Genomic DNA, 64,732 nt, shown 5'->3' on the forward strand with positions numbered 1-64,732 from the left:
CCAGACCATTCTACATAGCAAGATATATGTCAGCCAAAGATATATAACAATGTCATATACCCCCCACATGCAAAAAAGTTAATAAAAATATAAATTAAATCAATAAACAAACAAACCCCAAATGCATAACTGATTTCTCGGGCTAATGTGACTATTTTTTTATGACTGTGTGCCAGAATTCGTTCTATAACCTAGATACAAGTACTTGTAAGGTATATACGACATAAATCATTTTCTCTCACTCAGTGCCTCAACAGTTTGCTCCCTTTTATGAATTTTACATACATTATATCCAGAAGTACTATTCACATGACAGTAATGTACTAAAATTTTTCTTCTTGATGTTTTGTAATTTGAGGTTTTATACGTGAACCTGTGCTTTGTTGTGAATACTTTCTCTTTCATACATGGGGTATGAATCAAAGTATTTTTTCAAATGGTTGTCCATCTAGCTTGTCTTAGCTTTTTTCAAAATAGAAAATTTTACATTTTAGTGGGAAATCCAGGAATTTATCTGTGTATACCCATTATTCCCGAACTTCCTCTCCTGTTCTATTGATCTATTTGCTTACATTTGTGCCAATGCCATACTTCCCTAATTAATTAATTAATTAATTAATCAATGTGCTTGTGTGCTAAATATTCAAATGCTCTGCTTTGTTCTGCTTTGCCAAAACTGTTTTGGACTTTCTGTCGTCTTTGTATTTGAGCTTTTGAATAAACAGGTGTTCGTAACTGATGAACCATCTATTAAGCCTAACCTAACTAGCTTATTTAAAAAAAATAGGATTTCCTGAATCTTTAGATAGATTGTAAGGAACTGAAATTGTTAACACTGGGGATTCTGACCATGATTAAATACATTTTTATTGACTAAAATATATTTGTTGGGAGTTTGATTTTGAAATCAAGAATTTTATGGAACCACTAAGTAAGTTGGAAATATCATGTTTCCTGGCATAGTAAATTAAATTCTAATTACTTTACAAGAAAAAAAATTAACAATAGCAGTCAAGTTTAAGAAAAGCATGGAGGTTAAATTTGACATATGAAACCTTGTAATTTCTGAGGTAGTATGAGATTTGGGGAACAAATTTTACTCTTAGGATAAGACAGAAATGCTTCAGTGGCAAACACTAAGTTCTAAAAGTAAATTGATACATGCTTAATAAGAGAAAGTATAAATTAGCTTCCTGCAGCCAGGAAAATTTTAGTTTCTCAGGCCCCTTGAGACATTTGTTTCTATCCATTTTTAACTATTAGAACATTTTGACTTTTCAATGCAATCACAGCCAAAAGGTCACTTCTTAACCACACATATTTGCATCAGCTGATAAAACCCAGCAAACAACAATCCCCCTGGAGTTACAGGAAAAGCTTCAAGTTCACATGATTTTCTTCCCTGGACCCCTCTATACAAGAAGTAGAATTCTCCACTAGACCTCTCTACACAAGACGTAGAATTTGTTCTATTTCATATTTTGAAATGTCCTTTACTACAATATGTTAAGTAGCTCCACATATCCCAAAGAATCAAGGAGGAAAATCTAGACTGTCTCCCCAGGCCCTCATCTTCAATGAGCATATAAGAGACACAGCAACGACTCGGGGAATGCCTGGCTGCCTCTGTTTGGCTTATAGAGGGCATGTCAAGTAGTGAGAGACAGAACTCCATCACTGCAACCCAAGAGACTTACCCTTTCACAGTCTTCCTCAACAAACCAAACTAGTCACTCGACTTTCTGCTCTTTTGTGTTCCATTCCTCCAAACAGTTTTTTTTTTCAAGAGGGTTTATAAGAACAGTGGAGGCTTCTTACAGTGTTCCCTATGTTGAAAGTTCCCCCAAAACAAAGATGTTGCCCAAAAGGAACTGAGCAGCGGGGATACAACATTCCTCGAGGAACAGTCTAGGTCAATGTCAGCCACAGAATCATTGTAGAATGGGAGCTAAAAGAGATCTTTCAAATTTTATTTGGAAGTGTATTCTAAACTTTATTTTATTACTCATTAGGAGGACATAAAATTAATATAGTCTTTTCTACAGCATTAAAAATAAAAACTACATTGAAAATTTATCGATGCCTTTCACTTAGTCAAGTTAAGAACTGTTTAGTAGAAAGTTCCGCTTCAGTACACATGCATGGAGATTGTATGTACCATGCTTTTAAATGCCCTGGGTCCCAAAGTAAAATGCATTTGTTTCTTGACTCATGATGAAAATAATAGTAAAGATGTAAATTGTAAATATGTAAACTATTCAAATATAGACTCTTCACTTGACATTTAATAGAGGGGGGAAAAGTAAAGTATAATGGAAAGGGGTTAAAACACAATAAATGTATGTCTTTCTCACACACATTCAGTTCCTGGTCTCATGGAGTGTTTGAAAGTTGTGGGTTTTCTCACATTAGACAAGTAGTCTACTGCTGTACTATAGACAGCTCCTTTAATATTTCATCTTTTTAGTTTGAGACAGAGTGTTACTAAGTTTCTCAGGTTATCTCTGAGTTCACTCTGTAGACCTTGAAATTGTGAGTCTTCTGCTTCAGCCTCCTGCATAGCTGAATTTCCAGGCATGTACCACCAGGCCTAGTATTGATCCCTCAGTCTTTTCCTTCATTTTATGGGCATAAGCTATTGCTATTTTTCTATGTAGACCTATTTCTATATTATTTCAATGTGATTATTAAATGTATTTAATGAATTAGTATGTCACAAATTGTTATAAACTTAATAGCAGCACACAGAATGAGGTATTATTAGATATCACCTGTACTTAAAGCTAGTCTTAATACTGTTTGGTGTGTGAACCCTGGAGAAACAAGAAGTCTGTGTTATTTTGTTTTGGTATCTTGTAGACTCCAGCAATTTTGAGCCTATATTAAGAACTGAAGAAGTGAGTCTGGAGATAAGGCTCAGTAGTTAGGAGACTACTGCTCTTCCAAAGGACCCAAGTTCAGTTCCTAGCCACCACGTCAGGTGGATTACAACTTCAGCTCTGGGAGATCGAAGACCTCTGGCCTCTATACATACCCATAATTTAAAATAATAAAAAAAGATTCTTTACAATATAAATTGCAAAAGAGGTAATTGAATAAATTATAAACATAATCATTAAAGAAAATATTCATATTTCAATAGGACTTTAAAGTAGTAATCTGCCTTAATAAATAAAAATATAACAGTATTTTCTTTGCTTGAATGTGCTTTCATTCTGTTTGTTTCTATCAAAGTATAAAATTTAAAAAAAAAACACTAAGTGTATTTTTTCCAAAGAAAGCTTCTATAAGTTGAAAGAAAATACAAAAAATTTAGTTTTTCTATCCCAACTAATGATCCTTCTACAATGTAAAATTAAACAAAAAATCTATACGTATTGGTATTTTTGAATGAATGGTTAACAACTTTCCAAATAATAGGTAATTTCCAAGATGATATAAATTTTACATTTCTGGTGTTGTGTGACAGACTTTTCCTGGGGAGATACAACAGACATGTGACTCACCCCAATTAGGAAACTGATGACATACCAACATGTGGATAGCATCTGTGCTGGCTAGTTTTATGTCAACTTGACACAAGCTAGAGTCACTTGAGAAGAGAAAACCTCAGTTGAGAAAAATAAGGTGGGGCTGTAGCCAACCCTGTCGGGGGCATTTTTAGTACGTGATTGGAGGAGGAGGACGAAGCCCTTTGTGGGTGGGGACATCCCTGGGCCATTGGTCCTTGGTTCTATAAGAAAGCGGACTGAGAAGGCAATGAGGAGCAAACCAGTAAGAAGCGCCTCTCAATAGACTCTGCATCATCTCCTGACTCCAGGTTCTAATCTAGCTTTCAGTGATAGTGTTTCATAACAGCAAAAGTAACCCTAACGATAACCACCAGAGTCCAGTTGGGTAAAGCAGTGAATTTTATTGGGGTTACTTATAGGAGCAGAAATGACTAAAAAACAGTTGTATCACCAAAGCACACCTCAGTCTGGGTGAAAGTTCACAAAATCTGGAAACCTAGAATATACACCTACCTGCCTATAACAGGCTTTCTTTGGGGCCACCAACCAGCTCCCAAATCATGACCTGGAGACTTATGATTAGTTATAAATGCTTAGCCTTATCTTATGCTGGTTCCTAGCTAGCTCTTATAACTTAATTTAACCCGTTTCTCTTTATCTAGATTTTGTCTCAGGGCATTTTACTTTTCTCTCATTCTGTATGTCCTACTTCATGTCTGTCTGACTGGCAGCTTCCTGGCTGTCCTCAATCTCCATCTATTGTTCTCCTCAATCTCACAAGCCTAGATTCCTTCTCCTACTTAATCTCTCTCTGCCTGCCATTCCCACCTATATCTTTACTGCCTAGTAATTGGTCATTCAGCATTTTATTAGACCAATCAGGTGCCTTGGGCAGGCAAAGAGAAACAGCAACACATCTGTACACAATTAAACAAATACTGCATAAACAAATGTAACATATCTTTACATCATTAAACAAATGCAATATAAACCAATGTAACACGGCTCTACTTAGTTAAAGTAATATTCCACAACATAAGTTCACAGCTCAACAGATTGAAGACTATCCTTTCCAGGTAGCATAGTTGGCTTGTGTGTCTTTCAGGGATTGAGTTTTTTCTTCTCCCAGGCAGTTCCGCTGTCAATTCGTTCCAGTGACTGGACTTGCCTGAAAGTAACTCTCAGCAGTCATGACTGTTTATTTACTCTTGGGGAAGGAGGGAACCTCATGAATCTGGTTATTTTCAGGGACTTCCTGAAGCTATCTTGAGTTGTTTCCTTCCTGTCTTAAAGGCTTCCCCGTAGGATGATGTATATAACTTTCTGATCGATCTGTTGTTTCATCGGTTCACCTTCTTATAACATTGTATCATAAAATACCTTATTGTTTTACTTTTCTTTTATATCTATGTCTTAACATGTTTCCCTCAGAAATGGAAGGACTTTTAACCTTAGAGGAAATTACTACACATCTAGTCTTCCTTTTAATTGAATTTCCTGAAGTCACGACCTGAAGTTTTTTCTGACTTGGAATATAATAATAGCTCTAGTATCAGTAATGAGGAGGTTGATCAAATCTTTTTGCAGTATTTTTGCATGAGTTATACATATAAATTTGACATAGGGATTTTTATTATCTAATATTAAAATATATTTTTAAAGTTTGGCAATAAAGAAGGCCAAAATGAAGTGGATAGCACCACTGGAATCAAAGAAAAATAGAAAATAAATGATCTAAGTCATTCAGAGATTCCTAATTTCCATTAGTAGTTCTCTGTTTCACAAGGATGCTCAATAAAGGCAGAATGAAAGGGACTAGACCCTGACAATGCACCCAGAACCTGTGATGTGGACTTCTAAAGTTTGCTTTCAACACTGAGTATGTTATTTTTTTAGTTTCCACATTGTTATACTGTGTTGATTCTTTTCATCGCCAATAGTATCTCATTTTTCTTATAGAGTGTGACTATAAACAAAAAGAACAAGGCATTTCCTTACTGCTATATGAGATGATTTTTTTCAACAGGTGAACCTTGTGATAACAGGCCTAGAAGAGAGTGTAGAAAGTGGTCAGATAAGGCAAGAAGTGAAGATGAGAAATTAGTGACCAGGGTTGAGTACAGTCTTAAGAAATGGCACTTTTCCAAGACTGCTTTGTCTTTCTCGGTGTATAGTGTTTAACGGCAACAATTTTTATCTCTGGAAGACATCCAAATTAATAGTGGAAGAAGTTTTAAAATACATTTCTAATGAATTAAAAGCTTCACTAGATAAGGGAAGAGTGCTGGTATTTGCTTGGCCGTAGGGTATGCTTTTTCAGTATGACACGAAACCTACATGCTTCAGTGAATGCCTTTTCTTAAATTCCCACATTCACTCCAATGTTTTTAACCTTTTTTAAAAGGTCTTAAAAATTCATCTGCCAGTAGTATGAAAGTTTAAAAAGGCAAAACAAAGAAACAAACACAACCTTGGCTGAAGAGTCATCTCAGCAGCTAATAGTTTACTGCTCTTGCAGAGAGCCCACAGTGAGTTCCCAGCTCCTGGCGATGACTCACGACTACCTACAGCTAACTCTAGCTCCAGCTGTCCCAAGGCACTCTTCCAGCACCACAGGGCATGACATGTACATGCACAAGTCTACACATGTACAAATAATTAAAATAAAAATATTTAAGCAAAATGATTAGACTTAATTTCTTAGATAGAAAAAGTTACTATTAAAACAAAATAAACAAAAAGAAACAACTGACTATCTAATATTGAGTACAAATGACATATCCTTTCTTTACTACCAACTGCTATGTAGTTATCAAATATTTTCAACTTTATTTGCCTTTCATATGGGGAAAATCAAAACAAATAAATAAAACAACAAAACACCACAAACCATCTAAGCTCTCCTTTCTTTCCAAAAGAAATTTCCCTCTCTAAGACCACACTACATGTTTCTTTGTTAGTTGTTTTAAAGTTTATCTCTGTGTCTGATCATCACTCTGATATTTCTGCTCCTGTAATCTGGAGAGCAGGGTAAAATGCTTTGTTCTGCAGGCTCATCTGAACCTAGGAGGGAACATGCAACAGTTACTGTATAAGTTGACTACACGACCACTCTATTGCATGGCTGAGGGGAAAGCTTTTTTGCTTGATATGAACAGCTAGAGGAATCTGGAAGAGTCTAGAGTAGAGAGAAAGTAGTATAATAAACATGGCCAGCAGAGTGGGCCTGACCAGGAGAGAAGAAGGAGCAGAGTAGGCAGAGAGAGGAGAGGGCCCGTGGTGGGTACATGGGAGATGGGAGAAGGGGATAGGGGTAGGTTGGGATAGAAAGGTCAAAGAGAAGTGAGAGGAAGACTGAAAGAGGACCAAGGAAGGGCAAGAAAGAGGAACATAGCCAAATACACATAGCCAATACAGCATTATAAAGAGAATGAGAAACTGGGGGAGGGAAGCTCCTGAGTTAGAGGAGTTGGAGGGAGTGTGTGAGAAGAGCCAGGATGACAGTATGAACTCTAAAATGCTGAGGGAGCCTGGAGGCCAGCATGTACTTCGGTGTGCTAATAGGGACCACAGATAACCGTTTGTCTTTTCTGCCAATGGTAAGGGAAATAGTTCTTTTGGGAACCAGCTTCACCCATTCCTGAGGGATGCTCGTTTTTGTTTAATCCCGGAATCTGGGGAAATGGAGTTTCCTTTGGACCTAACAGTTACAAAAGGAGAATGTTACTAGTACTACAAAATCATTGATCTGAAAATTTCAATGTAACAATGTCTATACAATGTAATGTAACCAACAGCTCCAATGTGGAGGTAGCCCACAATTGGATACAATTCATTCCTGGCCTGCAGAAGCTTCAGCAGCCTAGGTACCAGTACAGAGCTAATAAGGTCTCCTTTAAATGGAGAATACTCTTCCAGGTTTCTTTCTTGCCAGACAGGCTTCTTTGTGTAGCTCTATCCTGGACCTTGCTCTGTACACCAGGCTGGCCTTGAACTCACAGAGATTGTCCTGTCTCTGTGCCCAGAGTGCTGGAATTAAAAGCATTGGCCGCGACTGTGCCACCATGCCTGGCCTAAAAAGTTAGGAAAGGGAAAGCTGATTAGTGAACTCTGTAGGCACTAGTAGACTAACTCTCCAAACCAATGTGAGACAGACCACCTGAGCAGACTTTTCTGAGTTCGGAGACAACCTACAATCAATGTAGGTTTTCCAGAAACCCCATGGTTTGTACAAAAGTTCTACAGGAAGACAATGTGGCCTTTTAATGTTTCCAGCTTGGTTTTTCCACATCTCCTATTGTTTTTTTATTACTTTTCCTTTGCCCATTTAGGTGTCTTTCGTGCAGGAGCAGCATGCTTGGCACTAACCACAGTTAGCTGCAGAATTAAAGCCGGATTTGGTAGCTTGACCTCCTCTTGACCCCCAAAGAAAGCAGGCAAGTTTGGACTCCTCCTTGAAGTGTAAAACCCTGTGCCATCAAGTCTTCAATGGGTATCTAGTTGATAGGACTCTATAAAGGTGCAACGGGAACTCAGATGGTGGCATCATCTCATAACACTCAGCGTTAAGTTGGGAGACGTGCCAAAGCTAGACCTGACAATGAAGCCCAAACTCAGCAAACTCGGAGGCGCACGCGCACCTCGCACCACCAGCCTCCTCCCCCTCAACCCCTCACCCTCACCCCCCAGGCCCGCTTGGCTCCTCCGCACAGCATCCGGGGCGGGGCCTGGCAAGAGGCCCGACTCTCCCTCCGCCTCCACCAGCTGCTTCTTCCCAAACAACCCGGCGCTCCGCCGATGCCCTCCGCCCATTGGCCCTTGGCCCCTTCCATTTCCGCCCAGCCCTCCGACGTCCACCAATCACCCGGCGCTCTCGGGAAGACCCCGCCCCCGAGGCCTTGGCTGGGGCTACTCGGCCTCGTCCTCCGGCTGCTGCCTCCGCTGCTGCCTCCTCCTAGCCCAGCTCCTCCGGCCGGGGAGAGACCGCGGGGCCCGAGGGGCGGCGGCGGCGGCGCGATGGAGCCCGGGTCGGGCGGCCGAGGCGCAGCGCGCGGCCAGCGACCCTCGAGCGCCGCGCAGCCCCGCGAGCAGGAGCGGAAGCTCGAGCAGGAGAAGCTGTCCGGGGTGGTGAAGAGCGTCCACCGGCGGCTCCGCAAGAAGTACCGCGAAGGTAAACAGGCAGCGGGCGGGGGAGGGGAGGCGCGTCCCCCGGCTGGGTCAGCGCTTTCCAGCCCTACAGGCCACCATTGACACACACGGGGGCGGCACGTCTGCCCTGGCCGCCACCGGCCTCCTGCTCTCGCCTCCCGGAACCCTAATGGGCAGTGGCCACCGGCCCAGGCCCCGTCCCCGGCGGTGTGCGGAGACCGCTGTCACCGGGCACACACTGGGAAGGAGGGAGGGAGCGCAGGGATGGGGCTTTCAGGTAAGACCCGAAGACAAGGGAAAATCCACTCGGGAAGGAGCCCGGCAGAAGGGAAGCTGCCCTCCTGATTGCTGCGCTGGACCAGCCTGTTGTTCTGCTCGCTTGGCAACAGCCCCTCTTCCTCTTCGCCCACTGGCAAGGCCGTGCCGAGGCCTCCCCTGCCTGGTCTCCCAGGGCTGCGAAGTCAGCAGGCCCAGGAGATGATCTCAAGGTGCTTCACCTTGTTTAGCCGGAGGAAGGGATGGCAGGCAGCTCCATCTTCAAGTTTGTGGAGGCAGGCAAGAAAGCGATCTGGGGCAGGTTCTTTAGATACCGTGCAGTTTTGAATATTGTCTAACCACAGCGACTCTGAAAGACACGGATGCCATTGAAGCCGGCCATACATGCAGCACCCTCCGTGGAAGCGGCTTTACTGACTTTTGCTTATGCCAGAACTGTGTCTGTAGTTGGGTTTTACGACTTATCCTGGCATTTTTTAAATGGAGGCTCTCAAACAAAGCAACTTTGTAAGATTTCCGAAGGTGAAAACTTGATTTATTCGTTTGCTCAGGGGGAAAAAAAAAAAAATCTCTTAAGTATTAAAATGGGATCCTTTCAGCAGATTTTTGCTTTAACTTAATTGCAAAATGAAAACTCAGCAGTGTTCTGATGGTAGTCCTTTAGTTAATAATTTAGGTTAAGAGAGAAGTTATGACAGGGAAGGAACAAAGACCTGTGAGATCATGTTGCTGTTCAGTTTTACACACTTTCCAATTACTCCAGAAGTTCAGTCCAAGTATTCTTCCTTTGAGTGTCGGTTCTGTGTTTCATTTTTAAAGTATTCAAAGTTTCTTTCCTTGACAACTCAGTCCTGGCTTTTAATAAAGGCCATTTGATATTCCCATAGATGGTTTATAGCTATTGTTTGATAGGTACCAATAGAAGAGCCTTGGCAAGCATTTTAAGGTATTGAATTTTTTTTTATTAAAATTGCTTTAGTTCCCAACCGCAATTCAATAAAATGAGTGGTTACCATAGCAACAGTTGCATCATTCTTGATAGTCACAAAATGCACTTACATAATGGCATTCTCTGTTGGTTTTTATGTTTGCAGAAATGAGGAAATAAGTGGACCCACTTTTCTTCGATTTATAGTTCCATTTTGTACAAATCTAAGACACGTCTTTTAAAAGAAAATGACTAGTATATAATTCAGTTTCTATTATTAACCTTTTTGTGATAATTTCATTGTTATTCATTATTCATTTATTCATGAACGAATAGGTTCCACTTAAATTAACACACTGCTAATGTGTCATTATCTCTTTAAGCTGTTGTTTATGCATGCTTAGTTCCACATGTTTAAACATGTCTTTAAGCCCAAATTCTAAGTAGGGGAACACTTAGTTCATAATGAAGGTGGGTACTTAGAAATGGCCAGAACTAAAAGCAGTGCATCTAGTTCCGAAGTCATTGATCTGATGAGCTGTTGGGCAGGTAAAAAGCCTTTGAATAAGCTATTCTTTTGGCATTTTAATACCCTGAATTCCATCACCCAGCTAGGCTTCTCTAGGTTTTGCTCCAGTGATATATAATACCCCATCAGTTAACTTGCAAAGTAGATGATCTGAATGAGTGTGTCCTTTCCAATGTTCACGCTTTGTATGGCCCTAGTCTCAGTTGTTTGAATGCCCAGGAAGTCTGGCTATATAATCTTAAGAAATTATTCTTGGTGTTTATTAGTACAGCATAGTATTGTAGTACTGATGGTCTATAGACTTTGTATTCTCTAAACTCATAGCAGTTTTCTCACCTGGAAATGCAGTGAAAAATCCCACTTAAAATCTTGGAATGTAAGACTGTAAGAACCCATAGTTGTCATGAATGATTCTTAAACATGGTTGATCTTAAATTGTCTACATTTTATCTCATATCTACAGTTTCTGGACCTCCATCATTAGGAAACATATTAGCCAGATTTAGTGTAGAACTTAATTCTTTCATTTTTATAGATGAGTGGGCTCTAAGAAGATCAAAGTAACTTTCATGAAGCTAAGAATGCTCATCATTAATTCCATACTATTTTATGGGAGAGAATAGTTTCTCTCCCATCTCTTATACTATTATTGGTGATTTATGTGTTAGAATATAAGAGAAAGTGGAGAGCAGGAAGCAATACTAAATGTTGGGCTGGGCAAGGAAGAAGGATATTTGTTGGTGGCTGTGGGCTGTAGGAAATGTATGCAGTTGACTTGGGGCAATGTGCAGTACAGCTTTTTCAGGGATATGCTGGTAATGAAAGAAATGGTTTGGATTGGAATGGAAAGGGAAACGAAGCAGTTACTGAAATGAACACAAGCAAGGGTAAAGAATGTAGTGTTGAAAAATGGAGTTTTTCTTGCCTTTATCTCCGATAGTGGATTTGAAACGCAACAGAAAGAAAAGTGAAAATGAGACCTTCCTGCTGAGATGAGGAAAGGTGTTTTCCTCGCCTGCTCTAATCTGTCCAACTGGTGAGTGTTGACAGTGATGAGCAGGCGTGGGCTGGGACAGTGAATAGGGTTAAAAGGGCAGCTTGGTGGACTTAATGCGCTCTGACCACTGTTTGACTGCTCCACTTCACTGCCTGCCGTGGTCACCAAAGATCGTATTCTAGCTTGTATAAGGAACATGAGAATTGGCCGTAAAGAGCAGTGTTTGAGACAGTTCTATATACCTGAATAAGTTACTGAAAGAAAATGTGGGGACAGTTCCTAGCATTGCTAATCAGAAAAGATTCTTTGATGTCCAGCCACGTGTAGATAAGACACTGTTATAAATTGAGTTGATGTGAAGAAAATCATGCTCGCAGAAACGGGTATTTTCTATCTTTGCTATACAGAATTAATAGAGTTTGATTTCCACAGCAACTTAGAACATTTTAAGTTGACGATAAGATGTAGAGACACTTATTTTGAGGCAATAACTAGTTTGGTTTTGCTTTTCAAATAAGGACTGGGTTGATTGGTCAGATTTACTTGATCAGTGTATCTGATTTAGAACTGAACTGGAACCATGTGGATTTTCAGTTTTGTTTTTGCTTTCTTTTGTAGTTTTGGTGTACGTGTTATGTGAGTGTATGTCTTGTGTGGATACACGTTTATATGTGTGCCTTTAACTGTGAAGCCCAGAGGTCAACTTCAAGTGTGTTCCTCGGTTGTATCCATTTTATTTTTTTGAGACAGGGTCTTTTTCTGAACCTAGAGCTCTCTAACTAGGCCAGACAGGCTATTCAGAAATCCCCAGAGATCGTGGGATTATAGTGGCACAATGTTGTGCCTGGGCCTTTTATATGGTGTTAGGCATGCTTGCAAGGCAAGTGCTTTAGTGACTGAGCCACCTTTTCAGCTGTCGCTATTTTTGAGCAAACACCTGAAATGAGAGTATTGTGGGGAACTCCTTTTATCTTCAACTTTTCTTTTAGTAGACTTTCTCCACAGCTGTGTTAATAAATTGGCCAATTCTATGCCACCAAGAGATTTTGGAAAGGTTCTCCTCTTTTATTATTATTCAAGTGACGTTTCATTTTACATTTTCCCCTAATTAGTACCCATTCTGATACAGAGTAAGAAAAGTGTGTGCATGCGAGCATAAGTGCACACTTTTCAGAAAATCTTTGCTTTATCACTGTAATAGATTCTTCACCAAAAATCTAGTTAACTTAGCTCTAGAAGATTTTGTTGTTGCTGCTTCATTTGTTTCTTTTTTTGGGGGGAGGAGTTGTTTTTGTGTTGAAGGGAAGATATGAACAGATTGTAATAATCAGTAACACTAATGCAATTGATTGAGTGAAGGGCACACAGTAAGTGTGCAGTGTGTGTTATCTATTTGATTTTATCATTGTGTGTCTTTGTGGTATATTTTAAATGATAACCTAAGAACAAAAGTATTAATGTAAATCCTTTGGTTACTTCACAGGCCACAAACAAATAAACCCAGAAGTCCTGTTCTTAGCCTTGGGCCTCTTACAAGTGTTCTCTTTGGAACTCCATGGAGTATGCAGTAGACAGAAGAGTCAGAACAGTGAAACAAAAGTACAGTAGACTGCAGAGGAAGTAATCTAGAAGAGAAGAAACTAGTTAGGTGGCTGTTGATGTTCATCTGATTTAGAGTTGATTTAGTCATGGTGGTGAAATGGAGAAAAATAAGAATAATTTGAAAGGTAGAATAAGCAGTTTTCACAAAAGTAAAGAGGAAAAGACAATGATAATGTAAGGTTTTGGGGGAAATGTTAGTAGCCATTAAACCCCAGGTTAGAAATGCATTCTACGTGTCTGAGTAAAAGTGCTGTGGGCTGGGTAGACAGGCAGAATGCCTTAGGACAGGGGTGGAGACAGTGGTTAGTGTGCACCAGCAAAACTGCCCAGAGAAGTGATGAAGATGTGCTAAGAGGTGCTTGGAGCCTCCACAGAACACAAGGAGCACTCTCAGAAGTTGAGTTTCTTCTGTGCTAGGTTGTAGCGCTGAAGAACTCTGCTATTTATGCTTCATTTCCACAAAATGGCAACTTATAGTCTTCAAGAGAAGACAAAATTAGAATTCTTACGTTCTTTAAGAAAAGGTGATTGGCTTTGATTCTGAAACATTCTCAGCATTATCCTAAGGGCAGTGCTTTCGTGTATATCCAGTTTTTAGCTTCCAGGACCTAGTGTGAAGTTTCTTATACATTAGTATGTGCCAGTACTCGGTTAATTTTAAAATGCTGATTCTTGGGCCCCCAGAAAGCAATTGTGTAAGTTGTAAATAAGGACACATTTATGCTTTTGATGCAGGTGACTGTTGACCCTGGTTGGCGAGGGCGACACTAAACTAAGGTTATTTAGTTGTAAAACTCGATAGTTTGATGCAAAAAAATGAAGCTCATTCCTTGGCTGCCTATATGATGCTTCATTTCTATCACAAATCATAATATGCAGGAGGGAACTGTCAGTTGGGGTAGCTAACTTAGTGATTTCTCTATTAACTTCTTGGTGTTTTTGCTATACTGTTATAAAAAGTTATTTTTAACATTACATGGATTCAATAGTATATCATACACATACATTTATTATATATAAAATAAAGAAGAGATGATGATAATTGAGTAAGTTTTAGGTATATACCCTGCTATTTAATGAAAATATATCTTACATCATGATTTCTCAGTCAATCTGGTAGACATCACATAACAGTTACTCTGTGTGTGAATGACTACTAAAAATTTACTTCTTTTTTAATATATACATTCTAAGATAGTTACAGTACTGTACATTATATCTTTAAAGCTTATTCATTTTACAACTTAGTTTTTAACACTTTGACCAACATCTACATTTTCATCTCTTCATCCCTTTTCCTCAAACCTCTGATGAGCATACACTACTCTGTATTTCTTTAAGCTCCTTGCTTTAGAGTCTACATATAAATGATCTGAGATGCATGTCTTTCTGTGACTGGTGTATCTCATGTAGTGGGATGACCTCAGAGTTTATTTACATTATCAAGAGTAGCAGGATTTTCTTTTATAAATTGAATGGAGTTTCATTATATATAAATACCATACTTCTTTTGTGTACTACCCATTGATGGACACTTTTTTTCTGTATTGTAACTAATACAACAGTAAACGTGATGTCTCCTTTACATATTGATTTTGTTTTTCATATATAAAGAGGGGGAAACAGGGGTGAAAGGGAGGGAGGAGGTGAAAGCTTTTGGATGTTTTGAGGAGCCTCTAGATTGTTTACCATAATGGCTGTGTTGTAATCTCAGAACAAAGTACATAGGCCCCCTTTTCTCCACATATAGCGGGTGGCCTTTTGATATGCTAGCCATTACACTGTAGTTTTAGTTAGCATTTCCCTAACTACTAGTAATGGTAACCATCTTTCCATGTACCTAGTAATCATTGCCTTGGAAAAAATGGCTTCAGTTCCTTTACCCACTTTTTTTAAAAGGCTGGCATAATTTTGCTGAATCTTATGAGTCCCTAGATATTTTTATATTAATATTTTACCATTTGTGGTTTATAAATAAATTAGTCATAGAGTTAGCCTCATTAAACTTTAAAATCTTTGCTTTATATTTATACCTTTTAAGAATGAGAATTAGGATAGTAAGAAAAATAATATCATTTATAATTAGATGATCCCAACATGTAAAATAAAGCGATTCACTTTCCTTGAATATAAGAAATTCATTATAATCTAGTATTTTTACTAAAATTACTTTTCCTTAAGCTTAAAGTTTTTCAGACAGACCTGTGAACTCAATGGATGTAATTCTACTTCCACGGTAAATTAGTTGTTTATTTTTAGTGGGTATTTAAAAATGTAAATGTCAAGAGAATACAGAAAGTAGAAGTCAAGGTGTTGTGAACTTTGTTCTAGAGTTTATATGACTTTTAAGTTGATTTTTAAAACTATGTAGTTAAGCAAGTTATTGTTGCTGATTCTCTAAGTTTGTTATTCTTGTTTGATTATGAAGTGTGTATGTAATGATGCTTCCTAAAAGTTGTTTTTTGTATTCCTTGTAATAGGAAAGGTGAAGTATATTTGTATATTAAAGTATATCCAGTTTTTCTAGGATGCCTGTAGACAATGAATTTTACAAGCGAGGTGTGGGGCATGGAGCTCGGTGATACGGTACTTGTCTGAGCATGCACGAAGTCCTGAGTTCACTTCCCAGAACTACATAAAGCAGAGCGTGGTGGCACGCTCTTGTAATCCCAGCACTGATGCTAGAAGCAGGAGTACCGGATGTTCAGTTCATCCAAGTTTGAGGACAGTCTCAGGCACATGAGACCCTTTCCGTCATCATTAGATAAACTAATTTTTGCAGTAGATGGCAGTTTAATAAAGAAACCTACAATTGATCAGTGTGCAAAGAGTGAGACTGTTGGGAGTTTAGTTCCAAATAGGACATCTCTGTCACATTTCCTCCCTGACAGTTCAGAGATCATCATGGGAGAGGAGGCCAGAAAGGTTCTAAGAGCCAGAGATAGTGACTGTTTCCAGGGAAACAGTATCTCCTGACATAAAAATGCTATTGCACACATGTACTCACAGGGGCTTGGGTTGCATGCACACAGTACAAGGCAGCTCCAGTCCCAGCATGGGTGGGATAGAAGCTCATGAAGTGTCACCCCTAGCTGAAGAGCCATTGACAGTCAGTGGCTATTAAGGAGGGAGAATCCAGTTTTTTAAGGGAGCACTTGAACCTGAGAGAGATAAGTGGTGGGAGGAGGATATAGAGAAATTGGAGGACAGAGAATAATGGGTGAAATTGATGATATGATGTATGAGGTGCGCAAACAATGAATAACGAATAAAAACAAATAAAAATAAATGGGTTATTAGTCACAGTGGTGTTGAGTTATTCATAAATGACATTATATTGAAATAAATCCTAAGATAAGCTCATTGCAAACTTTGGTCTTGAATATTTTAAAAATATTTGTTATGATATGATGAACTACAGTTTTAAGCAGATCTTAAATTCTACTTTCTGATTTGTCCTTTGATAATGAAAATATTATCATTTATTTTGTACATGCTGAATGCATGTGTAAGCAGGTGCACACACACACACACACCCAAGTGTACCCACGTGAAGACCAAGAATTAAAGTTTGGTGTCTTCCTTAGTTGCTTTCCTTCGTTTTTTTTTTTAAAAGCCAGGCTCTCTGACTGAACCTGGAGCTCACTGACTGTCTAGACTAGCTGGCCAGTGAGCTTTCCCAAGTCTCCTATATGCTGACCACTGGTGTGGTGTTAGAGGCAAACACACTGGAGCTTTTCTTTTGACTGTATTCTGAGCAAGCACTGTACCTATGGAGCCATTTCCCCAGGCTGCAAGTTACTCTCATTTTTGAGGAAGTAGATTTATTTCAGCTCAGAGTTTCTTTCAGGGAAAGCCTGGCAGAGTTCATGTGGAAGGGGCGATCCCTGCCCCTAGTTTTTGGTTTGCTTACATTTCAGTGGCAGCCAGGAAGCAGAGTGTATTGTCCTTTGAAACGAAGCAGTAGTTAAAATTGTGGTTGGCCTAATAACCAGGTGGCTGTCAAAAGTCGTTAGAATCAACTTTTAATTTTTAATATACGTTTAATGTATATACAGTTTGAGTGTGCAGAAGAAATTTAAATATACATGCTGGGCATTTATTGACTTTTTTAAAAAATCAATTTGAGAGCAGTGCTTTCAGAACCCACATTATAATATGCTTAAATATTTTGTTAATGTTTAGTATTTTAAACACTATAAAAGAGAATACTATGAAAAATTAACTTGTCCCATTTTTCTCTATAAATTATTTAACATAGCACCCTCAATAAACTTTCAGGAATATAATGGAAAGTAAATTTTTCTCAAAATTAAAAATCAACTCTGGGTCAGGGTAGTAGTGGCACTCACCTTTAATCCTAGCACTCAGGAAGCAGGGGCAGCCAGATCTCTGTAAGTTCAAGGCCAGTTTGGTCTACAGAGTAGAGTTCCAGGACAGCGGGGGATGTTACACAGAGAAACCCTGTCTTGAAAAACACGAAAAACAAAACCTCAACCATGTTTTGTCCATTTTTAACCATTAAACATTTACTGTAATACATATTTAATAGGCTTTGATAAATGTTTGTTGGGTAAGGACTGGAATTAATGTTATGATTCAGGATACGTACAAGGGACATAAGGAGTATATTAAATTCATGTCTGTTTTGTTATAGCCTCACTCACATTTTATTTGTATGTTTGGCACTCCCCTCTCTCTCTCTCTCTCTCTCTCTCTCTCTCTCTCTCTCTCTCTCTCTCTCTTACCTATTGACTAGAATCCAAGGTTTATAACTTCCCTGGTTAATGGGAATTAGGAAAGCTAGTGCTGAAGCTTCTTGCCCTTCTTAGGTCCATTAACATTATGGATATGATGTCTTCACTAGCAATGTCACTAACAACCCCTGTACTCTTTGTCAATTTTTTTCTCCTAGGTTTCCCCCCATCCCCTTACTGTTATTGCTTAGGGCTTTCTCCCAAGTAAAGTACAAATACTCAAGTCTTTCAATTATACCTACTGTTTTTAGAGGCTGCTTGTTTGTTTTCTGGCCTCCCAAGCCTAAAATAATCACTCAGAAACTATATTAATTAAATTACTGCTTGGCCAATCACTTAAGCATATTGCTAGGTAGCTCTTATATTTTAAATTAAACCATTTTTATTAATCTGTGTATCATCATGTGGCTGTAGCTTACCAGGCAAAGTTTCAGCTACATGGCATCTCTTTGGCTCCATACTCTCTCCTCCTTTATCTACTTGAAATTCCCACCTTGCCTTGTTCTGCACTGCCATAGACCCAGAGCAGCTTTTTCATTAACCAGTGGTATTTGCAGCATACAGAAGGGACTCCCACATCAGTCTACTACCATGTAGAGTCGAAATCAAGTCTTGCAGGAATTAAATGAGTTTTCATTACACATAGGGTCTTTGAAATATATTTGATAATAGAATTATTATACAAATCACTCACATTTATAATGGTAATTTTTTAACTAATGCCTAATTTCCAGCCATACTTGTACCCTACCAGCACATATTTACGTCATATATGTATATCTGGGGTGGGGGTATGTGCATACAATTAGCGATGTTCAACTTAATAAGTCTGTTTGAAAGGGTAAATTTTGATAGTCAGATCATCAATTGTAAAGCAGTGTTTAAAACTTCATTAAGTTTTAATTCATAATATTTTTATTCTTGTTTTATAAACTATCTTTATTTTCCTAAAATTAGCTGACACATAAAAATAAAGTTAACCTAGATCATCTTTTCTTTGTATACAGTGGGAGACTTTGATAAGATCTGGAGAGAACACTGTGAAGATGCGGAAACCCTTTGTGAATATGCTGTTGCAATGAAAAATTTGGCAGATAATCACTGGGCAAAAACTTGTGAGGGTGAAGGTCGTATTGAATGGTGTTGTAGGTGAGTGTTTTATAAACGGGCACTTTTGGTCTCCAATATATTCTTTAACTTAAGTGTAAAATGATGTGCTATTTATTATACCACAGAGGAAACTATAAATACTCTTAAGTGATGTCTTTAAGATCCTCTTTTTCCTTTGTGTTTCACTTTGTCTAGGTTTATTTCAGTTTCCTTGGCTTTTCTTTTTTTTTTTTTTCATTTTTTATTGATTTTTATTTATTTTTTTTTTTTGAGCTCTACATTTTTCTCTGCTCTCCTCCCTGCCTCTCCCCTTTCCCCATTCAACTCTCCCCCAAGGTCCCTGTGCTCCCAATTTACTCAGGAGATCTTGTCTTTTTCTACTTCCCATGTAGATTAGATCTATGTAAGTCTGTCTTAGTGTCCTCATTGTTGTCTAAGATCTCTGGGATTGTGGCTTGTAGTCTGGTTTTCTTTGCTTTATGTTTAAAAACCACCTGTGAGTGAATACATGCAATAATTGTCTTTCTGTATCTGGGTTACCTCACTCAAAGTAATGTTTTCTAACTCCATCCGTTTTCCTGCAGAATTCAAGATGTCATTTTTTTCTGCTGTGTAGTACTCCATTGTGTAAATGTACCACATTTTCCTTATCCATTCTTCTGTTGAGGGAGATTTAGGTTGTTTTCAGGTTCTGGCTATGACAAACAAAGCTTCTATGAACATAGTTGAGCACATGTCCTTGTGGCACAATTGAACACCCATTGGATATATACCCAAAAGTGGTATTACTGGGTCTTGAGGAAGGTTGTTTCCTAATTTTCTGAGAAATCACCACACTGACATCCAAAGGGGTTGTACCAGCTTGCATTCCCACCAGCAATGCAGAAGTGTCCCCCTTTCCCCACAACCTCTCCAGCATAAGTTGTCATCAGTGTTTTTGATATCGGCCATCTTTACAGGTGTAAGATGGAATCTCAGAGTTGTTTTGATTTGCATTTCTCTGATGACTAAGGTTGCTGAACATTTCCTTAAGTGTCTTTTAGCTATTTTAGATTCCTCTGTTGAGAGTTCTCTCTTTAGGTCTGTACTCTATTTTTTTTTTATTGGATTATGTGTTCTTTTGATGACCAATTTCTTGAGTTCTTTGTATATTTTGGAGATCAGACCTCTGTCTGATGTGGGGTTAGTGAAGATCTATTCCCATTCTGTAGGCTGTCATTTTGTCTTGTTCACCATGTCCTTTGCTTTACAGAAGCTTTTCAGTTTCAGAAGGTTCCATTTATTAATTGTTTCTCTCAGTGTCTGTGCTGCTGGGGTTATATTTAGGAAGTGGTCTCTTGTGCCAATGTGTTCAAATGTACTTCCCACTTTTTTTTCTGTAAGGTTGAGTGTGGCTGGCTTTATGTTGAGGGCTTTGATTCATTGGACCACCATAAACGTGCCCAATCTCATCTGATCTCAGAAACTATAGTTTCCTTTTCTTAATCAAAATGTTTTACCTTTCACATGCTTAATTTTTCGAAGCATTTTATAAAATATGGCTTTAAGTCTATTATTACGTCTGCTTGATATGGAATGGCTGGGTATTACACATGGGAGGTCTGCCCTTTTCTGTAGAGAAAGGAGGAGTGAATGGCTATTGGAAACTGAACTCAAGTTCTGTGGAAGAACAATCAACTAGTGCACTTAAGTGAAGCCATCAGTCCCCACCCCTTAAAATGTTTGTATTTTATTGAAAGTAGATTGTTTTGTAAGATATATTCTGATTATTCTTCCCTACCCCAACTGTTTCAATGAAGATAGAGTTGTGCACTGATAACAGGGTAACCTTGTAAGTTTTTAGGAGTAATCATATTGCTCTATCCATGTAGCAGTAATAGTGATAGGTTTTCTCCTGGGACTCAGGAGTGATTTAGAATTTAGCCATAGGCTTTTAGCTTCATTGGCAGTATCAGGTATGTATGGGTTCCATCTCTTGTAGTGGGCTTTGCTGCCAATCAAAAAGTGACTGGTAACACCTATAGTATTTGTGCCACTATCATACCAATGGGGATTTGTTGCAGAAAAATCCCTAGTGCAACATGCAGGGTTCAGGATCCATAGCTGCTGAGTAAGGATTCCGATTACTTTTTGCCTCTGGTTATATGAATGGCATATTCCAGCCCTGTGAACACTAGCTAGTAAGGATGAATCTTCCAGGCCAGCACTAGCTAGAGTTTTCCTTGTTCTCTTGACTAAAGCTGTAGATCTTACTGTCAAGTTCTAGAGGTAACAAATATTATTGACAGTAGCCTGTATTTGGCATAATGGGATGGGGGTAATTATGGGACCCGATAGGCCAACATCTCAAAAAGAGGTATCCTTTTCCAATTACTGAGGATTTATTTGGTAGCGTGTTGTGTCTAGTTGGGTTATTGTGTCCATGCTGCCTCCCACCCTCATTATAGGGCACCTGCTTTGGACCTTTTTTTATATTGTGTATACATTTTAGAAAGTTTCTGCATAGTAGGTTTTTATATTGCTTTTGCAAAAAAGCCTTCAGTGTTAGTTATCTACCCATATTCTCTCTTTCACCCTGCCTGCTTGTTCCCCACCTTACCCCATCCTTCCAACTTTCTCACCCAACGGTGCTACTTTCTGTTACCCATCCCTTGAAAGATCCCTCCTTCGCAGTGGTCTTTACTAGTTACTTAACCTCTGGGTATTCCAAATGAATATAAAATTTTAAAGCTTAAGTTCAAATATGAGACATATGAGAGGAAACCTATAATGAATGCTTGTTCTTCTGAATTAACCATACTGAAAGGGTTACCTTCTTGATCATGGTTGTTTCCAGTTTCATCCATTTGCCTGTAAATTTTATTTTTCCTTAACAACTGAATAATGCTCTGTTATGTATGCGTACCACATTTGTATTATCCATTCTTAGTAGATATTTAGGTTGTTTTCTATTTCCAGGGTATTGTGAATAGAGGGGCAATGAACATGGGTAAGCAAGTATCTCTGTAGTAAGATAAAGCTACATCTCGTGGTAAACCTATTTTTAACTTCTTGAGAAATCTCCACACTAATTTCCATAGTGGTTGATCAGTTTTCACACTCACCATCAGTGAGTAAATATTCTTTTTCTCTACAGCCTCTACGTTATCTCCTTCATTTAGATGGTGTTTTTGTTGTTTCTTTCTTCTTCTTCTTCCCTTTTTTTAATCCTAGGCACTCTGACTATGGTAAGACATCAAAATAATAATAATAATAACAACAATAATAAAATTAAAATATCAGTCATGAAGCTGGTAGTAATTTTTTGTTTTTGTTTGTTTGTTTGTAATTAGGAGTATTTATAAAAGACCATATACATAGTTGAGAAACACTTAAATGAAGTTCAACATCCATAGCCATCAGGGAAATACAAGCTAATTCTCTGAGATTTCATCTTTTAGTTTTTTGAGACTTGTATATGTGTTTACATCCTTTCTACCCCATTTCCTTCCTACTCCAAGTCCTCCTATGTCCTGCCCCCTGCCAATTTTATGACTTGTTCTGTAATTAGTAGAATTGTGTGTGCATGTGTTTATGTGTATGTGTGTGTGTGTGTGTGATCCAGAGCAAAATGTGTATGTAAGAGGGGCTATACAGTGTCTTACTTAAACCTAAAGCTAGTTTGGCCAAAACGGCCTCAACCAAATATTAAAATTTCATTTATACTCTTCCCTGTTCATTTTAAGAGAGTCATATATTTATTTATGTGCATACATGCATTCATACATATATGAGGCAGGTGAAAGTAGTGAGAAAATAAGAACAATGGATTGTGGAACAAAGAATTGTACAGTTGGGGAAATAAAGGAAAGGTCCCCTTTCTCCCTCATCCCCCCCAAAAGAAAGATGGGGTGTTTGTGATTAACTGCTTAGTTCTGTTTGCTTAGCTCTATAGAGAAAATGTTTATAGAGTTGACTAGTTCACCCCACCCTCCCAACTAAGAACTACAGAGTTGTACTACTAGGCTAGACCCCTCCCTGGAAGAGGGGGGGGGAGTTCAGTGCCCTCCAGTCAGGAACAGAACCTCACTGTTCCACTCCACAGCCTTGGCTTTTCAATTATCAGGTCAATCCAGGAGGCAAACCCTCCTCCTGTTTTTGAGCGGACTTTGTTCAGAAAGAGATTATTTTTAGGTCAAACTGCTAAAAATAGTTGATAAGAGTTTAACTCAAACTTCTGAAGAACAATAGTCAAGTAGAAGATGCGGTTTTAGAAAATAACAGTAACAAAAAGATTGAGCTTACCATGATGACACATGCTTTTAAAAGCACTTAGGAGGCAGGGCAAGTGAGTTGTGAGTTTGAACATGCCTGGGCTATACACTGATATCTTGATTCAAAACAAAATGTGTGTGTAAGAGAGGTTGAATGGTATCTTTCTATGAACCTAAAGCCTTCAAAACAATATTAAATTTGCAGTTATATATAGTCTTAGTTTAAATTATGTATAATTTCTTTCCCTCTTGATAATTATAAAAGATCAGTATTACTTTCAAAGCTAATATGGAATTAAATACCAGTTGGTCAAAAGTTTGCTTCCATTTAGTTATACTTAAAATTTTAAAGAAATTTGGTGTGAAATTTACTTATTTACTGACTTATTTACTCTGCTAAGATTTTTAATGGTCATTTAGTAGGAATAATTCAGTATTGGATTTCTTTTAGAAGAATAATTAGATTTCAAGTGTAATATGCTGAAGAGATGGCTTAGCAGTTAAGAGCACTGCCTGTTCTTCCAAACATTCTGAGTTCAATTCCCAACAACCATATAGATGGTGGCTCACAACCATCTATAATGAGATCTGGTTCCCTTTTGAGGAACCCAATATGGATGTGTTCAACAGAACTGCCATATATGGGCTGCCCATGCATGCTTCAGTATTTCCAGGGCATAAATTTCATTTAATTTTTTTTGGATTTCTTTTATAAAAATAATTAGATTTCAAACTTAATGTGAAGTAAAGCATTTTTATGTATATCACCAAAGATACATAAACACATTTTCCTGAAAAATTTGAAATTAGTTCACAAATAGCATGCCATTTTATCCCTGAACTCAGAACTCCTAAGGAGACAATCCTTCTGTATAACTGCAACACCATTATCATTAAGACAATTATCAGTAATCTTCCAATTTACTAAACTTATCTAGTTCATAAATTCAGATCTCTTTCTTACTGTATCCAGAATGAATCTTAGGGTTTTGTGGTGCTTTCAATTAGACTAGCTCCCATAGGCTAATACTTTTGAATACTGCCCCACAGTTGGTAGAACTATTTGGAAAGGCCTAGGAGGTGTGGCCTTATTGGAGTAAATGTGTCACTGGGGGTGGGTGGGACTTGGAGATTTCAAAAGCCTCTGTATTCCCAGTTAGCAAGGTCACACACTGTCTCTGGCTTGCTGGCTGGCTCTCTGCTCTATGGTTGTCTCATGTAAGCACTATGCCTGCCTGCTGTTGCCGTGCTCTTGGCTGCGAGGGTCATGGGGGCTAACAGTCTGGAACCAGGAGTCCCAAATTAAATGCTTTCTTTTCTAGTTTTCTTTGGTTGTGGTGCTTTGTTATGGCAGTAGAACAGTAAGACAAGATTCCAAGGTTTTTTTCCTAAATACAGTGAGACCTTGGTAGTGTTATTTCTGTGTTCTTACTTTGTTTTTTATAACTTTGAGTTTTTGCCAAAATGTCAGCTTTTTAGAAAATCTCACATAGTTTAATTTTGATTGTTGCTTAGAAGTGGCAAATTGAATTGTTCAAATATTTAGATATCTTCACCGATTTTTCTTTTTTTGGTGTCTTATTTTATTAATTACTGAGAAATGTTATAAGATAAATTTCACCAAATTTCTTAAAATTGCTTAACTATTTTCTCTATTTTTGCTTATTATATTTATAATAGTTAACGTTAAGACTTTCTCTATTTACTTTAACATAATTTAGCTGCATGTCTATTTCTTTTGGTTATAACCCATTTTTTTTTTACTTGCTTCATTGTGTGTGTGGCAGCTTGTTAAATATTGCTGTTGTGCTTAAAAGGCACTGGAATAACTGTTTTCCCCAGAAAGGACACAGCTTTGTTTTTTCCTAATGCAGGAGCTAGGATGAAAGAAAGAACACTTAGAGCCATCAGTAGTAATTGATCTGGAATGGAGCTAAATTACCTCTTTAGAAAGCGTCATTTCACATTTGGTTTCCAGTGCTTTAAGAGTGAGGGGATGAATGCTCTGTGTATGCAGAGGGACAGCTCTTGGAGAAGAGGAACTAATCTTGGGATATTAGCCCAAGAAAGAGCACAAAGATCCTTCTCTGAGTTTTCATTCTATTCTCAGTCTCTCATGCTGCTGCTGCCCAAGAATCAGAAAGAATATATGAATTATTATATCTGTAGTTTGGTTCTTTAAAGATTTTCGGACATTCCCTTATGGCAAGTTATATCTGATCAAATGAAAAGCATTTGTTAGTTTTTAAAGTTAGTTTAGATTGAACTGCTCTTCTGCTTGATGGACTATTATCTCTTCTAATTAAGAGGGGTCTCTTGTTCAAATCAAATATCAATTTGTATGGTATTCATAGCTTTTCTTCTTTTGTGGAAACAAAAGCAAAACCTCTTCCCCAATATAACACATATGCTGGTTTCCAATCTGAGGTCAACACATCATTAAAGTATACCAGCTGATTCTGTAGTTTTTTTTCCACAATCAAATGTCCCTCCATGGCTGTTGTTCATTTCTCATTATCATTCAGAAAATTCAAAGTTAATAAAGCATTATTTAATCTATCTCTGGGTGTTTTTATCATCCTTTTCTCTTTTTTTAACATATCCTTTAGATTTCGATTTGATCTTTGTATAACTGCCTGCCCTATAGAATTGTGTGGTATACCTGTAATATGCTTTATAGTATATAAGCAAAATTTGTTTCATTTTCTTAGAGACATATGCTGGAACATTGTCTGTCTTTATTTTCCACAGGTATACCCATGATGGCCATAACTTCTAGGAAATGTGTAATTATTGAATCAGCCTTTTCAAACTCAAAGCAGTTGCCCATTGAAAACCTGAATAGATATTAATGGTGTGGTGTACGTATTTTAGTTGTCCAGACACTACAAAATGGAACCTATCCGTCTGCTAGATTTTAGTCCATTGAGTACCCTTTGGGTTACTTCATGCAGGTAGTGGTGTTCGGTTGTATAAAGAACAAATAAGATGTTTCCTTATAATTTCCTTGGCTTATTGTCATGTGGTGGAGAGGTCTTTTTTTTAAAAAAAAAAAAAAAAAAACTTTGCTAGTGGTGATTTTTTTTATGAAATTCTGAAGCCTCCAGCACATTTCCAATAAATAATTGATCGATTTCTGCATTACCTTTTGCTAGAGGACCTAAGAGACCCATATGGGATTGGATGTGTGTTATGTATATAGGGTGATTCCTATTCCTGAATATTTCTTGTAACTGAATATATAATAAAGTCAATTCTGTGTATCATCTGGTATAAATTAAGTGGTTTCAATATGCAAAACAACTTTTTCTGCATGCTGTGAATCAGTAACTATGTAGAGAGGTTCCTTACAATCCCTTAGTACCATGAGAGTAGCATATAGTTCTGACTTTTGAACAGTATCATAATAGCTTAAATTCACTTTGGTTAAATGTTCTCATTTGTAACCTGCCTTTACTGATGTGTTTGCATCATATAAAGTATAGGGGCTCCAGATATTGGTGTTTATCATACAGTGCAAGGAAGGATCCAGTTAGTTCTTTTTATAAGATGAATTCTCTTGCTTTTGGATATTTGTTGTTAATCTCTCCCAAAAAATTACCACAAGCTCTTTGCCAGGGTTCACTTTCTGCCCATAATTTGTCAGTTTCATCTTTAGTGAATGGTAATACAATTTCTCTTTAGTCTATTCTTGCCGATTGATGAAGGATCAGTTTTCCTTTTCAAAATTAACTTAAATCTTTTCCACTTAAGTTTTTACTTTTTCTTTACTCTGTTTATGTGGTAAAAAACGATCTATTAGAAGATAATATCTTCCCTCTGCATTCAAATTCTTGTAGTGGAATGTTTGGAGGGTAACATGACCAGAATGTAGTTAAGCTTCAAATCCACATGATCCACATGTGCAATCTGTAATTTATTTTCTACCAAAGATGATTCTCTTTCAGCTTTAGCTGATAATTTCCTGGGACTATTTAAGTCCTTGTCCCCATCTAAGGTTTGGTTTAATCAGTTCATCAGGTTTTATCCCACTAGTGGGCCATAGATTGGAAATGTCTCCTACCAATCTTTGAAAGCTATTAAGAATCTGCAATTGATCTCTTCTTATTTGCACCTTTTGGGGTCTAATTTTTTGTAAACCTATTTTAATTGATGCCAACTATAAAAGCCATTCACAGCCCCAGACCTGCATATGGGGCTCCTGCTGGAGATAAATGCAGGGCTCCTGCCTCTCCTGGCTTGCCCAGTGGCTAGAGCATAAAACTCTTAATCTCAGAGTGGTGTTTTTGTGCCCCACGTTGAGCACCAGTATGTAGCATGTGTTCTAATAGGTCTTAATAATAAAAGCTCAGAGTTAGATATAGGGAGAAAATGCTGGTTGATCAGTGAGAAAAAGGAGCCAAACGTTACTTCTCAACTTCCCAGCCAAAAAGAGAGTGAGTTCCTGTTTCCTCTTGCCTTATTAATTCTTCTCTCCACCCAGCCACATCACTTCCTGTTTGTCTGTACAGACCTCTAGACCTCAATGGTTAGCTAGTAACTAGCTTTGCCCTCTGATCTTCAGGCAAGCTTTATTTATACAAACAAGATACCACCACAGTTGTGACCCTTTGCTGGAGTGGGAGGGATGAACAACCCTTTTACAGGGTTCTCCTAAGACCATTGGAAAACACAGATATTTACATTACAATTCCTAACAGCAAACTTGCAGTTATGAAGTTGAAAACAGTTTTATCTTTGGATGTCCCCACAGCATGAGGAACTAGAGTAAAGCGGCACAGCAGTAGGAAGCTCGAGAATCACTGCTCTGGGGGATTGTTGCAACTCAAATGTTTTTGTAAAAAGAAATCTTTTTGTTTTGTTTCGTTTTTCAAATCAGAGTTTATGTGTATAGCCCTGACTGTCCTGGAACGCATTCTGCAGATCAGGCAGCTATCCTGGAACTCATAGATACGCCTGCCTCTGCTTCCAAGTGCTGACATTAAAGGTGTGTGCAACCACCACTGAACTGCAAATAGAATTTTTTTTTTGGGGGGGGGGGGTGTTGTTGTTTGTTTGCTCTTTTGTGGTGGGGTCTCTCTGTGAAGCCTTGGCAGTCCTAGAATTCACTAGAATTCTAGGCAGTCACTAGAAATCAGGCTGGCCTGGAACTCAGAGATCCACTTATCTCTGCTGGTATTAAAGGTCTGCACCACCGCCACTAACACCACTGAACTGAAAAAAAAAAATGATATTTTTTGGGTGGTTGGGTGGTTGGTTGGTTAGTTTGGTTTGGTTTGGTTTTTTGAGACATGATCTCTCTGTGAATCCTTAGCAGTCCTAGAACCCACTCTGTAGACCAGGCTGACCTCTCTAACTCACAGAGATCTACCTGCTATGCTGGAATTAAAGGTGAGCGCCACCATTGCCCAGCTGTTAAAAGAAATGTTAGATGAAACTACATCTGAATTTTAGAAGTAGGCTCTTACCTTTATGGGAAATGCTATCACTTGGTTCGGGTGACACCTCTAGATTCTTCAAATAGGAAATGACATTTTGTCTTGTTGATCAATTCTATCTTTAACAGCCTTTGAAATAAATTACTTCTGTTTTTTTATTTTGTTTTTTTTCAAGACAGGGTTTCTCTGTATAATGGTCCTGGCTCTCCTGGAATCCCCTTTGTAGACAAGGCTGATCTTGAACTCAAAGGGATTCACACACACACAAACAAAAAAAAATTGCTGGGATAAAAAATATGTGCCCCTACTGCCCAGCATTTCTGTTAATATTTTTATGGGTGTACCATTCTTTAACACTTATTTGCTGCCATTGTTTTGTAAATAAGCATTTTCCATTATAAATTGATCATAATTATATTTCTTCAAAACGCCTAAGCTATGTTTATTTATAATTATTTCTGTTGACCAATTCTCACAATAAATAATTTCTATAGAGTAGATAGTTATAATTATGATAAACATTTCTGTAATATCATTGTAGTCTCATGTCTTGGAGTCATTTTTTTCTTTGTTGTTGGCCAATGAGAATAAATCAAAGCTTGTTTCTGTGTTCAGACACTGCTTTTGAGCAATTTATTGCTATCCAGTACAAAATAAGTTTTTACTTTCTTTGCTTTAGATGTACAATCTAACCTTTCAGAATCCTATTTGCTTTTAATGGAAGGTAGGATTTAATGTAAGGCAGCCAACTGGATGTCTTTTTGTTATTTTTGTGAAGAGAATTAGAAGTGAAGCACATGAGAGAAAAGGGCAGAGGGGGAGAGAGATTGAACGTCCTTAATCTGAAATGCTGCAAAATCCAGTAGTTTTTTGAGCACTGTTAATCACAAATGGAAAATTCTCCACATTCATGCTCAAAATATTAAAAATATTCCACATGCTGGAGACAAGAAAGGGGAGTAATAGGTTTGGAAAATTATGTAGCCAATGGGGAAATCAACATGAAAGTGTTTAAAAACAAAAGCAAAAAAATGGAACTGTCGTATGACCCACTTACACCGTTCTTTGGTATGTACCTGAAGTCACAGAACACAAAGATTATTATCTATCCAGTTTGTTGCTGTACTGATCACACTAGCTGAGAAATGGAACTTGTTGGGATGCCTGCCAGTAGATGAATGGATAAGGAAGATGTGTACATACACAAAGAAAAATGTGGTGTTTGAAGGAGAATGGGTGGAGTTGAGAAGTCATTATGGTAAATGAAATAAGCCAGACTCAGACAAATACCGATAGATTTCTCTCCAATGCACAACCTAGATTTAAAATTACAAGCATGCGCATGTGATCCACCCATTCTATTTCTAGGGCAGGAGACAAAAGGAGTGCAAATTAGAGTAAAATATAATTGTAAAAATGTAAGGAAATGCCATGGTAAAATGTGAAAAATTAATTTTAAAGTACGATGTAAAATTACCATTTATATAGCCATGTTGGTTATTGTCGTTTGTCATTTTAACACAAGTCAGGGTTATCTGCAAAAAGCAAACAACGATAAAATCAACTGAGAAAATGCCTCCATCAATTTGGCCTGTAGGTAAGCCTGGGGGGCATTTTCCTGTTTAGTAATTGATGTAGGAAGGCCCAGCCCACAGGGTAGTTCGACCCCTAGGCAGGTGGTTCTGGGTTGAGTCTGTAAATTGACTAAGCAAGCCAGTAAGCACCACATCTCCATGACCTCTGTTTCAGTTCCTGCTTCAGATTTCCACCTTTAACTCCTTTCCTGACTTCCTTCATGCTGAACTGCAATTACAATATGTAAGCTTAAGAAAACCCTTTCCTCCCCAAGTTGCTTCTGATCTTGGTGTTTATCACAACAATAGAGAGCAGTCTATGATACTCTCTATTAGTAGTTTGAGCCTGTGTCCGTTTAACAGAATTATAATAGTAAGTTTACACCTGTGACTTGTGTGCTTTCTAAGCATGGATTCTTGGTCAGATTTGCACTGCCAGGCATTGTGGAACAGGTCTCAAATCCTTTATTCAGAAAGTAGTTGGTTACTCTCATAGTATTTGTTCTGCTATTGCACCCATAGTCATAACTTGCCATACCACTTATTATTGTAGTTCAGAGTCTTGATGATCTCACCCCTGCCCCTGCAGCAGCCCACATAGCAACAGTTGACTTTAACAGATGAAGAAAATTTGGTTGTATATAGTTATCACATTTCTTAGTCACTAGTTGTTGGTCACCTAGATATTTCCGCATCCTAGCTATTGTGAATAGAGCAGCAAAGAGCATGTGGCAAATACAGCCCTTTCATTTGGTAGTACGTGTCTTAATTGTTTGAGTAGCCACCACACTGATCTCCTTAGTGCCTTCCAGTATCTATTCTTTATTAACTGTAGGTAATAGCATGTTATATGTAGGTTCCTACCCTTTATTACTTAAGAGTGGAGATCATGCTCTTTGCTATTATGATAGATGTTCCCGGAGAAATAGGAGCAATGTGTGTGTATTTGTACACGACACATTTATGTACTTCTGTGTGGGTATATAGTAACAGATTGGCTACAAAGAACTGACTCATATAATTAAGAAGTCTTATATATCCTAAAACCTTCGTTTTAACTGTTAGATGAGTAAAGCAGGTTGCTCCTGGTTTAATCCAGCGAGTCCAAAGTCTAAACAGAATAATTTCCTTAAATAACTAGAAACTCCTGCCTATCTTCAAAGAACTCCACCTTTTCCTGCCATCTGGATCAAACTAAACTAATTTTCCGGCTTTGGAGATTATGGGCTTTTTGGCTAGGACTACATAATCTCTTAAAGGAGAACCATATGTTTATTGTATTAGTGTATTGAAATGTCATACTATAGTCTTAAATGGTCTTCCTTACAGTGCCAATTAAATATATTTAGAAAAAGTTTTTTGAGTTGCAGACTAAGCTTTTGTAACTTCATTGGTTTGTATTTATGTAGTTCACCTGTTTGGGGTATTTCCCCAACACCACTGAAGCAGAAAACTAAATCACAGTGAGTATCATAACTTGACACATGTTTCACTGTCTACCTCACAGTTGATTTTGTTTTACAATTTTTTCACTTACTTATCTATATTATTGATCTATGACTAATGTCAGTATTTTAATTATAGACTTACATAATATCTTAACATTATTGGTTGTCATTTATCCTACCCACCCTTTTACTTTTTCAGAATTTCTTTTTTTAAAAAAAATATTTATTTATTTATTTATTATGTATACGATATTCTGTCTGTGTGTATGCCTGAAGGCCAGCAGAGGGCACCAGACCCCATTACAGATGGTTGTGAGCCACCATGTGGTTGCTGGGAATTGAACTCAGGACCTTTGTAAGAAGCAGGCAATGCTCTCAACCTCTAAGCCATTTCTCCAGCCCCAGAATTTCTTGATTGTTTGTTTTTTCCATGTTTATCTTAGAATAAGCTGGTTTACTCATTTTTAATTGTTTGAGATGAAATTATAAATTGTAAAAACTGATGCTTTCACATTGTTGCATCATCTTGCCCATGAAAAATGTATTTCATTTGTTTTTTTTTTCTACTTTTTAGTCTGTATTTCAAAATTTTCTCCATGGTGGTTATGCATAGCTCTTACTTTATTGCTAAGTAACTTAAGTTTTGTTGCTGTTATAAATATGAACTTCCATTTCATTACATATTCTAACAGCCTAGGGTATGTATTTGTTTTGAACATGTTTATGGGTACTTGTCATTTTGTGTTTCATATATATCACCATTTTACATAATTTTATTACTGCTTGTGTGTTATTGATTCTCTTAGGTTGCCCAGATATTCACAGTACCATCTGAATACATTGTTTTATTTCTTCCTCTCCAGTTCATTTGACCCAGCTCCTTGTTTTTACACCTGAACCATCTTGTCAGCTCTAGTGTCTGTTTCTTGAGTATGAACACAATATGAGCAACTGTGTCAGGCTCCTTGACTTCACAGTTATGATGAACTATGACACAGAATGAACCCTTCTCCTTAAATTGCTTTTGTCAAGAAGATTTTATCACAGCAACAGGAAAGGAGATGGAGACAAGAAACAAGGCTCACTTCTCTTAGGCTTCAGTTTTTCCTAGTTCCTATTATGTAAGATTTCTTTTATTCCTTGCTTTCCCCCACCCACAGTTTTTATTTTATTTATATTTGTGAGAGTGGGAGATCAGAAGATAACTATTGGGAAATGACTCCTTGTACCCAAAGATCCAGAGACCAGGCTTGGCCTGTAAGCATTTTTAATATTTAACAAAAGATGCCATCTTTTCTCTAGGATATGGTTTTTGGCCTCTTTTGTCTACTACCAGATGGCTATAGTTATGGGTACTCCTGTTTAAATTTTCTGTTTCATTCCATTTGGCTTTTATTCCATGTTGGTTTTTGTGCCAGTACCATAGTGGTATTATTATTATTATTATTATTATTATTATTATTATTATTATTATTACTGTTACTCTGTAATATATTTTAGGATCTAGGATGGTGATCCCTCCAATATTTTTTTTTTTCTGCTTAGGGTTGCTTTGGCTATGCAATCTTTTCTGTTTTTATATGGGATGTTGTGGTTCCTTTTATTGGGATTTCATTGAATCTGTAATTGCTTTTGGTTATAGCCATTTTCACAATATTAATTCTACTAATCTTTGAACACTGGGAGTCTTTTAAAAGTAGGTCTATCTACTTCAAAATGATTTAATTAAGGAAAATCCCTCACAGGTGTGCCCTCCCACTTGGGTTTTAGTTGATTCCTGATGTAGTCAAGTTGACAACCAAGAGTAGCCACCATACTGGTGTATGATATCATATTGTCTACAAATACGGATAATTGGTTTCTTTTTTCCCCCATTCCTTTAATTTCCATCTCTTGCTATATTGCTCTAGCTCATGCCTCCAATATTGTTTGAAAAAAAAAAAAAAGGTATTTTACAATCCTGACTGTGGGTTTGTCATCCCGAACCTTTGTTACTGTTGAGTTATGTTCCTTCCAGTCCTACTCTCTAGGACATTTATCATGAACTTTGGATTTTGTCAAATGCGTCTATTAAGATGATCATGGGTTTTTGTCTTTAAGCCCTCTTATATCATTTATTATATTTATTGATATATAATTAAGTATGTTGAACCATCCAGCATTTTCTCGATAAAGCCAACTTGATCTTCATGGATGATCATCTTTGCTTTTCATTTAAAATATATTTTGATACTGTATATTTTCATTATATTATTTCCCTTCCCCCAACTTCACCCTTCCCTACCCCCTCCAAAAATCCCAAACAAACAGTAAACAAAAAATGAAAACAAATAAAAAGCTAGTAAGACCAAAAAATAACAACAAAATGAAACAAGAAGTCCACAAAAGACAAACATAGAGCCCCTTTTGTATTGTCCAACTACTCCTGGACTTGCTCTGTACTAAGCTTAACAGTATTTCATTCAGAGTGCTTGCGTCTGTGTTCCTCAGGCATATCGGCCTGTCAGTTGTCTTAGTTTCATTGCTGTTGTTTTTTTTATCTGGTTTGGGTAGTATAGTAATACTGACTCATAGAATAAGTTTAGGAACGTTCCTCCTAGTTCTACTCTTTTGAATAACGTAAGAATGATTGGTTGTGGTTCTTTGAAAGTCTGGTAAAGTTCTGTTGTGAATCCATCTGGGCCTGGGTGTTTCTTAGTCAAAAGACTTTCTATAACTGAATTTCCTGTGTTATTATGGATCTGTTTAGACTATTGAGCAGTCATTGGTTTAAATTTGGTAGCTTGGAAATTTATCCATTTCATTTAGATTTTCCAACTTAACAGAGTACAGGTTTTTTTCAAGTATTCCCTTGTCACATTCTGAATTTCTCAGCGTGTGTGTGAGAGCTGTTGTAATGTTTCCCTGATCATTTCTTTTCTTTTGGGAAGGGTAGGGTTCGTTGGGCTGAGTATATGTCTTGTTTATCTCTTCAAAGAATCAGCTCTTAAATGTATTAATTCCTTGTATTGTATGTTTATATTTCATTAATTTTTACTTTGATTTTTCTTAATGTTTGTTTCCTGGGTTTAAGTTTTCTTCTCGTTTTTCTAAATTTTTGAATTGAACCATTAAGTCGTTTATTGGTGCTCTTCCTAGCTATGTAATATGTAGGTACTTAGGGCTATAAATATTTCTTTCAGAGCTGCTTTTAATGTGCCCCATAGGTTTTGTTGTTTTTCATTTTGATTTAGTTCTAGGATAGTTTGATTATTTTTTTCTTGATTCTTTTTCCCTTTGATCCATTCCTCCTCATTCAGTAGTGAGTTGTTTAGTCTTCATGAATCTGTACACTTACTAAAGTTTTATTCACTGTCAATTTTATTTATTTATTTATTTATTTATTTATTTATTTATTTTTGCGCAATGATGTTGAAGGAGCTGCGGGCCGCGTTCCTGCCGCCCGGCTCCTGGCTGCCAGCTAGCTTATGCCCAGAAATAATTACACGGAAACTGTATTCTTTTAAACACTGCCTGGCCCATTAGTTCAAGCCTCTTATTGGCTAGCTCTTACATACTGATCTAACCCATTGCTAATATTCTGTGTAGCACCACGAGCTGATTTACTAGGAAAGATCTTAACCTGCTTCTGTCTGGAGTGGGAGAATCATAGCGACTGCCTGACTCGGCTTCTTTCTCCCAGCATTCTATTCTGTCTACTCTGCCTACCTAATTTTCTGTCCTCTCAGGCCAAGCAGTTTTCTTTATTAGTTAACCAACGAAAGCAACATATAAGATACAAGACCCACCTCCATCACACTGGTCAGATAGGATGCATGAAATTATCAGTATTTTTTAGGTTAGTTTGGGGTCCCAGCATGTGGTTTATATTAGAGAAGTTTTCATGGGCTTCTGAGTAGAATGTAGATTCTTTGATGTTTGGTTGAAATATTTTGTAGTTATCTCTTAGGTTCATTTGATATAATATTTTTAATTCTGAGATTTCTCATTTTGTTTGTTTGTTTTGTCCAGATACCCTGTCTATTGGATGAATTAAAGTGTTGAAATCACTTACTATAATTGGGGTTTATTCTATTTGTATACTTTTTTTTTTTTTTTTTTTGGTTTTTAGAGACAGGGTTTCTCTGTGGTTTTGGAGCCTGTCCTGGAACTAGCTCTTGTAGACCAGGCTGGTCTCGAACTCACAGAGATCCGCCTGCCTCTGCCTCCCGAGTGCTGGGATTAAAGGCGTGCGCCACCACCGCCCGGCTTATTTGTATGCTTTTTATGAAATTGGGTACATCAGTGTTTGGTGAATTTATGTTTAGTATTGTGTTATTTTCTTGATTAATTGGTATCTTGATTGTAGTGAAGTGCCCTTTGTTTCTTTTAATTGCTTTTAGTTTGAGGTATATTTTGTTACATGTTAAGTTGACTATGTGTGCTTGTTCCTGATCCCATTTGCCTGGAATACTTTTTTCCATCCTTTCATTTTAAGGTGGTGCCTATTTTTCAAGCTGAGTTTCTTGTATAAAATAAAAGATAGATTTTGTTTCTTATCCATTCAGCTAGCCTATGTCTTGATGATGGATGTTTAAGTTCTTACAGAAAGGTTTGTATAGATTGCAGTCATTAGTTGTGCTTTGTAGTTCCTTAATTACAGCTTCATTATTGTTTATTTCTAGAGTCTCTTGGCTGTGTTTAGACTCTCTTCTGTTAGAAGTATTGCTTCCAGTATTCTGCTTAGTGTTTTTATTATTGGGTTGGATATGAAGTTTTTTAGACTATTTGGGTCAAGGGAAGGTTTTTTTTTTTTTTTCTACTTCAACTGTGGCAAACAGTTTTCCTGGTTGCAGTAGCTTAGGTTGACAGCCATAGTCTTTTAGAACTTGGAATATCTTGCTCCAGAAGGCTTTCAGAGTTCCCACTAAGAAATCAACTGTTATTCTGATGGTTTTTCCTTTATATGTAACTTTTTTCGTTTTACAACTTTCAACATTTTTCTTTATTCCATGTATTTAGTGTTTAAACTATGATATGTCATGAGGTGTTTCTTTTCTAGTCTCGTCTATTTGCTGCTCTGTGCACTTCTATTTGCATAGGTATGTCGTTCCTTAGTTTGGGGAAGTTTTCTTCTACACTCTTGTTAACCCACGATACTTCTCCCTCACATTTCTTGGTGTCTCATTTGTTTTGTATGTTCCTTTCCTGTGCTTCAGATTTTTTAAAAATATTCTTTGTTTATTTGGTCTAGATCCTCTATTCTATCTTTGTATACTGATAGTCTATCTTCTGCTTGATTCTTTCTTCTTGTATCCAAGGCTTTCCCCTGAGTTTTCTAATTGAGATATTGAGTTTTTCAATTCTGTCTTCATTTCAGTTTGTGTTCTCTTCAACAGTTCTATTTATTGAATTCTATTTTCAAATCCTGAATTATCTTCATTTAGCGGTGTATTTGTATTTTCTTAGATATCACTCAGGAGTTTATTGTTATCCTCTTGGAATTTAATGAACTATTTGTTCATTCTTCTTTAAATTAGATTAATTCTTTGATAAAATTTATAATTTTCCTAACTATCGAATACTTCTATAGGACTGATAAGTTGGATATAAGACAGACTGCCTTTGCTGTTTGTGTTGTTTTGTTTTTGTAAGATAATTGAGGCCTGGGAACTCTTTTTGTGTTTGATGTAAGAATTGGGCCTGCCTTAGATTGGGCTACTGTAGTAACTGATGGTGAGCTGTTCAACTGGACCAGGCGAAGATGACTCCCAACAACAAATCTGGAGCTGCAATAGTAGGTGTAGAGATTACAGTGAGTAAAAAGAAGGTTGGAATAGCTAAAGAACATCTCACCAGTCAAAGATGGATCATGAACAAAGCAGACTCAAAGCCCAACAAGCAGATTGGAACTAGGGCTGTGGGTGTGGAAATGACAACAGGTAGGGTGAATCATGGGATAAGAAAGAAACTGCTCATCCACCCAGCAAAGGTAGCACTTGAAAGAAAGGGTTAGGGATCTTAGGTTGCAGTCTGAGCTATGCTCGTATATAGATAGCAAATATATGGGGGACAGATAGCAAATGGAGATGTCACTTACCTAATGAGAGTGGCTTAGGAACCACCCTATTTAACATTTTTATACAATAATGTTTTGAAATTGTAATTATATTCAGTGTTCTCAAGAGGAACAGAACTGATTGAATCAATCAGTCTTATCTAGAAAGAAAGAAAGAAAGAAAGAAAGAAAGAAAGAAAGAAAGAAAGAAAGAAAGAAAGAAAGAAAGGAGGATTCATTAAAGTAGTTTACTGTAAATCCAGTAGGCTTTAACACCAAGGAAGGAATGAGCCAGAGAGCCCAGTGGCAAACAGGCAAAGAACAAGTGCTTCTTTCTTCCCCGTCCTTCATATAGGCTGCCAATAGAAGGTGTGGCCCAGATTTAAGGTACTTCTTCCTGCCTCAGAGGTCTGGATTTAGGGTGGGTCTTCTCATCTTAATGATCCAATCAAGAAAAATCTCTCACAGTTGTACCCAGCCACTTGTCCAGATATAGTCAAGTTAACAAACAAGAATAGCCATCACTGTAATATTTGACCTTTTAAAATGGGACCTTTTTATTTGAAAGTTTCCCACCTTGAATAATGAATGGTGGGGTTTTTGTTTGTTTGTTTTACTTCATCACGTCTAATGTTTTAAAATACAACTTCATTTTGGTTTTTAGTATATGCAGAGAGTATTTCCAAAATGGTGGGAAGAGAAAAGCACTTGAGAAAGATGAGAAAAGAGCTGTACTCGCCACTAAGACCACTCCAGCCTTAAACGTGCACGAGTCTTCTAAACTTGAAGGTCGTTTAACAAACCTCAGCTTTACAAGTCCTGAATTTATAACTGAGTAAGTATACTTTATCTGTTGCAGTCAACATTTTCCCATTTAGCTGTGTTGATGTGAATAATGCAATAGAGTGGCTTACATAGAATAAAATAGAGTAATACTTAATACATAGTAGCAGGCCATTTATTTTCTCCTCTGGTATATGTAAGTTTCAGAAACAAAAATTTATAATGTTAAGTATATTAAGTATAGGAAAACTTAGTGTTCCTATAGCATATGTTGTCCATATAAAAATGAAAACAGTGTGGTTTATTAAATGTTATAATGACAATTATACGTTGTGACAATTAAATGCTATTATGTCAAAGAACCAAAGCAGTGAGAAACCAATTAAACTGTTTAAAGTATTTAGCTACTAAGAAATTGCAAATAAAATATATTAATACTAACCAACCATCATCATGTTGTTGAATTGAAAATGTGTCTGTTGGTGATATATGTATGCATATGGATATAGGTATAAACTATACATGAGTATTATAGTCCAATTAATCATTATTATTAAAGTTATGTATGCATATTACTGTCAGAATAAATTTGATGTCAAATAACTTATGTTTGAGAGTTACAGAAACATTCTTGATAAATGCTGAAATTTGATAATAGCAAAATTAAATTCTCAAACAATTTCAGAACTGTTGATGCCAGAATAGAATTATCTTTGGTTATTCTGACCTTAATACTTTGTTAAAAGTATTACCTAGTTATGAATAATTATATATAAATAAAATCAACACATCATCATCACTAGGAAAGAATAAATCATCTTTACCTTAATTATTGCAAAGCTTATAATGACTTACTAAACATCTTGTACCTTACATGTCAAGAAATATATAAAATATTTTTAAGTTATTGACTAAGGCTATAGCTTAATGGTAGAGTACTTTCCTAGCATCTGTGAGGCCATAGGTTCAATCCCTAATACTGCCAAATAAATAAAATGTTGATAAAAATAAGGAGTTATATAGCTACATCAAATCAATTTGCTATGAAAAGCTTTAGCTCTGCATTTTCTATATGGTTCTTTAGCTTCAGTCTCTGAGGATTTTTTTATATATTTCTGTCATATTTTTCATTGATTCTTTAAACATAGTTTCTTTTAATTCTCTAAATGCTTTAAAAATTTTGCTTTTGAGGTGGGATCTTGTTATGTAACTCAATTGAATTTCTGAGTTCAAGCAATCGTTGCCTCATCTGCAGCTGAGACTGCAAATGTATACTTCATACCCATTTGGCCCTTTTACCTTCATTTTCTTGAAATTTTTATCTGCAAAATCTCATACTTTTCACTCACTCTGAGTGGATCACACTTTTATAATTTTTTTGCATGTTTTACAGTGTTCTGTTTGGGATTGGACATTGTTCCTAATCTCCCACAAAACTTGTCATTTGGGGTTTTCTCCTAAGAAGGGGGTCATGGAATAGGGTCCCTTTCTCCATCCTTCCTTCCTCCTTCCCTCCTTTCTTCTTTCTCTTTCCTCCTTGTGTCTCTTTTTCTTTTCTCTAGATTTAATTGTAATTCATCTTCAAGTAATGTGGATTGTGTATGTTGATGCCTGTGTTGCCTCTTTTTTAGTTGATTATTTTAAGTCAGTTTTCTAGGGTTTGTACCTCTATCTTCATAGCTGAATGATTAAACACTGATAGATTAGAAGCTGGGCCAGGATGACTCCCATCTTCTGCTTGTAAAGATTATTAAAGAAAGGGAAATGGTCCCTCAGTCATGGCTATGTTTTAATTGCACTTCTTTCTAGTTTTTTTTTTTTTTTTGCAGGGCACTTAAGACTTTTTGTGCAGTAAACACTATGCCCGTAAAGAATTTTGTAAACTCTTTCTGTGCCAATAAAACATTCACTTTTGCATAATATTCTTCATAAAAATTTCACATTGTGTGTGCCTCAGTCTAATGATCGAAATCTGCTAGATATTAAGAAAAACATGTCCTATATGATTATCTATTACTAAGTAGAGTATATGTGAGAGAAGATGGTATGATTGTCTATGTAGGATCTTTGTAGATGGTTCTAGGCTCTTGCACATTATTGTTGAATTGAGTCCAGTAAATGTCCATTTACCCAAATCTATCAACATTGTGTGCTTTCATGTTTTTGTTTTCTCTTTTGACATTGGAATAAATTGCCAATCCCTTGTATTAATATATAAGAATATTAATACAAAATGTACACTTGGACCTGAATGTAATGGTTTTTATTTACTTTGCTGAATGCTAATTCAAGAAGTTTGTAAATACCTGATCAGAAAGACTAGCAAAATTATCAAGATAACAGTCCATCACTGAATGAAGTCATGGTAGGAACCTGGAGGTAAGAACTGATTCAGGGGCATAGGGAAAGTGATGCTTACTAATTTGCTTCTCATGGCTTGTTCAGCCTGTTTTCTTATAATGTCCAAGACCACCTGTCTTGGAATGGATTGTCCCTAGAGAGCTGAACCTACCCACATAAATCATTAATCAAGAAAATGTCCCCTCCAGGCTTTTTCACAGACAAATTTGATGGAGGGTTTTTTTTCTCAATTGAGATTCTTTCTAAATGACTCTATCTTGTGTTGACAAACACAGACCTTCACATCCATCATTTGAGAAGCTTCTTATTAAAGTGGGTGGTGGTTGACACAGAGATTCATAACTGGGCAAAGTATAGATAATTGACTTTGGCGTGCTGAGCCCCAAATAAAACTTCTGTTAGATCACCCCCTACCTACAAGGCTTAGGAAACGTCACAGCAGATAGAGCCGGAAGAGTATAAGAACCAGTGGTCACAGACTGTAGTGAATGTTCTCTGGATGTGACAGCACCATTGTACTCAGTAATGCATGGTATCTGTGGCTGCCTGTAGAAGATCAGCACATGAGTAAGCTGGTTAGCATTGCAGCATGGGTGGGAAGGTAGACTCACAAGGGCCCACTCCTCCCTGAGAGCTGTTGATAGTTGATGGCTGCTGGTGGAAGAAAAGTCAGGGTTGGGTTTTTTTTTCTTTCTTTTTCTTTTTTTCTTTTTTCTTTTTTTTTTTTTTTTTTTGAGGGGCATGGCTTCATGGCTTATCTTAGGTATCCATGTCCCACTACATGGCCCTATGTCTGTGTACATAGTGGCAGCAGGTTTTTTTTTTGTTTTTTTTTTTTTTTAAGACCAGGTTTCTCTGTATCACAGAGTTGGCTTTCCTAAAACCCACTTTGTAGACCAGACTGGTATGAAACTCACAGAGATCCACCTGCTGCTGCCTTCCTGGTGCTGGCATTAAAGGTGTGCGCCACCACCGCACAGCAGTGGGCTATAAAGGAAAAGAGATGAAGAGCATTTGAAGTTGGGAGGCAAAGACGAGGGTCTGAGAGAAGGTGGAAGAAGGGATATGATCAAAATACATTGCATGAATGTATGAAAATCAAAAATCCTAGAGCTCTGACCTTCCAAATTACTGGTTGTCAAGAATGAATGTAGTAGTGATGATAGAAATTCAATTATCATTTGATTAACAACTCATTTGGGAAATCATTATGAGACCAGAACCATGATCAAACTTCTGTAGTAACTGTATTTAGAGGAAAGTCACGACTGCAAAGCATTTTCTTTTGTTGTTGTTTTTATTGAGCTATACATTTCTGTTCTCTCCCTATAAAGTATTTTCTATTGAAATAAGTACTGTTTTGAGGATTCTATGAAATAAATGTGCCTTCTTAGTAAGAGTTTTAAATCATTTAAACATTTTGCTAATCTCATTTTTTTATTTAATTTTGTGAACTATGTCCCCAACATCATTTAGATCTACTACCTAAAACAAATTATTATTACTTTGGTAAATGGAATTTAATCTAACTTGATCTAATGTAAATATAAATCTAGTGAGACCTTATGCAAAACTTTAGAAAGATAATTTAAGGAATGGAGCCTTCCATGTTTTCTTTTGAAATAAATAAAATTGCTGATTTTACCAGTAAGATACAAGCTAATTGGCTGTTTTTGGCTTTAACAACTAAGAGGTCATTGAAATTGAGGAATTTGTACTTTAAGGGTGACAACTAAGTTTTAGTGATTTGGAGTTGAGTTGGGAAGTTCCTAGTAGGCTGTTGGCAATCTTCAAGTGTGATACGGTTAGGGGAAAGGGTAATGAAGAAATACCTGGAAATGCAGACTGGGAATTCTACCCAACTTGGTGCAACACATATTCATTTGTACCTCATGTGCAGTGACCTGATTTGTCACTATTCTGAACCATCTAAATAAATACTTTAATGTTAACATAATCACATTTACAAAATTGTAAGACAGAGAGTAGCCCTCAGACTCCTGCCCAGATGTACAGGTCGGTTACAGAATCAGGCTGATTGAAGAGTAAGATATATAGCATTAGAATTTTAATCATCACCTACTATTTTCCTATGAGGACCACTTTTCTTTGTATGGTTTTTATTAATTAAATTTGTTCTTTAATAATTTCTTGCATGTATGTGATACATTCTGATTGCTTTCACCCCACTCTCCTCCCTTCTTCCTGTTGGTACTGTCCCTTGCTGTTATTCTCTTTGCCACATTCATGTCTCTCCTGTCTTTTTTTTTTTTTTTCGTGTCCCGCTGGGACTGACCAGAGTCATCTGTGTGTACTTGAGATTGGAGCTATGTTTTGGATCCTGGTGGGTCCACACTGCATGCATGACTGAATTTTATTTATTCAGAACTACTCCCTAGTAGTCAGGGGATGATAATAAAACTACTTTGAGGTTCTGCCTCATCCCAGATAGAAAATTATCAGATAATCTGCCCCAGTGTTAGAGGGGACATGGGAAAAAAGAATCCTTATTCGCTGTTGGTGGGTATGCAGATTGTCATTATGGAAATTCCTCAAAAAATTTATTTAAAATTAACTGCCACAAAACCCAGCTATTCTACTCCTAGATATATTCCCAGAGTATTCCATATCCTGCCACAGAGGTATTTGCACATCTATGTTTATTGCTCCTATATTTACTATAGCAAGAAAATAGGACAATGTAGACATTCCTCAATAGAAGAATCAATAATGAAAATGTATGGACGTAAGATGGAATACTGTTTGGCTATAAAGAAAAATGAAATTATGAGATTTTTGGAACATGAGTGGACTGAGAATGTATATCAAGCTCGGTCAGCCAAATTCAAAGAAAATAACCAGATTTTCCCCAACATGTATCATCATTTATACATAAATACCTAGTAAGTGTAGGTGTAAGGTAACATTTAGAAAAGAAACCAGGAAGGGGTAATATTAGGCAGTGACAGAGAATGAAATGCAGGCCAAAGGACAAGAATTGTGAAAGAGAATACAAGGTACAAAGCTAATTTTTTTTTCTAGTGTCAACAGTGTGTCAGAGGTATTTTGTTTTGGGTGTGTATTGGACAAGTCTACGAAAATGTAATTGATTGCAAAAATGTAAAACCCTAAGCAAAGCTACTTCTTTGTTGTAGATAGTAAGAATGGTGACTTGGTAGAAAAACTAACTCATTTTTATTTTAAATTTCAATGCAGTTCTTTTCTGCTGAGTCAAGAGAAAAAAATGAAAGTTTAGGAGTATTATTACATGATTTACAAGCCACCCATTCTGCAATGTTATTTTGAAAAGACATAATGCACAGTAAAAAGTATATTGCAGGTTGAATATCTAAATGGTTGGGAACAGCAGTGCTTTAGATTTCTGATTTGGGGGGATTATATACACAACAAATGAGATAGCTTAGAGATAGAACCCAGGTGGGACATCAGATTTATTTTTCATATAACATAGTCTAGAATTTAATTGTTACCCTATATGTAACATCATTATGCTTCTGATTATGACTCACAAAATCCCTTTAGAAATGTTATTGAGTTCTTTTTTTGTTAACCGTCTACCACTGGGCATGGGCTTTCCTTCAATGTTTGTATACCCAGTGAGACTTTATTGGAGAAAGTACTTAACAATTGGTGATAGGTACAGCTAGAAGACCTTGTTTCCTACAGTTTGTCATCCCTTCTATCTCCTATACCAGTCTTTCTGCCTCATTTTCAGCAGAGATCCCTGAGCCCTGAGGGGAAGGAATAGATGAAGACATCCCATTTAGGACTGAGTTTTCTAGGGTCTCTCACTTTGTCCAGTTATGAGACTCAGTCTTTATAAACTCCAGTCTTCAAAATTTTAAATCTAATAAGATCCCAGCTTTGCTTGCAGCCTTACTGTTTTGAAAAAAATACAGTGTTCACATTATTTCAAAGAAGTTTGAAAAGAAGGGAAAATCAAGTAAGGAAAGCATACATACATACAAAAATTTCTACTAACATTGTGTGTGTGTGTGTGTGTGTGTGTGTGTGTGTGTTAGAAAGAGATCACTTGAAAAGAGATCATTTGGTAATTTTTAAATCCTTGTGAGATCTAGTACTCAGGTTCATACAGAATCAGATCTGTAGTGTATAACCCAATTTTAGCCAATGACTCATACATGTTGGGATCTAAGCCTTCTACAATGAACTTATGAGATAGCTGCCCCTGTGTAAAGTGCTGCAGTAGGAGCTGACGCTGCACATTGTTAACATCCTCTTGGCGCTTTCCGCCCTCCATCTGCCCTTGTTTGCTTTACCAAGCTACTGGAGAGCCTTCCTCTCCCTTCCCAGTGGCTTCCCAGTGTTTTACTTAGCTGATGAAGACTCCCTACCTGATTGTGGACTTGCCAAAGTCAAAGCAGGCATCTTCAGCCATGGTGTTTCACAGAATTGTAAGGTTTTTCCCTGACCAAGTTTTATAATACATTCTGCATTCAATTTTTTCTTATAAATATAATGGCCTATTTCTCAGGATTGAGTAACTGTATGGAAGTATATAAGGATATATTTCTAGAAGAATATATACATTTAATTTCAGGAATATCCTTTATGATTTGGGGGATGATAGTCCTCATGCATTTATTATTTATAATTCTCATCTGCAATCAGTTTGACTCTTTGTATAGAAGGGCTTGTGAAAATTATTCAGAAAGCAGTGTGCTTATATAACAATTCCATAAGTTATGTTCCTGCTGTGTAATTGAAGGATAGTGACTATCTTATTGTTGTATCTTTGAAAACTATGAAATGTCTAACATATAAATATCCACTAATATTTAAATAACTGAGAATAAACATGGGCATAAGTGAATAAAATAAAGATTTGAGAATGGTTATTTCTGGAAAATGCCATGTTTTAAACTTAGGAGTGTTATTATTAACTTAACCAAAATTAAATGTGAACCTTTAGGTGAAATGTTTGTAGAAATACACAAACTATGAAGAGTTCTGGATTTTTCTGTCAGTTCTATAGAGAAATGACTTTTGGACTTCAACAAAAATTTGTTACTTATATACATTTTTTATTTCAACCATCAATTATAGTGGTCACAGTATTGAGTCTTTCAGGATGAATTGTCTTCCTTAATTTCAAAACTTCTAAATAATATTATTTGCCTTAAAAACACTCAATAGGAAAAACCTGTCTTCAAAAATTTCTGTTCTATTATGGATTAGCTATAGGTTCAAGTCATACAAATGTAATAGCAGTTCTGAAAATGTGGGAAATTCTCTTTTTCAAATAATTCATAGTATTCTAAGTTTATCCACTCTCTCAACTACAAGAGAACTGTTATGTACTGCCAAACTTTTCATAGAGTGTCATGGGAGCTGTAAAGGTAAGAGAGACTTAGTGAACTTAGTGCCTAGCCCAGGGCCATTGTAGGCTTCCTAAGTAACCACTGTATTCGACATTAGAAGCAGAGATGTTAGAAGTGGTGTGATATTCTGCTGTGCCTAACAAGGTCTATCATAGTTAGTTACCGTATGTATAAAGAAACTCAGTACTTCAGTGAATAGATTCTCTGTTAGAAGAAATTTTGAAATAAAGTATACTGCAGTTCCCAGTTATATCAGTCTCATGACTGTGTTAAGTGTGACTTTATAACATGGAGACCAGGTGAGGCTAGAATCAGAAAAAATTAATGCTCTTTTCCCTTAATTTTCATGTTACCCTAGAATATCTTTCATTCTGTGTACCATTCAGTAAAGTGAAATGCTGGAAGAGTAAGATGGAACTCCAAAAACATTGCTAGATTAAATGGAGATTAAAATGCTTAAGAATAAATTACTCAAAATGAGCTCCTTTAAAAAAGGTCTGTATTTTTTTTAAATGATGATCTAATATCAGTATCTATGATTTAGCTCCTTTCCCTATTTATATGATAGTAGGTATACTTTTTCTAGACTTACATTTAACCACCAGAGGGAAAACAAGATCAATTGAAGTAATTTCTTTGAAACTAAAATTGAAAACACTTCTTTTCCTTCTTGCTGCAAACCAAACCCTAGTCATTGGACATGCTAAACAAGTGAGCTACATTCAGCCTCAAAGAAAAATATTTTTGTGTTTAGCATATTAGAAACCTTAAGACAGAAATTGAGGTGTATCAATTTTAAAATAAGGCAGGATAAAAGGAGACCAACTGTATTAAGAGAAATGAAATAAAGTATAGACATATTAGTGGTAATGACTGATCTATGCATCCATGAAAATTACTAGTATTCCTAATGACTATGCCTCCTTTTAAGAAATTGTGTTCATTAAGTCATTCTTCAGATTTACTTTTGGGGCAAGGAAACAACACATTATAGTATACTGCAAGGAAACTAACAGTGGGCTTCCCCAACCATTCCTCTGTGCTTTGTATTCCCCTTTGTCCCTTTGGAATCCCAACGTAACAGACAAGTTGAACTGTCACATACAGAGACTATGTTGGTGTTGCATTTTAGTTAGGATTTCTTTAAAAAGATCAATGGAATATGCATATATACACACAGTGAGAAGAATTGTAAAGAAATTGGCCCCCATGGCTATAGGGTTTGCCTGGTTTGCAGTCTGTAATGCAGGCCTAGTATGTTGTGGACCCTGGGAATAGGAAGTACTGGAGGTGCTGGAGTCTGGAATCAGTCTGGAGACAAAATTCATTTTTCCTTAGGCAACTCTTTCTCTCTCTCTCCATTATTTATTTATTTTTTTAAAAAACAGTCCAATCTTTTCTTATTTTACATACCAATCCCAGTTCCCTCTCCCTCCCCTCTTCCTGCTCTTGCACCTACTGCACCCTTCCTCGTCTACTCCTCAGAGACAGTAAAGGAGTTAGCAAAGTTTGGTGCATCTCTTTGAGACAGGACCAAGACCTTCCTGCCTATATCTAGACTGAGCAAGGTATCCCTTCAAAGAGAATAGGCTCCAAAAAGCCACTTCGAGCACTAAAATAAATCTTGGTCCCACTGCCAGTGGCCTTACAGACTGACCCAGCAACACAGCTGTCACCCATATTCAGAAGGCCTAGTTTGGGCCTATGAAGGTTCCCCCATTGTCAGTCTGGAGACTCCAGAGTTAGTGAGTTTCCACCAGCTCAGGTCAGCTGGGCATGTCTGTTCTTTTTCTCATAGCTTTCAACTGATTGGATGCAACTTCCCCATTTGTAGGGGGCAGTCAGCTTTGTTCAGACTTCTGATATAAATATTAATTTTATCTTTAAGAAATACCTTCATGATATCTAGACTGGTATTTGATCAATTTTCATAGGTAAATTGAAGTTCTGATACTGCCTTCCCACACTGCCTCATAACTTGGCATTAGTGGGAAAATTTTTGAATGCCCTTTATAATACAGTCTTTTAACATGCAAAGAAAAAACTTAGGCATACTTCATTAAATATATAGCTTTCACAAGTAACTTACTGACATATAATAAGATATGATTAATTTAAAATTTGCACCAGTAGATCAGCAAAAGGAATTAGTAAATATGCTGAATACATAACCCCCTTATTAAATTTCTTCTCTAGAACATCACTTTTAGATATGTAATCTGAACCCCTCTAATGTAAATGCTAGAAAAAGCTAGACAAGTCTCTACACTTTAGCCTTCAAAAAGTACCAACATTCTGTCCTTACACAATTATTTATGTTCTCTTTCTTTTATTTTTCCAATGTGTACTCATAAACTTTGTAGGGAAAATTATTGAAATGTTAGTTAACGTGGCATATGTTCAAAGTTGAAAAAGCTGTACTATTTTAATTATTGTTTTTATTTAGACTGTAGGGTTGGGACGAATAAAGGCCATTGTCTACTGCCTAGAGCCATATTGAACTTCATTATGATTACATTTGCTAGTCATTTTCTGCTATTTTTGGAAATGAGGAATGCTTGTGTACAATAAAGAAGTTTCCCTGATATAAGAATTCTATTTCATTATATTCCTTTGGTTCGTTTAAGTCATTGAGATAAAGTTAAATCCAAAGATATGATTCTGTTGACTATTGAGAATTAAATTGATTTTATTTTGTCTTGTACAACAATAGTTCTCAAAATGTGTTGTATGGATTTATGATACTTTTGGAGTCTTTTTCTAGTGAAAAATTATTTTCACAATAATAAGTTGCCATTTGTTTTTGTGTATATGTTTTATGCTTTTTTCTGTGAGAGTAGTGTTTTCAGAGCCTGTGTTCATGCCAGGAAATACTACAGAAGTTTAAGTGGTGCTCAAATAGCTGCTGGAGTCCACTGCATGCCAGATACCAGACACAGCTCAGGAAATAGAAAACAGGGGCTCGCGTTTTACAGCCACTTTGAAAACTTTTTTTTTTTTTTTTTTTTTTTTTTTTGATTTTCGAGACAGGGTTTCTCCGTAGCTTTTTGGTCCTGTCCTGGAACTAGCTCTTCTAGACCAGGCTGGCCTCGAACTCACAGAGATCCGCCTGCCTCTGCCTCCTGAGTGCTGGGATTAAAGGCGTTCGCCACCACTGCCCAGCCTTGAAAACTATTTTTAATTTAAGATTATTTCTGTTTTATCCTAGAGTGCACAGATGTTACTAACATTAACAGCATTTCTTCAAGCCCTCCTCCTAGGACAAGAGCTGATAATCTATACGATAATATTTATTCTTGTAGGTAAAGTTTTACCTGTGTTATTTTCAGTTTGCTTTTTAAACGTGTGTCTGTTTTTAGGTTGCTTCAAGCCTCAGAAAAGATCAGATTACTTGATGTTGGCAGCTGCTTTAATCCATTTTTGAAGTTTGAAGAATTTCTAACTGTTGGGATAGATATTGTACCTGCTGTAGAGGTATGTGAATTTTAAAGACTTGATTTTTTTTTCTTTTTACATGTGTCTTTAAAAAGGAAAATCACTATCTTTACATTCTTTAAAAAAAAAAAAAAAGCTAACATATACTTTCCTGTCTGAAACTAGTCAATTACTTCTATTCAAAACTAAATACATATTCTGAAAATTTTTAGCATTTAGCTAACTAATATTAACGTATTATATTTATTTGTTTTGTTCCCAGGATTTGGCATACTATAGTAAAATCACTGTGATCTAAAAATCTATAGGTTACAAAGATGTCTTTATAATGTCTTTGTTCCAAAAAGTAAAACAACAACAAAGATAAGTGTACTGCTTAGGGTCCATAGTTGTCTGCCTTGGAACAACATCTACACAGAGTTTCCCATCTTAACCTCCCATCGTACTTTATGGTGCTGAGATTCCAGGTGTGTGCATTGCTTTCTCTGTGAGTTCTAGGGGCTCAGATTCAGGTCAGCACGATTTCATTGCAAGTGTTTTTCACCCATGGAGTCATCTCCCAAACCCCACAGTTCTTTTCTATTCTGTATTTGTAGCATTTTAGTGTTCAGGCAAATAAGACATATTTAAATCTTTGTGTGTTCTATTTTCCTTAATCATTTGATGGTGTTAATTAAATTTAATGTGCAATTTGCTTCAAGGCAGGAATTAACTTTTTAAGAGTTTTTACTGATCTTTGAAGAGTGTTAGCATTATTCTGTGCCTACAAATCTGCCAGTTACTTTTGTGTCATTGTGACAAAGTACTTGACAAAGTCAGATTTAGGAGGGAAAGTTATTTTTGTCTCAGGATGTCAGAGGTTGCAGTAAGCTAGCTCATTCATTCTGAGCCTGAGGCAAGGCAGACACTCCTCAGATGCAGAGATAGCAATGGAGACAGAAAGCATCCATTGCCTTTAATTAAGCTTCACCTCCCAGTAGTCTGTTCACCTGGGAACCCATCACCTGATCAGTCCAGTAACATGGGTAGCTTTTGTTTCTGGCGACTCCTTCTCTCCTCCCATCTAGGATGTGAGTTCCAGTAGCTGGTTTGCAGGCCTTTATTTTTGCACACACTCTTTGACAGGCATTTCATTTACAAACTGTTTAATATTTACCAGCTCTAATAATCTCCTTAAAAGTTTTTTTTTTTTAATTTTGTTTTGTTTTGTGCTTTGGGGGGAGTTGTTTTGTTTTTGTTTTTTGCTTATTGGCTAAATGGTGATAATAAATTGAATATAAATGTGGCTTACATTAGAAATGAATCATTCCTGTATGTTCTTATCCAAATTAAATTCTAAATAAGCATCAGTTTTAAATAGATGATTTAAATTCTTCATAATTTCAAGTGTTTAGAAATTAAGGGCACTTAATTACTCAGGATTTTTAAAATGAGTTGAGAACAGGGTATGGTAGTGCACACATCCAAACACAGCACTTGAAAGGAGGAGATAAGTTCAGGACCCCTAAGTTTGCCTTGACTTTGAAGTTTGAGGCTACCCTGGACCATGGGAGACCCTGTCTCAAAAAAGTAGAAAATACTAAAAAGAAAGGAAAATCTGTGTAGAGCTAGAAGAGAAAGATAGTCATTACTAAATTCTGTTGAAAGGCTGTGAGATGTTAAATATTGTGGTGTGAAACTTATAATAGACATATTCTTGAAATTGTGTTTGTTTTTTTCCTTTCTGAGACAAGATCTAATTATGTCACCCAGGCTGATTCCAACGTATGCAGTCCTGAGTACTGACTGAAGTTACAGGCATGCATAAGGCACTCTTTGAAATTCTTAATATGCCTTTGTTGTTGTTTTTATTTCTACAGAGTGTCTATAAGTGTGACTTCCTGAACCTGCAGCTTCAGCAGCCACTCCAGCTTGCACAAGATGCTATAGATGCTTTCCTGAAGCAGCTGAAAAATCCTATTGATTCTCTTCCTGGAGAACTGTTTCATGTGGTTGTTTTCTCTCTCCTCCTTTCCTATTTTCCATCACCCTACCAGCGATGGATTTGCTGCAAGAAAGCCCATGAGCTGTTAGTGCTGAATGGCTTATTGCTCATCATCACCCCCGATTCCTCCCATCAGAACCGGCATGCTATGATGATGAAAAGCTGGAAGATTGCTATAGAATCCCTGGGCTTTAAGCGCTTCAAGTATTCAAAATTTTCTCATATGCATCTCATGGCTTTTAGGAAAACCTCCCTTAAGACCACAAGTGACTTGGTTAGTAGGAACTATCCAGGGATGTTATATATTCCTCAAGATTTCAACAGTGTAGAAGATGAGGAGTATTCTAGCCCTTCCTGCTATGTCCGATCAGATATAGAAGATGAACAATTAGCGTACGGTTTCACAGAGCTCCCTGATGCTCCTTATGACTCAGATTCTGGAGAAAGTCAAGCCAGCTCTATTCCATTCTATGAGCTAGAGGATCCCATCTTACTTTTAAGTTAAATATAAAAGCAAAAGGCCCTTTCATTCCAGACTCCTAAACTAATTGCTTACACTAATCAGAATACTAACATGAACTCAGTATTTAAAGCCTGGTTTGCATAGGAGAAATGCAAACGTTTACAGAGTTCGCTATTTTTTTCTACTTCTGTATTTCAAAGTTTATTCTTATATAGGAAGCTTAAAGTTTCATGCAGAGTGACTTTGTCTTAGCAGAAACCACTGTTACTTTAGCATTTTACATTAAGATTTAAAAAGGTACCTCTTTTCTCTTTAGTGCTATGTGAAGTCTGATTTACTATGTATTTTCCTTTCAGTGTAGTGTTGACTTTACACCATTGTCATGAGGAACCTTAAGATGTGTAGAAAGCTGTAGATTGCACTTTGATGAGTCACAAGTTAAACATTTCGCACATAGGTTGGTTTAGTTGTTTGTGGTACACTTATCTTTTTCTTTAAATTGTTACCTATTACAGAAGACATTTTCCACTGTTTCATCTAAAGATGCAGTATTCCTGAACTTTTTAAAACTGAGGACAACTCTTAATATTAAGCTCATTTGGAAACATTAGACATTGAAAGACAGATTGTCCAAAGTGTATTCTAATTTCATTAACACAGTACAGCAAACACCATTGCCAGAGTAATATTTCTATGACTTTCTTACTGATTTAGGCTTTGGTGTTCAGTCTGTTTTACCTGTAAAAGTTCGTTTTTATTTTTAAAATTTAGAGAACATTTACAAAATTTTCTGTTTAAGCAAGAAGTGGTATATAATACTCAATGCTGACTGAGACAACCTTTGTGAAAGGGTTTGCACTTATAGAGTATATTCTATTGAGACCAGCTGATAGGGTCCTTACCTGTCCATTAAGGCAGTGCTGCACTACAAGTTTGGGATTACATGAACGTTTTTGAAATTAACCCTCTACTGATAATCTCATAGAATGGTCTTGACCTTTTGGTATCCTAATTTCTTTCTAAGCCCAAGCAGATAATTTTTCTGTGACTATATAAACAATTAGTTGGCTGCGGGAAATATCCCTTTCTGTGTTTCTGAATCAGAAGCAAATGACTAACAAGAAATATATGTCCAAACAAGACAAGTTTAAAGAGTTAAAACATGGTCCACGTTGTCTTGTCAGCCAGCAATTGTCATGTAAACTATCATTTTTAAGAGTGCCACTGTGTGGATTTTTTTCAAGTGGTTATTACATTAAAATTACCTCATACTGAGGTTTTTGCACTGAAATATAACAGTTTCAGATTTCATGGTTAATGGTGTGTGTGAGTGTGTGTGTGCGTGCACGTGGGTGCGTATGTGTATTTTTAAAGGAAACTTGCATTTTCAATAATTAATCCTAAATTTCATAAACTGCACTTCTTTACTCTGATAAACTGATGTTTTTGTGCTTATTGTGAATTGTTATAGTTAACTTTGAATGTCAAATTTTATTTAGAAATATAAAAACTTACCCTTTAAGATAGGTTCATTGTGTATACCCAAAATTTCCAGTTCAGTTTCACATGCTAAATTAATGAAAGTAATGATTATAACTAATTTTAGAAAAGTTGGTTGTGTAAATGCAATAAACATTGGTTGTTCAAATATGCCATAAATAACTTGAAATTTTCCATCTACTTTCAATAGCATACAGTTCCATAATTATTAGAGTTGATATTTCTTTTCATTTAGGCACTACAGGATAATGTCTTACAGCTTCCTCTAAAGAAAAGACAAAGATTGAAAAGGCATTATTTTCAGGATAAAACAAAACTATGTTTTGATAGCATCCCTCTTACCTATTGTTTATTTACTAGTTACAATTCTAAGAGCAAAGAAAAGTACACCAAATGAAATTGCTTTGAAAGTAAATAAAACAGTGCTTTGGAAGGTTGATCTAGGTATACCTTTGAGACAGCTTTTGTGTTACAGCAAAAATGTTGGTGCTATAAATTTTCTTGATTGTTTACTGATGTTGAGTCTGCTTTTTCCCAAGGTGTGCATGATGTATTTTGAGTAGTACTTAAAGATATCTCTTTATAAGAACTACTACCACTTAGTATAAATATGTTTGATTTTATATCATTTGTTACTGTAAACTTAGCTTATTCAAATTTGAACTTACACCAATACATATTCCACAAGGCCAGTTCAGGGTGTAAGTGCTGAAATATGAGCAGTCACTGTAGTTGATGCCAGATTATATAAGTAATGACCGGTGGAGTTGATAGGTCCTTTCAATATTATATGGGTACGCTAAAAATGGTTTCATTTGGATATAAATCATTTAAGGACCTTCCCGTTACATTCACAGCAATTTCTCAAAAATAATTCAGTATTTCAAAAACATGAATATCGTGTTGTTGGTTGGGCTCATCGGGATTGTGAACAGATTATGTGGTTTTATCATAGTTGCAAAGTGGTTGGAGGTAGTATACCTGAAAATGTACGTCTGTGTTTGTTGTATTTTCTCACATTTTGTGAACAAAGCACATTTATTAAAAAATTTAAATTTTCTAATATTATTTGTCTGTTACTTGTAAACTGAAAGGCTTTCTTTTACTGTTTTTGAGACAGTGTTCCTCTGTGTAGCCTAGCATCAGCTGGTCTCAAACTCAGAGATAACACCCGCCTCAGCCTCCTATGTGCTGGGATTAAAAGGTGTGTGCCACCACTGCCTGGCAAAACTTTTGCTCCTTGGTGTGTTCCACTAACAAGTTTGAAGGCTGGGAAGCAATTTAGAATTTGACTTAGAATTTGAATCTCACCTAGTCCAGTCGCTTTGTGTAATAGAGATCCAGAGAGCGCAAGTGACTTCCCGTTAACAAACACTGCCGGGTTCTTAACAAATGACAACATTCTCATTCCACGTATGTCAACCACATGGAATTGATTCTCTAAGAAAATGAGTGTGATAGCAGTTGTTAGAGTTAGGTGTATCTGTCCCTGTAGGGCAGTATTCAGCTTTTTCATGAAAGATTTTTAATTGAACAGTTGTTTGTATTTTGTCATGTACAAAATGCTGAGGAAACCGCAGACATGGGAATGACCATAGTTTCTGGCTGTCTTGGAACTTACACTATAATGGAAATTCACGCATCCCTTGTTCTGTCTTTGTATGTAGGGAATGATTGCTTACTGAACCTGTAGGTTTTCTGGTTAGAGTTAGAATCTTTTTTTTTTTTTCCTGTTTCCCAACTGAAACAGGAGTTGTGGGGCAGTTTTTAAACGCGCACATACATATGCACACAAACACAAAAGCTGTTCAGCAGTTGCTGCTAAGCACACTAGAAAAGCACGAGATAAGTAGAAATGTTCTGATTGTGAGAAACAGAGTGCACTGGAGAGTTTTTCCCTTTTCCACACTTTCCTGGATTCAGTGCAGCAGTGGTATCCTCAGTATGCAGTCAGCAGAGAGTAGAGTTAAGGTTTGGCTGCAGAGATAGCTCAGGGAGAGAATGTGCTTAGCGTGGGCAAGGCCCTGGCTTCAGTCTCATTCACTCCATTAATAAAAAGCTGGTTCTTCTCAATGTTTAGCATTGTGAGATAACAGAGGTGGAAACGGTAATTTATTTTTCTCTATCATTTTACTCTTATAGTGTCATCTGTAATAGTCAATGGAGAAAAATCCCATGATCCACTGTGACCACTGACCCACACACAGACACACACACAGTATCAGTCTTAACCTATATTATGCAGTGCCCAGAGAGTAGGCGGAACTGTGATAGATGTATCAATTGGGTACTAGGCTCCACAGTTCTGCATTTTGATTGGTTGTGATTTTCTATAATAGTCTCCATCTGTTGCAAAGAGATGTTTCCTTGATGGCTAAGGACATAGTTAGGGCTTAGTAAAGTGATTCTACAAGTTACACATATATTGTGTTACAACATTTAAAGAAAAATAAGGCCGTGAATTTGAAAGACAGCAAAGGGTATGTGTGTGGTGGTGGAGGAAAGGAAAGGGGAAGATGATGTAATTACTATCTCAAAAAATTATTTCTATAAAAGGCTTAGGTGCAACATCAATCAACTAAGCCGATACTCTACCCAACAGACAAGATATACACATTTTTCTAAGTGACATATAGCACCTTCTCCAAAATTGTTCATGTCATGGGCAATAAATCAAGGTTAAACATATAGCTTTGAATCAATAGTGGGTCATTAAAGAAATCTGAGACAATCTAACATTCCTAGTGTCAAATAAAAAGAAAAATATAACTTACCAGATGTTGAAAGGAGCGGAGAGGCAGGCTGCATTCCTGCCGCCCCAGCTCATGGCCGCCTGGCTAGCTTATGCCCCGAAATAATTACACAGAAACTGTATTCTTTTAAACACTGCTTGGCCCATTAGTTTTAACCTTATTTGGCTAGCTCTTACATATTGATCTAACCCATTTCTAGTATTCTGCCATCTTACCAGCTGGCTTACCAGGAAAGATCTTAACCTGCTTCTGTCTGGAGTGGGAGAATCATGGCAACTGCCTGACTCGGCTTCTTTCTCCCAGCATTCTGTTCTGTCTACTCTGCCTACCTAATTTTCTGTCCTATCAGGCCAAGCAGTTTTCTTTATTAGTTAACCAATGAAAGCAACAGATAAGATACAAGACCCACCTCCATCAACCAGACTCACTAGGACATGGACAAGGCAGTCCTAAGAAGACAATTTAAGGCCATTTGTGGTGGTGCACACTATTGATCCCAGCACTCAAGTGGCAGAAGCAGGCAGATCTCTTGAGTTCAAAGCCAGCCTGGTCTACAAAATGGATTCTGAGACAGCTAGAGCTATTTCACAAAGAAACCTTGTCTCAAAAAATCAAAACTGAAAACAAACAAAAAAGACAGTTTATAGCTGTAAGCATTTATGCCAGAAGGACAATTCAAGTGTGCACCTTAATGAGGCACATCAAGGCTCTGGCAAATAAGAAGCCAATCCCAAACCCAGTGGATGGCAAAGTAGATGATGATGATGATGATGATGATGATGATGATGATGATGATGATGATGATGATGATGATGATATAAATCAGTGAAGAAATTAATCAAATAGATAAAAATAAATAGACAAGGTCAACCAAAGTCTAAAGCTTTGGTTATTTGAAAAAGGTGAAAGATTGACAAAACCTTAGCCAAACTGGCTAAAAGAAGGAGAAAGTAAAATTGAAGGAAGTTATAGGTAAAAAGGGGCATTGCTACAATGGACTCTTTATAAATTCAAGATATCTTTAGGGAATGCTTTGAAAACTTACACACCAAAAAGCTGGAAAAACCTATGAAAAGTGTGTGAAATTTTAAACACAAGACCTATCATAATTAAAGCCACATGATGTAAATAAGCCAGTCCGTTAGAACAATCAGATGAAGGTTGTAAGTCTCAAAAAGAAAAAGAAACTGGAAGCAGATTAATTCACAGTTGTAATTTTTTCTGTTTTTTTTTTTTTTTTCTTCCCAAAATAGGGTTTCTCTCTGTAGCACTGGCAGCCTTGGAACTCATTCTGTAGACCAGGCTGGCTTCGAACTCATCATTATCCTGCATCTGCCACACAAGTGCTGATATTAAAGGTGTGTGCCACCACTGCCTGCCTGGCTGGCTCACTGTTGAATTCTATCAAACATTTTTTTTTTGACAGAACGCCACTGGCCTGGAACTTGCCTTTTTATATAGACCAAGCTGGCCTCAAACTCATAGAGATCTACCTGCCTCTGCCTCTGCCTCTGCCTCTTGATACTATGATGAAGTATTTACAAATCTGGCTTCTATCAAACTTTTAAGGAAGATTTAATGCACTCCTCAATTTGTTCCATAAAATTGAATGGAAAGAAATTACCAAATTCATTATATAAAGCCAGTATTATTCTGATTCCAAACCTGGGTAAAGATACTAACCAAAAAGAAAACTACCAACCACTTTTCCTGATGACCGTTGGTGCAAAAATCGCCAATAAGTGGATGAAAAGGTGATTTAGTGGTGGTGGTTAAGAATAGCTCCTGCTTTTTAAGGGGACATTTCATTCCCAGAAGTTACATCAGGTCATTCACAACCACTTGTGACTCCAGCTCAAAGGACCCAACACCCTCTTCTGGACTCCCCAGGTGTACATGCTCGCACACAAACACAAACATACACACTCGTGCAAGTGCATATATAAAAATGAAAACTCAAAACTACTTGCAAACTAAATTTATGGACAGATTAGGAAGTGGGGTCCATCACAGAGATAAAAGATTAGTTCAGAATATGCAAATCAATAAATAATTCTGTAAGTAAACTTAACATAAATTGCATAAGTATTTCAATAGATACACAGAAAGCTTTTGACAAAGTTCAACATACCTTCATCATAAAAGTCATGGACACATTAGGAATAGATGGAGCATACCTCAAAATAATACTGTATATGACAATCCTATAGCCAATGCTATGCTAAATGGGAAAACAGTATTTTCTTTAATATCAAGAAGAGACAAGGCTGAGCAGTGGTGGCACAAGTCTTTAATCCCAGCACTCAGGAAGCAGAGGCAGGCTGTTCTCTGTGAGTTTGAAGTCATCCTAGTTGCCAGAGTTCCGGGACGGCTAGGGCAACACAGAGTAACCCTATCTTGAAAAACCAGAGAGAGACATAAGTTGGAGAGCCCACTTGTTTGTTCTGGCTGCCCTGCTAGCTTAGCCCTGAAATAACCACACAGAAACTGTATTAATTAAAATACTTCTTAGTCCATTATCTCTAGCTTTTTATTGGCTAACTCTTAATTTAACCCATTTCTTTTTTCTTTTTCTTTTCTTTCTTTCTTTCTTTTTTTTTTTTTTTTTTTTTTTTTTTTTTTTTTTTTTTTTTTTTTNTTTTTTTTGAGACAAGGTTTCTCTGTGTAACCCTGGCTGTCCTGGAACTAGCTCTTGTAGACCAGGCTGGCCTCAGAGATCCACCTGCCTCTGCCTTCTAAGTGCTGGGATTAAAGGCATGCACCACCACTGCCTGGCTATTTTAATCCATTTCTGTCAATCCGTATATTGCCACGTGGCAGTGGCTTACCAGCAAAGATTCAGCATGTCTGAATCTGGTAGCTCCATGGTGTCTCTCTGACTCCACCCTTCTTCCTTCCAGCATACAGCCTAACTTTCCCTGCCTACTTAAGTTCTTCCCTATCAACAGGCCAAGTCAGTGTCTTTATTCATTAATGATAATCACAGCACACAGAGGGGACTCCCACATCAGACATAGGAAGAGAGAGATGCTATGGGAACTCCTTCAGCCTGTAGACTTTATTATACCAGCCTAATTGAGCATGGTCTCATATTATAAATGCAGCTGTAAAGCTGCAAAGCTTGGGTGCTTTCTTGGCTGCTGAATTTAGTTTTTGTTCCCCACTCATTCAGAAGACTGTTGATCTATGAGTTTACCCCTAAGTAAAGAACCCTTTATTATACTGAATTCTGAGCTAGTGTGGAGCTACTTTGTAGCATCAGTCTACATCTGGTGCCTAACATGGAAATGACTACATCCACATAAAACCTGAGAGAGCTTGAAAAAGGAATTGTAGACACACACACATACACACACACACACACACACACAGAGAGAAAGAGAGAGAGAGAGAGAGAGAGAGAGAGAGAGAGAGAGAGAGAGAGAGAGTGTTTAGTACAGCTTCTTGGTAGCTTCATTTTTTTTTCAGATGGGCTCTGTTTGTTTGTGGCAAGCAGGGGCACAGTGGCTCCTTCTAGAGAGGTCTTCCTAATCCAGCATGAGCAGCAAAAAAAAACAGATAGCTTCTTTACAAAACAGCAGCTTCCTGGTTCATGCTAGTTGCATGACCATCTCTGGCTCTTTCAGGAGACAGAGCATTTGAGTGGAGTTTGTGAGCAGAGCGCTACAACTTGCTTAATGGTAATAGAGACCTGCTGTGTGCCTAGAAATCGACTGTGAGTATGCTTGCGCAGCTGGCACTGAACAGACCTCCACCATGTTGGACTGGGTAGAGCCAAAAAGCAAAGCAGCCTTAGTCCTAGCCATGCTGCTTAGAATTTTAAGAAGCAGCCCTCGTCAGAAAAGGATTACAGATACATAATTGGACAGATTCAAATGGGAAAGACCTTTAAACAAGACACAGTGTGTTTAAAAATATATATGTAGGCTTGGGAGAGAGAAGAAAAAATATAGAGAGCTATAAAAAGAAGTTAATCATTTTAAAAAATAAAACAAGGTCTTTAAAAAGATTGAGTACAGTCAGTCATAGAGTAAAAAAAGTCACGTAAAGATGGACACAGAGAGTCTTGATTATGTATATTATTTTGTTTCTTTGATTTTTTTTTGACTACAGAGAGATATTTGATTCTGGAGACTGCTAAGTTAAAGGTATCTTGACTTCAAAATTTGGGTACAAAGATATGTTGCTTTGGAACAGAGATTCTGCTTTTGTTCCACAGAGGATGAGAATCTGTGAGTTCCATCCAGACTAATGTGCTTTCATGGAACAAAACTCGCTAAAAGGTCTCCATGAACCCTAAAAATACTTTACCCAAAAAATCAGCAGGAATGAATTTAGAGAAAACTAAGCCAAAATTCCCAAATATTGTTTATTAATGTTTGTTTTTCATTTAAAGGGGGATATGATATAGAGATGAATATTTTGCTTTGGTATGGATTGTTGGGAGGAGGCTGTTTGTTCATTTCCTGAACCACCCTGACCACAAAATAATCACTCAGAAACTATACTGTTTGCAGCACTGTTTGGCCAATATCTTAAGCATATTGCTAGCTAACTGTTATATCCTGAACTAACCCATTTCTACTAATCTGTGTATTGCCACATGGCTGTGGCTTACTGGGTAACATCCTGGCACCTTTGTCTCTGGTGGAGGCTACATGGCTTCTCCCTGACTCAATTCTTTCTCCCAGCATTCAGCTCTTTTCTGCCCCATCACAGGCCAAAGCAGTTTCTTTATTCATTAACCAATAAAAGCAACACATATTCAGAAGGACTTCCCACATTGATGGATCTTGGTCTATTGCACAAACACAAGTTCAATTTTGTTATATGTATATCTCTGTTCTTTTTTAAGTATTGAGCTTGTACAGCTCATTTTAAAATGTAATGTATAGTTAAGAAATACAAATTAATAGATAGCCATTTATAATAGTGAAGTTTGTAGTCATGTTAGTTAGATTTTCTAGATATGTAGAGATCTCTTTCAGATGGATAGGTGGTCTTCAAATCTTACAAAGAAATAAAATATATGACATTGAAAATGTTTTAAGAACTTAAGACTTTTCATGACAATGAGACTCATCTGCTCCTGGCAGCACCAATATACTTTAAGAGGATGATGGGCATCAAAGAGGTTCCTTATGGAATTGGTTATCAATTTGGGAAAGAAACTGGTCTTACCTGAATTGCTTGATGACATGCTGTATGAACTGGACATGCAGGACCCACAGAAAAATTACTGCTGAAGCTGCCTAAAGGTGAGACAGTCCTTCATGGTTCCTGTTTCATGCAAGAGTCTGCCAGACATTCTGTAGGATACAGAAGAAAGTGACTCGCAAACTGCCAGTGGAGGTGATAATATCTTTCAAATTTCCTGCTTTGTGGAAAAGTCTGCCAAATACTATGAGCCTGTTGGCTAAAAATGTTACAGAAGAACTTTGGGTGACTGTCCAGACAATGAGATATCTCTGTCAATTTTAGAGTTTTGGAAGTTGCTTACAATGCCCTTCCTGTTTACTTGGGTAATATATCCTTCTGGACTCTTTGATGGAGTTGAAAAACATATAGTTATAGTTATACTTCTCCTTAGTTATGAGAAAAGATAGATTATATATAAAACTTTAGACTCACAAAGATAGGATACATACATAATATTTTCCTTATTTTGCCAAATGTAAATAGACTAAATATTATAAATATATTTGTTGCTTGATAACTGTTTTGCTTTATGTATTTTACTTTGTTAGAGTTAAAACATTCTTTCTTATTTAAACAGAAAGAGGAAATGATATGGGATGTTCTTCTGTATATGTGTTGCTTTTATTGGTTAATGAATAAATCTGCTTGGGCCTATAGCAGGGAAGAATATAGCCAGACTGAAAGAGACATAGAAAGTAGGAGGAGTCAAAGAGATGCCATGTAGCAGCCAAAGGATATAGGAACCTTACTGGTAAACCACGATCCTTGTGGTAAAATATAAAATAACAGAAATGGGTTAATTTAAGATATAAAAGCTAGCCAGCAATATGCTTAAGTGATTGGCCAAGCAATGTTGGAATTAATGTAGTTTCTGTGTGATTATTTTGTGTCTCGGCATATAGGAAATGAACAGCAGCCTCCATCTACAAAGAGAGAAAGAGAGAGAGGGATGACTACTCACTTCTTTCATTCAATATTGCACTTATTGTCTAGCTACAGACAAGATTTTGAGTACAATAAAACTAGAGAGAGAAACATAAAAAAGGAAAGATAGTAAGAAGACAAACTATTCTTACAGGAATGCTGCATTTAAAATGTCCTGTAGACTCTATTAGGTCATCTCTTAAGTCTTATTAAACCCTTTAGTAAAAATGTAGAATAAAGTCAATATATAAAAATCAACAGCCTATATATATTGTAAGGTAAAATTGACCCTACAGAGAATTTGGGGGTGGGGGAACACTGAGGAATAAATGTAACAAGAGTCTGGGGTACTGTAAAGATTCTTTTTTGGTAGATTCTCATTCCCCACAGCATCTATTTTAACCCTCTTGTGGTCTCCTTTATAGTATTTAAGAGTTAAAAGAGCTGGGGCATAAAAACAGAACACATGGAACAGACAGGAAATAGGACAAAAGACTAGAGAAATGTTTTATATGGGGATATCAGGGGCAGGAGTGGTTGGAATAGATGTTGGAAGAAAAGCTAGTAAAATATACTTTGCTTTTTTGAAAATGTATGCTTATTTAAAAATAAAGTGTATACTTTAAAATGTTTACTGTAAAGGGAAAATGAGAAAAAAGGAAAAGGGAAACAAAAATACAAGGATGGAATTTTAAAAGGTAGAAAATTACAGTTGGGCATAGTGGCACATTAATCCTAGCCCTTGGGAAGCAGAGGCAGGTGGCTCAATGAATTCAAGGCCAGACTGGTCTGTAGAAGAAGTTCCAAGGCAGCCAGGGCTACATAAAGAAACTCTGTCTCAAAAGAAAAGAAAACAAGAAACTACAACAAAAAGACAGAAAACTGAAAAGTATACATTTTAGCAAGCATTTCTGGACTATTAAGAGATAATAAAAATATAGGGAATTTTATTTCTTAGTTTAGACAAAAATCAAGGATGCTCAGTCTGAGAAACTGACATAAAAATACTGATGATTGCAGCAAACCTTTCACTGGGAAACCAAGAGTACTGTTTCCCAAGGCCAGGCTTACAATCCCTGGAAATTGAGTAGATGAGTGATTCCTGGAAAGACAAGAGGATTGTGAGGAGGCCAAATCCAGGAGTCTAAAAGAAAAAAAAAAAAAAACTACTTATGTACAAACCCTACTTCTCCCTGCTGAACTGTTGGGTACTTGTGGATTCGGGGTGTGTGTGTGGGGGGACTATCTGTTGTGTACTTTCTGCTGTGGGTGAGCCTAGCAGGTTCCAGTAGTCAGTTCTAAACCCACAGTCACACCAATAACCATAGTTACACTCAGTGGGTCACAAAACAAAATTTAAAAGACACAAATGTGAAAAAGGAGGGGAAGAGGGGTTTGATGGATGGGAGGAAAGGAGGAGATAATGGGATGTGGTTAATCAGAATATATTACATGCACATATGAAATCATCAAAAATTTGATGAGAATTATATCCTTTTTAAAAGATGCAGAAATGGCTTATCCAGAAAGGAAGCTTAATATTGTTACTCACTGAACCATTAACATGAAAAATTATGAGAGCAGGTGCCTGAGGAAATAGTAGGAACCTGGGGTTGTGAAAAATAGAAAATACATTTTTAATGGGGAGGAAAGGCAGTGGTCTGGAATTTGTGTAATCAAAAGTTTAAAGAAGGGAGTCCACTCTGGGCCTGCAGAATGTTGTTGACTGGAATGAGAGGGTGCAAAATGAGACTCAAGGTGTCTGTCACAAACCATCTTCTCAATTTTATTTATAAGATCTACAAAAGTGTTAGCATCTGTTTCTCACTTCAAAAAGTCAACTAACTTAAAGTAAGGGACAAATGTTTGACTCCCTCAAATGCTTCAATGCAAGGAGCAACATTTCACACCACTAGTTAATGCTGGAACTAAATATGTGCAGCGGTTGGATTAATAAGCACCAATGATAATAGGTATTTGAACAAGTTTAATAACAAAACCAGACTCACGAAACCAAGGTTCCAGCGGAGTAGCCGGCAGAGACAGGGAGGAAGGGAAGGGAAGCGCAGCCTCTCTGTGCCTAATTTATCAGTAAACATACGCCCGAGGGCAGCCCGCCCACAAGGGGAGGGCTTATCCCTACATCTCCCTCTTTTTGTCTAAATAAGACAGAACTAACCTAAATACAACTATAAACAATAATAATAACAAACAATATTGAGAACGAAAGTTTTGCCAGACATTCTATCTCAAGGAGTCTAAATAATGTAGAGAGTAATTACAATTATATAATCTTCAACTCCGTCAAAGATCCGAGAAGGGAATAAATATTACTTAACAAATGAGAGATATCCAAAA

At 36.9% G+C, this 64,732-nt stretch overlaps 1 protein-coding gene across 1 annotated transcript; it reads left to right on the plus strand.

Annotated features, from left to right (window-relative positions):
• The first annotated feature begins 8,413 nt into the window (after nt 1-8,413).
• Samtor (S-adenosylmethionine sensor upstream of mTORC1) lies at nt 8,414-54,563 on the plus strand. The gene is made up of 5 exons (XM_050145860.1): nt 8,414-8,682; nt 18,757-18,898; nt 38,274-38,444; nt 49,476-49,590; nt 51,411-54,563. Exons 1-5 carry the CDS (start codon nt 8,529-8,531, stop codon nt 52,038-52,040), a joined length of 1,212 nt encoding a protein of 403 aa, XP_050001817.1. The 5' UTR covers nt 8,414-8,528; the 3' UTR covers nt 52,041-54,563.
• Nucleotides 54,564-64,732: the final 10,169 nt, after the last annotated feature.

The sequence above is a fragment of the Alexandromys fortis genome, unplaced genomic scaffold (genome assembly GCF_014885135.2).
Source record: "Alexandromys fortis isolate MF-2015 unplaced genomic scaffold, M_Fortis_MF-2015_v1.1 scaffold_34, whole genome shotgun sequence".
In the NCBI taxonomy this organism is placed as follows: Eukaryota; Metazoa; Chordata; class Mammalia; order Rodentia; family Cricetidae; genus Alexandromys; species Alexandromys fortis.

Bases quoted from the DNA above. Each gene is read 5' to 3' on its own strand.
- Samtor (XM_050145860.1), top strand. From the start codon at position 8,529: ATGGAGCCCGGGTCGGGCGGCCGAGGCGCAGCGCGCGGCCAGCGACCC. The intron at 18,899-38,273 runs GTGAGTGTTTTA...TTTGGTTTTTAG, and splicing joins CGTATTGAATGGTGTTGTAG to TATATGCAGAGAGTATTTCC. The intron at 38,445-49,475 runs GTAAGTATACTT...GTCTGTTTTTAG, and splicing joins AGTCCTGAATTTATAACTGA to GTTGCTTCAAGCCTCAGAAA.